Source organism: Vollenhovia emeryi, unplaced genomic scaffold (genome assembly GCF_000949405.1).
Source record: "Vollenhovia emeryi isolate VEMERY1.0 unplaced genomic scaffold, V.emery_V1.0 DF939125.1, whole genome shotgun sequence".
Lineage (NCBI taxonomy): Eukaryota > Metazoa > Arthropoda > Insecta > Hymenoptera > Formicidae > Vollenhovia > Vollenhovia emeryi.
This window is the reverse complement of record NW_011967241.1, coordinates 2,736,245-2,797,820: the sequence shown is the minus strand read 5'-3', so window position 1 is coordinate 2,797,820 and position 61,576 is coordinate 2,736,245. Positions and strand designations below refer to the sequence as shown.

Genomic DNA, 61,576 nt, shown 5'->3' with positions numbered 1-61,576 from the left:
CAGTATCTCGGCGAACGATCAATATTTTTCCGGGAGATAGACGAGTCGTTCCACTACGTAAAAGATAAAGAAAGACGGAAAGAGAGCGAGAGAGAGAGGGAGAGGGAGAGAGGAGCGGCGAACGAGCGGAAATGAGAACGAACGGCGAACACGAACATATAGATCAGGAAAAGGACAGCGGAGGACTCCCTCAGAAGCGGACAAGTGGGAGGGGGGGAGGAGGTAAAGGAGGCTGTCGCGGTAGAAAAATGGGACCGGTCCGAGGGCCGTAGAAAGCCGAGCATGGCGGCGGCGTGGGTGGAGCGGGGAGCGGTGACAAGTACGATCGCGGCCGGTTCACGTAGAATTGACGGAGGAAGAGGAGAAAAAAAGGGGCCGGCAAAGAAAGAGGTATTGATGAGGCAGGAGAACAAAAAAAAAGGATCAGTGGGAGTCGACGGAAAACCGATCGGCGTGGTGCGCGCGATGCGGCACTTATAATTTCTAATCGCGCGGGCTTTTTTGTTCCGCATCCGGAACTGTTTTCCGACCACCGTCCGCAATAATTTACGTTCGCATTGGCGAGTGCGCGCGAGTGCACGTTGAAAAAGTGAGAAAATGGACACGGGAATCGCGTCGCGTGGTGCCATGCTACGTCGCGGCGCGGCCGTTCGCGGAAAGGAAAGGCAGCGCCGACACGTCGCGACGATGATGGGAGGAGATCCATAAATCGTCACAGAAGACTGCTTGCTGATTCGATATTCTTTCCGATTTTCCTCCCCTCGATTTCACACCGGTGATGCGACGTTCCGAGTTAATGCCTCCATTTCTTATGGCAAAGCTGTTTTCGAAAAGAAAAAAAAAAGAGCAAAGTTATTTACTATTTAAAATTAAAAATGATCTTATTGCCTTTGGAGTGAAATCAGTTTAGTGGAGAATTCATTAATAGATTGTGTAATCGTTGCGAAATAAGATTTGTGATTGAATTTGGGTGTTGAAAACCTGCTACCTCCTATTAGAAATCTATTTCGTAATAGAAGACTTTCCCCTATTAATAAAATAATAGAATTTGTTAACATTTAATTGCATTTATCAGCAGAACGTAAAAGAAATAACAAGAATTTCGTAAAATAAGATCATTTGACAGCTGATATTCGTGGAGTGGAATTATAACGAAATGGAATGGGCGAAAGAAGCACGATTTGCCTCGTCGACGTTTTTTCAAGGTTGCTGCTTGGTACCTCGTAGAGTATCATAGCATCATCACGCGCAAAGATAACGAGATGGTGAGAGTTACCTCTAAGAATGATATGAAGGCTGCAAAAATAAGAAACTCGTATATATCAGCGGATTCTTCCATTTTAGTTGCAATTCTACAATTGCGGCGTACGATCATGGGCAAATTTTAATAGCAACACGCATATTGCGTGCAATGTCTTGTAATAATATTTTTATATCAAACGGGATAATAAACAAAAGCGAGACGACAAACATCGTGCAAATGCGACGAATCATTAATCACCTGGTACTATTATATCAATTAGTCTTCGAGCGTATAGCAAATAGACCAAACTCTTCCGGTCGATAGAGCTGATATTCGCATTTCGGGCGAAGAGAACGCCCGGAATCTCGGTGTGGTCTGAATACTTAAGGATCCGAAAACGGATTAATTTCATTATGGACGCATTTTCGTCGGTGCTACAAAACTGGTACCCATTACTGCACGCTCGCTACAGTCGGTATGGCGGGCTTGTGCATTTGAAAAATTGTGTCAGCAGATATTGTTATGGGGATAGTGCATCGGCAAGCCGATTACCCGAATATCCCTTACACGAAACGTCGATTATTCCATTACGGCTTATCCGGGATATCGACCGCGCCAAAAAGGATACGATGCGATATACGTCCAGCGAACGTATAATGCGCGTATAATAAGGTGTACAGCTGAAATTCCGTTCAGGCGCGTCATGTAAACATCAAGCCGATCATTAATATGCATTCCCCGCATAAAGATTTAACACGATTTTCAGTATATTTTGGACGCTGCGCTAAGCTTTCGATTTATTCCTTTGCGTCAATTAATTAGTTCGTGTTCATTATCAATTCCCTACAACATACAAATATGTTATTACGTGTAAAATGTGTTGTATGATTTATCGTATTTGTTATCCCTTTACGCCGAAAGAACGGTCAAGTATTTAAAAATTTAGCTAGATATAGGTCTAAAATAATTCTGTTAGACCATCAAAATATAATAATTACGTAGAGCACTCAAACTAGTATACTTTTGCAGTATTGTCATTGCTTCAGCGTTCCATATAATTATTCTGGTGATCCAGCAAAGTTCATTTCAGATCTGTTAAATGTTTTAATAGTTGAGCAAAACTGTTCTTTCTGCGTAACATAATATATTGCATAATACGTATATTACAACAAAGTTAGAATTTGTATCCAATAAATTTTCAGATTCGGTTTTTTCGGAAAGTAAACCTTGTGGTAAAGAAAATCCATCATTTCGACAAGTTTATGATTTAATCCCGTGGTTGCACGTTGGTGAAGCAAAAAAATTCACTTCCAACAAAACTATTTTAACAAATATTAACGTACGTACTTCGCGTCCATCATTTTTCTCGCTCTTATTTTTATGTGGGCTTAGGCGGCGTCAAAAGAAGCTGACGATTGCACCATAATTATACAATACTTATTATACAATCTTGAATTTTACAATCAACACTGGACGTAATAATTACAAATCAATTAAACACAGTTAAAATATTATACTGTTTGCTCCGAAATTATGGCACAAATTGCCAACGGTTGAATTCTATTTTTAATAGGTTTTTGAGTCTAGCGTAGCAGGAAACTTCTTTAAATAGTATAACGTGCTTTAAATTCAGTTACTGAAATTTAAATATGATTTTAATAAATGTCAGTAAAAATGAAAGAAACGACGCGGAAGAAGCAGGCACATATCGACTATTTGTGAATTTGTTAGAGACCGGGGTTATCAGTGTCGTCTCGATCGTGACGTATTTACTTTCCGTTTCCGTACCACATTTTTGGCCAAACATTTAGTATAATCCGTTACACATTTACTAGATAGATTTGGCTATTAATAAATGTGTATTAAGAAATGCAAAGCTGTTTACATAAGATATAATATTATTGTGCTTGCCCGGCTTCGCCCGGGCTTCCCTTCTTCTGATAAATTGTCCTAAAAGTGAGAGGAAATGTATGATATTAATAGCTTTCGTTGTTTTTACGTCTACGACGCGGAAGAAGCATGCATATCGACTATTTGTGGATTTGTCGTAGGCCGGGTTATCAGTGTCGCTTTTATCGTGCCGTATTTACTTCCCTTTTTCGTGCATCTTTAGCATTTAGTATAATCCGCTACACATTTATAGATATTTCAGGCTATTAATAAATGTGTATTAAGAAATGGAAAGCTGTGTATGCAAGATATTGCTTTGATAAAATATGCACTGATTAGTTATTTCTTTAAGAAATTTCCAAGTATAATCTCACATAATTTAAATTTGAAGTAAGCTAGAAATGTTTTATGTAGCTAGACTTAAAGCAACTTGAAAAAAAATTGCGTCATGATAGGTTTGAAATAAATGTACAACGGAAAATTAGGAGATTCTTTAGTAAGAAACAAGTAACGTGTATATATATATTTCCATCATAGAAGTGCAGCAACATACAGGTTCTTGTCCTCATTTCGATGTACAGATATGCGGATTATAAATTCATGGCAGTAGAAAAGGATACAAAGATGACATCGTGACAAAACGAACGTACGCCCTTGTTGTTAAAGGCCTTGAAATATTTACAGTACTGCAGTAAGTGTCGCGAGTAGTGTTGTGCATTATACAAATAAATGCAACCAAATATTGGTCAAATAAGAATTTCTTTGATCAAATTTCCTTTTTACGATATAAATAGGGATAGTTTAATCGATTGATTAAATACTTTTTAAAGTTGCTCTGTATAAGATATGTGATAAAATCGTACGATCTAAATAGCAACAGCACATTAGTTACATTTATACATTTGATACATTTTCTCATTTGGGTAATAATCACGATTGTCTTGCACAACACTGACTGCCGGTATATAGATATAGATTACGAATTCTTAAGAATCGCGTGTATATCGGAAAGTTCCACTCTCTTATCCAAAAGTCGCATGAAAAAATAATTCGCTTGAATCCTGTTCCTATCATAATTATCTCTGTTTCAGCCTTAAAATGATACGATAGGTATATTCCCATCCATTCATATTGATTTATCTATTTATCCTAAGTACGGACTCTCGAACATTGCAAGGCACCACATACTTTCCGACGTAATTATCAAATTAACATTTAGAAAGGATTTAAAGAAAATGTATCGCTTTAAATTATAATCGAAGGCAAATTAAGTCTATTGCAAGTCTTTAATCTTCAATAGTTCCGAATTGAAATTGTATTACTAATTACATGAAAATAGCTTTCAATAAATATATCACACAGTTCGTTTACTTAATATTTAATAGTTTATATTAAAATATAAGTCACACGTTTAAAAAAAAGGAAAAATATAGAAATAGATAGAATAACAAATGGGAAACATATGGGTGAAAATGACGAAGTACGGAGATGATTCGTTGAAAAATTATATTTTTTTTCCATTCTGGCACGAATCGTAAACACAACATAATTTATAAATTAACGTACACAATCATCATCAATCATTTACACAAATTTCATCAGCATTTCATCGTTACAAAAGATATGCCTTTGTTTGGGAGGAATTGGAGATCAAAATCTCTTCGGAGACAAGCTTTGTTGTGCCATGTAAATTGGAGAAAAGGGAGATGAGTGTGAGATTCAAAATATATTTTAGTCCTCAATTGGAAAATGCGATAAATATTTAATATACAAGATATCTTGATGAACTTTTTTTCGTGTAAGTTGAACTCTCTCTCCCTTCTTCCGATTCGGTAAAGGATAAATGAATCAAATGGAGATAAGTAAAATGGAAAATTAATAGAACGGGAATAAAGAAAAGAATGGAGATAGTGAGGAAAGAACAGATGAGAAAGGAGAATAGAAAGCTTGACTCATGAACGGGATAACAAAATAAATAATAGAAGCATTAAACATGATTAATCACTTAACAACGTAACTAGAGATAATAATAATATTAATAATAATTAATAATATTAATAGAAATAATAATAATCATACGAATGGCTATACTTGTTATTAATTACAAGAACAGGTCTGGCACGGCGTTCGCTTAACTGCCCGAAGACGCGTCGAACGTGTTTGTTCCTTTCTCACGTCTTTTCTTACTTTAAGTTACTACAGACTTAATACGCAAGAGATTCTGTCAGTTTAAGGCTGAATTGGTGCGAGGGGTAACGTCAAATAAAAGGTCTTGATGTTCTCGTTTCGATAATCATGCTAAAAAAAATAACAAAAGGAGCAAAAAAAGAACATTGCGACGCATCAAAGACTCGATGGCACTTGAAAATTAATCGTACATCCGCATATTGAGATGTACACTTTTTCGTCCATAATCTTGAAATATATTAAAGCAATTTACTTTCGTAATTAACTAGTTTGTAACCCGCCGTGAAAGAAAACAATTAACAAAAATACTTTGTTTAATTTTAGAATGATAATTGGTCGCATGTGTACTTTGCTAGTATCGATTAAACGAGCGTCCTCCGATTCGACGGTTCTCCTTCGCGCGTCGCACCATACGATAAACACCGCAAGCAATCGTTCGATCAAAATGGGGAGGGGGGGGGGGGCAAGTAAAATGGCAAGCAGAGAGCGACAATACTTTCTCCTTAATAGCTACTTACTCGTCCTCTGAAAACGCTTAATCGGTAGATAGGTAATTAGAAAAAACCTCGATATACAAAAATACAGAGATATACGTACCTATGCGCGTGCAATGTATCAGCGCGTGTCGATACTTTTACTTGTTCTTTTTTTCCGTCGAGGAATAGGAGACACATCGGGGAAGTACATAAATATACATAGGGTAAGGATTACGGACAAAACGATCGAGGCTGAGTAAGCTCGAGTATTATGTCGGCGCGTACTGCTCAACGAGTCACCATATAACTATCGTAAAACTATATGGAATTGACGTTTCCGAAACGAGAGACGAACTTGTTCGCGGGACCGGGCAAATGGCGAGATGAAATTTCGTTTAATGCATTTTAATGTACCTTGTAGGAGATGCATTGATTGAAATCTTTATTTCCGACGTTTTAATACTATGTTTGCTTTCTCTGCGAATTACATTTATTAGGACATTACTGGATTCAATTCACCATTTGCTCGGCCTGGCGACCTTATCCGTACAGAGATCATGGATTGAGTACTTTTAGATTGTCTTCGTCGATTCACAGCGCAAAGATACCTGTCGGATTCGCCCTTTTTCGCTTAAGCACCACAACCAGTTTCGATTAATCGCGCCGCAACGACCGCTGTATACTTAGCTTCTACCGAAAAAAAACGTTAAAAAATTGGAAGAGTCCGTATCGATTGCGTCAATTTGAATGTTCGTTCCTCGATAACGTAACGAACTGACGCCGACGTTATCGTCTCCCGCGGCGTTTGATGTTACTTAATTAGCATTAATTTCGAGGTGAGACCAACTTTCAAACGCGCTCTTTCTTCGCGCTCGCGTATTCGAAGCCTTTCGCGACGTCACACACGTCAAGTGCGTTATATAAAAAAATATTTCATCTCCTTGCCGGTTGGCGGCGGCGCGAATAATTATAATCGCAATAGTTACAATAATAAAACGCAATAATAGTGTCAATAATATTACTCACTAATTAACGTTATTTCTATACGCTTTATTATGCTTTAACATCGTTTTTCCCCTCTCGCTCTTTCTGCAGGTACGAATATTTTCTTTTTTTCTTTTCACGTTGTTCTTATTCTTGCGATCGGGTGACTTGTCGACCCCGCACTAACGAAATGTCCATCGCAAAACAATGATCACGATTACATTATAACTATCAATACATCACTGCTTTTGCTTCTTTCGACTTCTGTAGGAAGTCGTCTTAACAAGTTTTCGAGCAACAACAACTTGAGCAGGTTTCGGGCGAATCGACGAGGTTACCAATGGCGACTCGCTATTTAGATATGGACACATGAGAAAAATATTGGCGGTAAATAAACTCTCAATCAGAAATTATCTCGCTGATTGATTTGATTCTGCTTCGTCTTTTACTTTGGGGGGGATTATTGGCGAGATTATTCTCTCGTCACCAATAGTTTTTCTCCGGCCCGCAAATCGCGCTCGACCGACAGATATGTTTTAAACAGTACAACTCTAAAACTGTTTAAGTGAGGTCTAATGAATCCTTTTTATATACTTTGCCGTATCTTAATGCGATTTCAAGTCATATTAAATTCTGGGCAACAATTTGCGTTTCGATTTACCTTTTTAGCTAAAGAATTTATATAAACGATAAAAAAGATACGATACATTGAAATTACGAATTTCACTAGACCTCGATATACAATTTACTGGGGTTGATGCGTGTGTCGATCGCGTGTCCGAAATATTTATCTAAAATTTGGCACGTATGTTCGCGTCGCTGACGGGCCACGTTCCAGATTCCTCCATAGTTAATGTTAAAGATTAGGAAAGTCTTTCGCGAAGAACTGACGCGCGATACGATTAATTATGTATATACAGTGTTACTGGACACGTGATCGTTTTACGAGCACGATAGAAAACGATTCGATTCTAACGCCGAGCTTAAGCACCGCTTTCATATTACCTTTGTGCACCGCGCTGCACTTGTGCGACCGAGCAGGAATGCTTTATTTTCAGCTTGTGTGTATCTCAATTTTGTGTATCGAGAACGAGAAAGCGAAAGATGTACGAAGAGAGCAGCTAGTTAGTTGCTATATCTTTTCAAAGACAATCAAGAAATCTCCGAGAATGCAGCAATCGATACAGTTGTCAGCCAAATAAGAATTTGAAAAGTAAGATTAAGCTCAAAGAAAGTTTTCAAATTTTGATAACAGTATCTAGAATACATGGATATATAAAAGTATAATATAATGTAAATAATACATTGCAAATGACAGGAGGAATAAGTGTATTGACAAATTGATAATTTATCTGAGATAGATTTCCTTGGTACGCATGCAAATAAATATTGTGTGCCGTATATAAAATATTAGGAAGAATGAAACTCGAATCGCGGAAACAGAATCAGATGCAGGGGTCGAAGAAGTACGATAATACTGTTCGGCATTGTTCGCGATTGCGTGTGACGCATGAAGGATGATGATTTTTAAGCAATCCGCAAAGAATCGTTAAGCAAAAATCATAAATTTTTTGATAAATAATACAATGTAATAATACTCACGGGAGAGAAGTTTACTTTTATTATTCAGCTCTCCATGATGCTTCCGACATGCGAACTTAACTGTTTGGCTAAGTAGTAGCACGTAGGAGGGATTTTATCACGTTTGCAAATATAATAAAAGATGGCAAGACGTTGCAATAATTTTGAAGCAAAGAAAGTCACTTTTTAGACAACGTTACGTGCACACTATTAAAACATTTTTCAATGTATAAAATATGAAATGAAAAAAGAAATAATGGTTAGATATCCATAAATTTAACAAATTCTTCAAATATGTCGATATGATATATCATAAACTTTTCTGCAGGAACTTTAATGTGCAACGAAAGAATGAATTTAACACGTCTAACTGCAATCTCTTCCAAAATAGTTGTTTCTCCCAAAAGTTTAAGCTCGATCACAGACTCTCATTAGCGTTCGTCGGGATTCTTGCGAAATCGAATTACAACAAGAAAAGAAATATTCCCTCTCGCCGATTTTCCTGTTCCATCAAGAGATCGCGATCTCTTAAAGCATCGATTTCTTTCTAACGCTCGGCTAATGTCATGGAGGTTGTCGACCGGCGATTTCGCTTTCTCATCATGTTCCCGCGAAATCCTGATCGACCCGCGAGGATCCCTAAGGATCCGCGATTCATCCTATCGCAACGTTCTCGCTGAGACCTGGAGCTAGAGTAGAGCCAGGGTCATCCGACCGATCGTTGTCATTCAGCTTTGATAATCGCTGACGGCGCCGCTGCCACGTTTTGGTCGAAAGTAGGGCATTCCTCACCAGCGAGTAGACCGGGTTCGGTCTTGGGGATAGCGCCGTCCGCGTACCGATTGTGGGTTTTCAAATGCCTGGTGATCATATCCCTGCGACAGGCTGCGTAGGCACACTGCGGGCATTTATACGGTTTCTCGCCGGTATGGGTTCGCTGGTGGGTGCTGAGGTGATCAGATCTGCTAAACACCTGATGACAAGTCCGGCATGTGTACGGTTTGACGCCGGTGTGCAGTCTCATGTGCCTAGTCAACATGTCCGATCTCGCGAAACTCCTCTGACAAACGTCGCAGAGGTACGCTTTCGCCGAGGCGTCGTGGAGACCTTGCCGACGATGTCTGGACGCCATGTGCTTCGCCAAACGATCGTGCAGACTGAACATCTGCCCGCATTCTGGACAGACGTAAGCCACGTCCGCGCCCGGCGCCATTTCCTCAACGACAGGTAGAACCTCCAAATTATACCGTACCGCAACGGTTTCTTTCGTCGTGGGTGACGCAACATCGCCCCTGACTACGGGCACACTGACGGAACCCCGCGTCACAATGCCGGACGGTAGCAGCTGAAGAGACGGCGACCTGGTGGAGACCGCCGAAGCAGCCGCGGTAGACTGCAGCATCAAGTTCTTCATGGAGAGATCCAACGGCGATTCTTGAGGACTCGTGCCATCGCTCTCGAGGGAGCTACTTCGCGGGAAATGATTGACGACAGAGGAAAAGGAAGTGGTCGCGGCTGGTACCCGCGTTTCGTCCCACTTGGGCACAACATCTGAATCGGAGTGACTGCGTCCGCGGAAGGTGTCGCCTGGCGACGACGACGACAGGTACTTGGTATGCATGTACTGCTCGAATATGCTATACGTGCCACATATACTGCTGTACGTGAAGCTGGTTCGCGACAGCGGGGTCTGCAGGGAGGTCGCCGACATCATCGCTGCCGACGCAGCCAGCGTCTGCGAGCACTGGCTACACATACAGTCAGAGTACTTGGTCGCCGACAATCGGTGGTTGTTCTGATAGGGCGAGTAACGATGTCGATGATGGTGATGGTGATGATACGAGTAGCGATATGGTCGGTGGGGATGATGGCGATACTGCTGACTGATCTCATTGAGCTCCTCTTCGGTTGACGTCACTGCTTCCGCGTCTTTTAACCTCAATGGTAATTGGTCAATCACCGCGGTGGTATCTACGGCGGATCGCGAGGATGACGATCTGGGCGAGCCGAAGACGTCTTCCTCCTCGGACACGGGACCGCTGCCTTCGAACTTCAACACCTCGCCCTCGGATGGTGAACTGCGATGGGCCTGCAATGTGTCCACCACTTGCTCCAGTCGTCTTCGTTTCTTGCGGGGGTTCCGATGGTTGCGGTTGGCCGTCGCCGCGAGGGTGTTGTTGTTCGTACAGGAGGGTGGTGGCGGCTTGGCCGGGCCCGGGGGCGCGGCTGCAGCGTCCTCCACGGCGCTCTCGGCCATCGTCATCGAGGATGCGCGGCACCCGCCGCCTGGGCCCCTTATGCCACCTACGACACCCTCGGCTACCACCGTACTACCACCCACCTCGTCCTGGAACAATCGAACGATGATGATGTGGTTATTCCAAGATACTCAAGTTATCTGCACGAGTTTAAGTGATTTTTCTTAATTTTGCACGCGCATTTAGACAGCAACTTGAATAGTACTGAAGCAAGTGCGCGATAAATTGACGTTTAGATTGAATTATCGCACACCTGCATTGCTTCATTAACATCTTGATAAATTGTTTAGTCGCTCAGTCAAATTACGTCTTATTATTATTGTATACATGTCTACGCCAAGGTTTATATACGTTACTTGCTTTGATAGAGATCTTTTATTCAATTTATGTTGGAAATTATTAAAAGTGTGTGATTTGATAGCTTGAGTTTCGCAAGATATATAATTTCAATCGGATGCAAATTAATTTTCACGAGAAGTAACTTTGAATTATATGTTATTATACTTAGAGATTTGAGCACCGTCGAATTAGATGGTATTTTATTGGGGCAACGTTGTCGCTAACAACGCTAGATTGCTAATGACAGTAATTGACATATCGCGGCGACATTTATACGGGCGAGATTTAGATTCGCAGGTGCTAATAAACTATGACTATGATGATAATACTTCGAGAGACATAAAATTCCACCAATTCATGTCTAATACGATCACGTATTGCAAATAATATTACAGATTATAACAAATAATTCAAGCTGTATGCGCATTCTTACTATTTGCAAGCGCAAAGCTTAGTAAACTTAACAAGAAATATGACAAAGATACAAAACTTATTACGTGTCTACTAAAATGAAACAGCGCAAGAATAGATTTTATTACACATTTTGCGAGAAATTTTTCGCGGTATAATATAATAATTAAAACAATATATGAATATTGCAAAATAAGATATCAGCCCTCTCGCTGTCATGAAATACGATTTACGTTAACGGCAAATAGGTTAATGCGAAAATATCATTGTTATGTTAAACGCGAGAGCAATGAAGTATCAGTGTGAGCGGCCGTTTGCATATAATCTTGCTAGGTTACCAAAAGAACAGGTATCGACGTGCAAAACCGACAGGTGTGGATTGCGCGAGACTCGTCTCACAATCAGAACGAATGGCAATCGAGGTAACGGAGGTCTTCTGGAGAATGGGAGAGAGACGACGAAAAAGCGCCAAGTCGTCGTAACGAGACGCGATTAGAATATTCGTCACGTTTTTGCGCCGCGATATCGACCGATCATTTGTCATTAGCACCGTGGCCGCCATTAAAAAAGCCGAGAGACGATCGCCTCTCGGCGAGATCGCGCTCGCTCCCGTGCCGATTATCACGATGCAGCCCCGTTTCGGCTACTCCGCGACTAACGGAACTTTTTTTAACGTTCTCGCTAAAAGAACCTTGCCCACTTGTAAACAAGCGGCATCATTACTTATTGATGACAAACACGTCCGTTACTAAAGAAATTAATTCGAAACGGAAGAGACCTGTCTTGGGTTAATTAATTCGAACGTCTATTAAAACGCTATTGCGAGTGTGGAGAAAATGCGTATTTCTGACAATTCGCGAAGTGACGGGTAAATAATGATACACCGTGTTCGCTGTGGTTGAATACAGAATTCTTTTTATGGGGACCTAATTCCCACGAAGAGTCATGTAGGGGTTTTTTTAAATAATTATTTTAATCAATACGAATGATATGCGTATGTATATGTGTGTGTGGACCACACTGTTCGTCTTGTTCGACGTGACAACGTCACTTCGTTATAAGACCGCGCGATGTAACTCGAGAGATGTATCCGCTGAATATTTGAAATTTAAATCGCGCGAGGACGAGCGCGTGAATCAACGGACAGACAATCGACTGGTGTTTAACACTGCGATTTTTTTTACGGCGTGGGCGAATTTCTGTAGTTCGCGTGCAACACCTTAAACTTAACTCTGGAGATCTCATTATCGGTTCTTCTTATTTGCGGATCTTTTACGGACAAAAAGCCAATGAAATCCCAAAGATCCCATGGTGTAAATAACCGCTTGTGATGCGACGTTATCCAATTTCGGTATCGACAAATAATTGTACATTACAACTGAACTTTGGGATCTCGCATCGTCTTCGTTAACCAATGGCGTTGAAAGTCCCAGAACATATCGGATTAAGATACTCCATTAATTTTCTGTAGGTGTTTCTTGAGTGAAACTAAAAAGTGTAGCAAAGGAATTTAAAATGAGACTCTTGGAATCTTTTTATTTTGTAGACCGAGTGGCATTATCGAATATGAAAGATCGAACTGTCGAGGAATCTTTTCGAAACTAGCACGATGGCACCCGATGCGACGGTATCTTGGCGCCACGTGTGTACGCGCATAATTTGAATTGCAAGTCTGCCTTCGGTCTCGATCACAACATGTCACGGTCGTAGATTAGAGATTCTGCCCGGCTTCCCGGAAAAACGCGGTGTGTCGCGTCGCGGACACGGATGCGGAGGATTGTTGAACGGTTTTCCAGCGGCTCCAGCGTGCTGCATACCAACGCGTACGTGCGTAGCGCGCCGTTTCGAGACCGATCTTCGCGGCCGGGCTCCGCTTACCTCCGATGAATACCGAGAAATCCGTTCGCGGAGAAACACGCCAATTCCTGGCCACTGTCCCAACGCGGCGGCGAGAGCGGCGGGCTCCGATAGCCGTTTAAATGACGTCGCTTAAGTGACTTAATGCGACTGATCCGCGACTTATTTCAGTCCACGTGCGTCCTTCAACTTTGCACCACCACCGCGGCACCGCGGCATTCTAGAATAAGGATTGTCGCTGTCGCGCACCTTTGCTGCACAAAAAACTGCTTTATGCCGTTCTCTTAAAGAGACAGGATGAATATTAACGTGTCGGTTAGCGATTGTTTTTATTAGCTAGATGACACTTTTGCGGGACATGTAGTGGTGTCTCGCAGAAGAGAAGACGCGGGAGGTTGCTCTCGAATAAAGTGTTTGGTTAGACGTCTTCTTAACAAAAATTATACTTATGCCGCCTATTCACGGTGCGACACTCGCGTGGCTTGATTACAAAACCGCATCAATCAAAAGAGAACAAATAATAGAATCTGAATATCCATTTTATAGACTGGCACTTCGATTAGAGAGGTTTCGTAGCGAATCTTGTTTGACGGTGCACGGGCGCTTCGGTCCTTTCTTGTTTACTACAGTGGCTATTCTTTTATTCTTCCCGGCGCCGCCGCTTGTCCTACCCTTCCCCGCCTTCATTCGCGGAGAGAAAGGGTCTCGATGATCGGTCGTAAAACGTAAAGGGGACTCGTAAACGAAGTGAAAAGATATCAGAACGTAAATGTCGAGAACAGGTCCCCTAAAGAGGACGGTGTGGGCGTACTTACTCGCTACCTTCCCATCGCTTTAATTTTTTTCCTCTTTCCCTTCGGTCAGACCCGAGGAGCACCCTTCTAGAGAGTTTGCCGCGATGTTTCATTACTGTCTTCATAACTTTTGCTTTTTTTCCCATGTTTAAGTGAAATTATTATCCTAGATTAACAAAATGCACAATCGAAAACGGTTTTATTACACGTGATATTTTTTGTGTCATTTAAAGTTTTGTCTTAATGATTGAAAAATTCTCAAGTTTAACGATGCAAAGATTTTAAGAAATAATACAAGAAAGTGTTGTTTTTCGAAAGCGCACGACAAAATATTGACGAGACTCGGTTTTCCTTGGTGAGAAGAAAAACACAAACTGCTTTTGGTACGATATAAGCGAAATATTGGTATCGAGAGAGCGAAGTAGTAAAGATGTTGCTATCTACGATTTGATACATATGTGATGATTGGAGGATATGAGTTTGCAAGAAAACGGAGCGGACGATCATCGGTGAAGAATTCCAGCAGGAATGCCCTCGAGCAGGCACCTGTAACCGTGGCTCGACGGGAGAAACAGAACAGGTTGAGACGTGGGCGTGGGTGGAGCGCTTGATCTTTCTCTCCTGCACGATCTGCCCATATACTGGCCGCGGCGCCAGTGATGGGTACGATTAGCGCGCGAGCTTTCACGTACGCTAGTTCTCGAAGACTCACACAGGCGTATAGAAAAAGGCTCACTTCGTTAGAATTCTCTTTGCTGTTTTACAGTCTAATAGGTGTAATAGAGGGGAAGTGGACATTTAAAAGTGAATTTTTATTTTAGAATTTTATAAAAGTTTTGTGCTATAATCATATCACTATCTCAAACATGTGTAGTTACGAGCTGCATTCGATAATCGCAAATTGATGCAACGTTTTCCAATACGTTATCAATTCGATGCGTCCATTAATTATCATTCTCATTTATCTAAAAGACTAAATAAGATGTAATTAAGTAGGTATATACGAGTTAAAAAAGATACAGCACAAGGAGTTGTGAAAAAGAAAGTCGGACAAGTCATCTCGGTAAAAAAAATATATATACAAAAAACGAATGTAGTTACGTGTGTTACAAACGTGAATGTGACTCGCGCCTTTCGCTATTGGCTGTCCATCCGGCGTTCCTGCTTCGGAAAGGAAGAGCGGCCTTAAGGCAGACAGGCTCGCCGCGGTGGCGGTAGGACTCTGGCGAACTGCTACCAAAAAACCAGACGGGCTACCGAAGGGAAGCCAGTGGTTGGTATCTATATAGGCTACGAGGTAGTGAAGCTGCGACCATCCGAGCGTATCTTCCCGCGAGGGCGAGGCCCGCAAAAAGAATTAGAGGAATCGAGACGGCCGGCGATCGAAGGTCGACGATCTGTCTCAACGAACGTTCGTTAACCATTAGGCCTATCTGAAGCACCGGCCGGTGGCTCGTCTAGGAGACTGACAACGTGTATCAAGCCCACGAGCGGCAGAGGACTCGTTCGCCACGCATACACTTTTCCGCGGAACGAGTTGCAGAAGCACGCCACTTTCCTTATTCTGTTTTTTCCCCGCTCCCCCCTTCCCCCCTCCCCCCTTCCCCCCCTCTCTCTCTCTCTGTCTTCCTTTCTCTCTACCGTTTAAATCTTTTTCCCCGTCTTTCTCCTCCGCACGGAGCATTTCCCCTGACGCGGTCTCTGTGCGATGCAAAGGAGTCGCTAGCTCGAGTGAGCGTCCGTCGCGCGACAGATTTTATCGTCAGCGGAAAATTACGGGTTATCGAGAGGGTGATTAATGGCCCCCCGCTGGATATTGGACAGTAATTAAATGCGTGGCAATTTGTGCACCGCGCGGATATAGCGTGTGCGCATTCGTGGCACGACTGACAGGCCAACTAGACTGATTTAAAGTTTTACGAGACGAACGAGGCGCGCGCGCGATCGTTTATCTTTCTCTGCGTCTTCCTCGATCCTTGTCGACTCATCTTTTTCCCTGACGAAGATGCTAACATGCCGCCACGGCGTGTATCTTTTTTTTGTGTCGCGTATATACGACGCGACGCATATAAAGTGTAGCAAGATTGCGCTCGACGGCGGCTTTAATTCTACTTTTTGACGGAAACGAGGTAGGCTCGGCATACATATTCTGATTCTCGTACGAAAAAAAGGTAATCAATTCGGCGACGTAAAAGGATATAGGTAATTCGTTGAAGAAGGCTTTTAAAACGTTCGATGACGTAGCTTTCATTATGTTTACCATTTCATACATGTAATTGATATGCAGATAAGTAGAATTTATTTGTATGTCGCTAATGAAAGATCTAAGAAGAAAATCGCGTCGAGTGGTTTTTTCGAGAGATTCGGAGCGTGCATTTAAAAGCAACCTTCGCGACTTCGGTTTATAGACAGCATCGCGATGGGTACCGGACGGTCGCCAAGAGTTTCCTCCATTAGATAACTTCCACGAAAAGATGTCGGCGGTTTTTGCGTCCGCGACGCCGAGGCGGGACTTGGCGCTCATAGGCAGGTATAGAGCATCGTCGTCCTCGACTCTTACGATCTAGTTAGCGCGATCCGTCGATCCGATTGGCGTGTAATCGATCGCTCTCGTCTCTATAAGGGGACGGACTAGAATTCGCTGAATCACAACCGCCTTCGAGACAATTTGCCGATATGATAACGCCCCGTTTCCTCTGGCTCCGCTTGTTTACGCTGAAACGGCGATATCCAGCATCATGCATTATTGAATAAGACATTACGTTTTCTTCATTTTAATGGATTGCATATAGATATAGCGTGCATATGAAAAAAAAAGAGAGAAACATGCATATCTATCCGCGTATTCTCGCGCACATAATAACTCTTTACTAGGATTTCTAGTTCAATTGTTTCTTCTCACGCCACGTGTAAATGCATTACGATTCGGAGATGCCGCATTTTTGTAAAGATTGCCTCGTACTCATTGATTAGCATCTGTAGATTTTGGAAAATTACCCCGAAGACTAGTATAGACTTGGAGATAATTAAAATTTCTAAAAATTATATTTTTGACAAATTAATAAAATTCGTACGGCTCAAATGTGATAAACACAAATTTGAAGGAATATTAAATTTTTGATGTTTAACACAATTTGTCGATACAACTATTTTTATCGTCGTCCCAAATAATGATATTTTTGTGAAGCCTGAGAGAAAAATTCACAAAAGAAAAGCGCGACGTGTCTTTCGTCACTCATAGTTCCGGAATGCCCGTCAAACTCTCCATTACACTCCGCGATCTTTCAGTCAACCGAAACGTATCGCGATGTCACGCTGTCCCGTCGACATTAAGGCGAGTTCATTTCGACGGGCGCATAATCCGATTATCCCGGCTTCTCATTCGGCCGCGTTTTCCCGGCGCCGCCTCGCATTTTATTCCACGGCATGCGTCTCCACCTGCGGCCGCCGCGGGACCCGCGCGTCCCATCACGTGCGTAAACGCTCGATACTCTCTCATTTCATTTCCCGAGGTGCAGATTCTAGATATATCTAAATGCCGCTGCGAAAGCCGGCCCATTCCCGCGAAACGATATTATTTCTCTTCGTTCCCATTGCCGAGTCGAGGCCCACTTGCGGAAGGGAGACGGCGACAACGATCGAAGAGAGGAGAGCCAAACGAGGCAGTCTGAAAATACGCTCCTGAAATTATCGTTATCCGCCAAGGGATCTCCGCGGCCGCGAAGATCGTCGAGTCGTTAGTCAGTCGGTCCCGCGGTCCCGAGACCCTCTCCGAGCGCCGAGAGAAAGAGAGAGAGAGGCGCGCTGGTAATTAAACTCTCGCGCGACTTTGCTTGCCGTCGTTCGTCGGTCGACGTCGTTGGCTTTTTACGGTTTGCACCTTGCACACCACGCCGCGCAACGCGAGGGAGAGAAAGAGAGACGCGACGCGTGTGTCGGCGCCTTACGGACCAGCGTAAAACTGGCCGGTAATCATTAACGACCTAGCGCTCTCTCGACGAAAACCAAAGGGAGCCGCGGCGCACCTGAAAAAGCTTACGCGTATATACAGGATATTCCAAAAGACTCGACTCCATTATGAATTTATCGGACTTTTCCGAGGAGGATATCGAAGAAATTATTGCACAATTGTGATTTATTTTTAAGACATTTTGATTAAGTAAAATTCCGAACAAGCAAAATTGAATAATCTTCTTGCTCTAAAACAGAGCGATTTTCGTTTTGGAAAATGGAGTTTCAAACATATTTAACGCAATGCATATTTAACTTGTTTATCGTGAAGCGCGGTAATTTGATGAACGAGATGAAGATTCGATCGAGCCGAGAAGCTTAGAAGGCGCAAATTATTACAAGTTTATCAAATGAAATTTCGCATGAATGGATGTACTTGGATTGTCGCGACGACTTGAATATATAACGAAGTGAAAACGGGCCGGGGGCCCGTAGGCAAATGTTGCCGATAATAAAGAATATGCATTCGCGATGACGGCAATACGACGGTGGCGGTGACGTCCGAATCGGCAAATAAATAGTCAATTCGTTTAACATTTGCTCCTGTTCGCCATCCGTGTTGTCCGCAATCGATTCCCTTGCGTCACGGCGCTAAAGTATTCTGCGAACTCATACCATTGACAACGCAATATGAACAGCATCGTTTATAACAGTGCGCGCGATTTATCGCGTGTCATTACGGTACGCACCGCGGGGCCGTAAATATCGAAAGTGCAACTCGCTACCGAATTACGTAAAATGATCCGCGAATAGATCGCGGGAGCAACGGTACGAGCGGTGGAAAATAATATAAATTTTGCATCAGCTAAAGTCGAGGAACATTGATTCTTTATGAGCGCGCGCGTAAAAACACGCGTAACCCGCTCGGGCAGCGTGCTCTTAAACGCCGCGCTCGAATATCCTTATAACAATCACGAGAAAGTATCACTGTCTGATTGCACAGACATAAATTCTAACTATCGCACGACGAGGAGATTGAGAACGAACCGCATAACGAAAATGTAAGTCGCGAAACAGGCCTTTTCAATTTTTCTCTCGTTAAAAGAAATTTTATATAATTACACAGGCTTTTGGAAACAAATGTATAATGTTAATTTTCGTAGAAAATGCTTCATGCTGCTGTAATAACATTCCATAACATAAAACAATACTTTCGTAGATAAGTATATTTATCAATAATGTATAATTGAAAACATACGAAGTCGCGAGCAAACTTCAAGATACGTCCATTATTAGCAATTGCAATATATCATATCTATCTAGACGTGCAAGAAAATAAGTAGCCTATAAAACTTTACAATAAGATAATGGAGAGATAAAGAAAAGCAAAAGTTTCATCTCTCGATAGTAGGAATGCTCTTCTCGGAGTGTATTTCGATTCAAAACGCTTCGGATGCAAGGCACGGTTGTGTATGCGTGATATCCCGATGCCGCATCGAAAGAGTCATGGCACCGCAGTGCAGCAGAACTGCAGCAGGCTCCAAAATGTAGCGCAGTATGCGGTCATATGCGGTCACGGGGGTTCTTAGTTAAGCCGGGAAAAATGCAATAATATAACGAATAGAAAATTGGCGAGGAATCTGACAAGAGAAGTAGAAATTGTGATACAGCTATAATACTTTCCGCGAGCGGGACGTAATTATTATATCGAACTGACAAAGTTTAACCGCGCGTGTGTATGAGCGAACTGGCGTTTATCGTAGTAATTACACTTTAACTTTAACGATAATATCTGATAAAAGCGATAAGAAGGAAAAGTTTACGAGCCAACGGTCGATTCTACATTTTTGACGCGCCGGGAGTTGCAACGTCGTTCACGAGATGGTTTCGTATAGTAAATTGCGATCATTAGCACGGGGACTATTGATAAAATAGGTGGCGTGTGATCGGACGCGAAAATAATCGACCAATGCGAAAAAACGATTTAATTAAAATCGCATGAGATATTAGCATTTCGGTTGATTTGCGCGAGGACAATCTTGCGAGAGACTCCTGGCATGCATATCGCGTACAATCAAAAGAGACAAAACGTTAAAAAATAATGGATTTTATTTCACACATCTCTGAAATATAATATAGTAATTCAATTTCGGAATATGAATTAGTCATTGATTAAAATTTGGTTTCATAAAGTAATGAATTGATGATCTTTTATGTGTGATCTAAAATTATTATGTCTTGTAAAAGTGCTTTATGACTTAAAAATAAAATTTTTCCGTGTCATAAGTTAACAGATCCCCTAAAATTGATAATATGAGCCAGCGCTGTACTGCGCCGCGTATACAAGAGTAAACGCATGCAGTCGTAACGGCTGTTACAATCTATCCCAACCACGGCATTCGTATGGCGGACGTTATCGTGTAATTGCGGGTTAATTCGAGGCTGGCAGACGACAGCGTACAAGGCGTGGGCGATTCCTTAGGCCTGTCTCGTTTTGTCGTTTCGCGTAGCTGCACGCAATCGCGTTCGCTAAACGACAGAGACGTCTCCTAGTAGTCTCTCGGGCTCTTCGTCCAACGCTCGTTGAACATATTTTACGCTTCGTCGCGCGAAACCGACGATTGTCCGTGCAATAATTTACATGGAAATCAGGCACGCGAAATCTCAGAGACTCATTTACAGAGCTTGAATTCAAAGAAAAGGAAGATAGATAAGATTCATTCATCAGACGTGTGGAAAGTGTGAAAATTATTTCACGGGGACAATATTGAATCTAAAAAAATATTTTCTTGACAGTACAGGATTCACACTTGTCAAAATTGTTTTTCTCTTGTATGAACTTTCATTAGAAAACTATGCATGTTAATTTTTAGTCGCTTAGATTATCTACGTTGTACACTTTGCAGACAGCACATATGTCTTAATGACGTCTTTTAGACTTGTGTACTATCTTGGTTCATATAATACTGCTGTAAATATCATATTTTGATAAAATAACTTTATTAAAGAGAGCTTTAATTATGCAATTGGTTGAAACGGACTTTTTGAAACGGAGACAAATATAGGAAAAAAAGACTAATCCGCATTCACTCCGTTGCATCACCGTGTTCCGCGGTGCAAAATTCGAAATAGCCTGATAAGTTCTATAGAGCGAGATCCCTAAGACCGACAATGTCAATCTCAACAAAGTCGGGACGTCGAACTCAATTATTTATTCGTGGAGCGTGGGTGCTCGTTCGTTTATACGGTGAAAAAAGGAATGGTTTCAATGAGATTAGATGCGGAGGAAAAGAGGAAATCTGAGGAACGAGTGGCACTTGGACGAGAGTTCCACCGAGCGATGCACTCAGATGCGCAAGCAGATTCTAAGTTCTCGGTGTCAACGGCATAAGGTCTCCTTCGGGCTGTGGTCGTTTACACGCGCGTGTACACACGCTCGCACGCGCGTGAATGTGAGTTTGCAGAGAGAGATCAGCCTCGGATAGGTCGGGTCTCTTTGGCTGGCAGGTATAGGCCGTATGCCTTAATAGAAACACCCACGCCCTCATTATGCGGATATCGTAAACATTCGCGGCGGACTCGCGATCTCCCGTATGCAAATATCATCGACCTCCCTCGTTCCCTTCCACTTGCCGTCCTGTCCGTACTGCAGTTTGCACGCGATCACGTAAAACGGCAGTCTGCGCCGGACCTAAAGGTGCTTGCTCCTTTCCGATTGCGCGCGATTTCCGTATCTCGATCCTTGATGTTGTTATTACTCCGTGATAGCTGCAATTTTTTTCTATTCGGAGTTATTTATCATACTATTATTTATGTATAAATTCTCGGAATAACACTGGCCCGAAGAAATGCCGTAGATTAAGGAAAATTAAAGAAAAGCTGTAACAAGCGTTCTAATTTGCTTGAAACTTATTATTAAATAATTAGTATACCTACAATATAATAATTTCTTTCAAACGTATAACTTTGAGGTTTAACGACACTCTATTATATTCGTTCAAAACCATCAGGTTTAATTTTCACTTTCTGCACTTGTACGTGTTAATAGATTAATTGAGAAATCTTATGGATAAATGCTACAATAGTCAAGAAGAAGCATATGTAACGGAATTGCAAGATATAAAAAAAATGCGAAAGAAAGAAGTGGCCAATGTACGAGGGACTTGAGGTGACTCATTTTCGCGGAGAATTAAATTACGGACTACCGGATATGTGGTCACAAATGGGTTTCCGCTATAATTCTTATTATACGCGCAAACTTTCCGCGCGTACAAGACCGAAATCGAGAAACGCTAAGGCGTGCTTTATGAAAATATGTATACATTTAATACATCTAACACTTCATACTCATCGATACTCAATTATTTCAAAATATATTTAAATATTTATGGCACGGTTTTTCATTTTCTGGTTAATTGTTAACCAGAGGAGTCGACTCTCTGTCTCTTCTCAGATAATAGCGTAGAAAAAGATACGACTAACCTCTGGTTAACAATCAACCGGAAAATAAAAAACCGGGCCTAAGACAGAGGTAAATTAAAAGTTAAAAGTTACCGATAAAATGCAACTAAATTCAGTTAAAAGTTAATCGCCTATAATGTAACTAAGTTAAGTTAAAATGATTTAACTTTTTAATTTTTGAACTTAACTTTGATCTTTTTAATTAGACACTATCCAACCCTGGATTTAACAATCTCTCGAAATACGTTTATTTTACAAAGTCGTGTTGCGCTGTGAGGCGAGAAATCGCGGCAGCACCGACAATTTGGTCGCATGTGGCATGCAATCGTCACGGTACACGAGCGCGTAGTCAGAGATGATGAAGAGAGGGACATGCGTACTTTGTCTTAACCGTCAGAGAGTATTTCCACCCGCACCATGGGCGCGATCGCGGGCGATTCGCGCGAGTGCAGGACGGAGAAAGGGATATAGGGGAGAGATAGGAGCGGAAAAGGAAAGGATGGACGAGGAGAAGGAGAGTAGTAATAAGCCGACGCATGATGATGAGTGGCCGGCGTAAATTAGCCGACACGTAAATTAACCACCCCCGACGAGACGCCGACGGGTAACGGCTTGGACGAGAGGGGGCAGGCGCGATATCGCACCGGCCCGAGACACTGCAGGTTCGAGGTATCCGGTAAAAAAAAGGGCCCGCTCGGCGGCAACCGACCCTGAGGCCTTTAATGAACGTCGCGTGCCGAGCGCGAGAGTGCTCTTACCTTGCTCTTGCTTCCTCCAATATTATCCGCGGTCCTCATATTAATGGTCTATCGTTAGTACAATAATATGAATTATTTGTGTAGCGCCTACAAATAAATACTAACTGTTCGTCGAGCATCGGACGGCACATAAGGAATTTACTTCGGTCTTAAACGGACTGTCGTGATATAAACTTTCTTTACCGTTTTATGTTAAAGGGGATCCAACAAGATTTACTGACGATTCCGTGCATTTCTTTCGAACGCACTTGAAACTTTAATTACAGTCATTAAAACTATGTGTATATGTGTGTATTGTGTGTGAGAATTGGTTATTAAAACATAAATATTTAAGTATATTGCAGTTAGATAGATAATGATCATGAAAATTGATTATTAGAGAGCTAGATATTAAATCAGATTTAACATCATTTTCTTATTCATCTTTTTTTTTTACAAAAAAAGACCTAAATGACAGTTATCGATTATCTTTCGTTGTTACTTTCTCAATAATTTTTCTATCGCGATACAAGAAACGGAACTTTTAATACGAGCACATGCAGAAGACTCAAGACGGTGATGATTTAAACGAATTTATATATTAAAATTCTCAGTCGCTACGTTACTGAAATTAACATATCATGCAAGGCAAGGAAAGTTCAAGTCACTGCAGGTATACAAATTCCAATAGCAACGATTCAATGAACCTTGCGTGATTTTTAATCATGTTGTTGAAGAAGAGACTGTTACAACTTACTCTTCTATCATCTCCAATCTTGTCGAATCCAAGAATTGTACGTATAACATTTCACGCGAGCGTTCTTCTGACATCCAGAGTCGTCAGTATCTCCCCAACAAACTTAACCGCTAGGCCTATCGCGTTCTAGTTTAAAGATCCTTCTCTCCGCGCTCGCGAGAGTATTCTCTCGGCGTTGCGAAGGCAGAGTCAAGTGCACGCGCCGTGCAAGATCCGAGTCACCAATTAAAACTGCCTGAACGGGCGGCGAGTGCAATTAATTAACGTGTCGGCAGCCGATGCAGCGGCTCTAATGATATCGAGGGACCTCGCGCGACCGACGGAAACAGAGAAACGGGTGCGCTCGCAAGCCCAAGATAGAAATTAGAAGCCGTTCACGAGCCGCTCGGCATGCGAACCGCCCGCCGCCGCCTCTTTTTTTCGCTACCGTCTCTGCGGCCATGCAAACACTATCCGCGCTTGGCGATCATTATAATTAGGAGCGGCCGTCTCGCGAGGCAGGTGCCAATCTAACGACTACAATCGCCATTCGGCAAGGGCGGGAGGGGGGGGGGGAGGGGGCGAGCGGTGGCACGAAAATTGGAAAAAATCGGCCGGACACGCCGATCGGTGGGAGCATTGCATGCCGATCGCGCGTGTTTATGGGTTTTCCTTCCTGCGAGAAGGCGCGCCTGCCGACTGGCTACTCGGTCATTACGTACATAAACGCGAGGTTTGCTTATTATACGAATTCGCGACGGCGCGGTTTTTTCTTTCGTCGAAACATCACGCACACGCCGCGTACGCACTTCCCGTGTTTGATCGCCGCATTCCTCGCAAGCGAGCGGTCGCGTTGAAACGTCTTCCGACTCGAGGACGTAATTTTTTTTGCATGGAAATCACAATTCCCTTCTGTCGCGCTGACATGAATAACAATAGCGCAAGTTGGATAACAAAATCTAGTGGGGATTCATTCGTAAAAAATGATAAGCGCTAAAAGCATCAATATTTTACTTATGAAGGCTGAGAAAAGGCTTTTATATTAAAAATAAAAATTGTTAGAAATTGGATAAGCAAGGAAAGAAATGCGTAACAAGTAACATTATTGAATTCCAATCGCCTTAAGTACGTGCGGAAATGATAAATTATCGGATTTTGCGCGTGACTCGCGAATCGATCGGCGGAACGGACGTCGAAATGCTTTACGGAAACCTGATATCACCATATCGAAACGAATGGCCCATGCTTTATCCAAGCGCCTTATCGAGCATTTACTAATGTTTCCTACGACAAAGGCATAAAATCGCGAATGGCCACGTATATTATGCAAGAACGAGATCCGTGCGGCGCGCGAACAAGACTGATAACGCGGCGGGCGAGGAAAAATGAGAGCGGGTTGTTTTCACAGGTTCCACATTCGCGTGCGCGTCGTAGCGAGACGGTGAAATTACAGATGGTGAGCAGAAAACGTGTCTGCATGAACAACATACGCGCCTGGTCACTACCAGAAAATTGCTCCAGTGACGAACGTTTTCTCAAAGCTTCTTTTTATCAAGTAATTTTTGTCATCCAGTACCTCGATAATTGAAACTTGAAATTTCATTCTGGATTGATACACGCAATTGAAACTAAGGGGAAAATGAAAATGTTCATAATTATAAGTACTTATTTTTTAAAGCGAAGCGTTAAACTTTCGTTAAAGTTTTAATTTCACACTGAGAAAATTTTTCATCGGATGAACCTATTAAATAGTGTTTCCGATGGTTAGGGATTCCGTGAATCCTCATTATTCGTCAGATTCACGGTGATATTTCCGCGATGGGCTTAAGGAACCCGCCGTCGGGTTAGTAAGGTGCGCGGTGAGAAATTTCGCGCGGTTTTGCCGAGACAGTATTAAAATGCGACGCGGTGTCAGGCGTGAGAGAAACGCCGGTGGATTGTAAAGGCGAAATATACTGCAGTTTACAGGATTATCCGGAGTGCGATCTTGCGCAGCGCGCGGCGGCTCCACCTCGCTATCTCCGCGGCAGTTTCTATATGCCGCAACGGGCGCGACGCGTCCTACATAAATCACCCGCTGTAGACGCCGGGAGAGAGCCTTTTGAAATTATATAGCTCGGCCACGACGAGAATCCGCCCGCGGATTTTCAGAGTTCCTCGCAGCGATATCGCGCACGGTATCTAGATGGCAGATCGGGCCGAGTCATCGAGCGCGAGGGCGAGGTGCGCTCCTCTCCTCTCGTTGATGTATCGATACGACCGGCCGCCGATCTCTTCTCCGCGCATTGCCTCTCTGTCATTCAACGAATCGACCGTCCGAGCACTCGTTGCCACTCGCTGCTTCGCGAACGCGCTCGAAAAAGGGAACCAATTGCGAGATCTGACGGCTCTATCCGTAAGAAAAAAGGGTTGGGTGTTGCGCAGATACGATCGGCATCGGCGGAAGTGGGATAGATTTTTCACGTGTGGCTCGCTATTACGAGAAAATATCTCTATGGCAAATATTTGAAACTACTCTTTGAAGAATGGCGATATGCCAATGTTTAGATTAAATTGTTGAATTGATAAATTTGAGATATTCCGATTAGCTCTGAATTTTATTAAAATCACTCAGTTTGATTAGAATCATTTAATTATAGGTCCGTGATATTTAATGCTCAACATAACGATGTTTAAGTCGATAAAACTGCAGGGGCAAGTGTTTGAGTTCTCGTCCGCGAGTGTGACATGGGTATCGCGTCGAAAGATCGAGAGATCAACTCTCAGGCAATGGCAACGGTGGCTGCGAGCACTCGCGGAGCGATCTAGAGTGATCACGTGAGCGCGAACAGGACGATCGCGATAGAGAACGCATCTCCGCTGTAAATCAATCTGAAATGATCTCGGTTCGACACCCGATCCACCCAGCGTGGGCGCTAGTCAGCCGTCGTTATCGGCCGCTAGCATCCTCGATTCATCCTACCTATTTCGATGTGGATCGGCACGATCTCTCTCGTCGGAGGAAAGAGGCGCCCATCTCTTACGTGCCGCTCGTAAAATTACGAAATTAAATCTCACGGCGCGGAGCGAGAAATTAACGGTCCCGTTTCGCGGACGCGACAAAAACGATCCCGTCGAATGAAGTGTCGATTAACCGTATCGCAGTGGTTCTCATGCGGATTCCTTCTCGATTATGGCGTCGGTATGTTCCTTCTAAGAAAAGGTGTTTGGTTTAACTATTATTGGAAATAATTTTACTCCGTGCAAATTTTCGTTCCTTCGGGGATTTTATTTCTTAAGCTGTAACGCATTTCTGTCTGTAACCAACAATTTTAGCCAAGTGTTCTGATCTAGTCATTTAAACGTTGACGTTGCACGTCTTTCACGTAAGAAACGAATACGTACATCGTAACGTTATACTTTTAGAAAAATACGTTCCTTATCCATCGTCCGCTGCATTTAAGAGACCCAATATATTCACGCGAGTTACGACGAAGAAATTTTTAATTGCTAATCAAGAAATGAGTGAATTTCTTACGGCACGCGCGATAAAAGTAATCTGGAAGTATTGCGAAGAGAGTGGTTTTTAAAACCAACTAGCAGACTGGCAGATGCGAGAGATCGGCGGTGCTGGAAAATAGCTCGACAGATAGAACGGAAAGGTAAATGATCCACGAGGGAGGAAAGGGGGAAGGGGGGAAGACGCGTTACGATGGATGGACGGACGGTATTATATGGTGACTATGGCCGTGGTGAAGGCGAGTTTTTATCGCGGCCACCATCTGGCCGACCGATCGTCATTACCGCCCTAAGTGATCCTCGCATGACCGACCGGACTTTGCACCACGTCACCGCAGCTCGTTACGAACAGCCTCGATTTTTCGCGGGTATCACTATTACGTTTCCGCAGCCGTTCTTAGAGCGAATGGGAGTCAGCGAGTAAAGCTTTTTTCGAGAGCCAACGTTATCAAGAGCCCGGTAAATCTGTGAATAAAATTTTCATTGCACCTGCCAGCGTATAAACGATATACATATAGTGACATGACGCAGATGAAATATTAATTTTCGACATTTTGACCACGAGTTTTCTTAAACTGATGCTTCCATCCGCCCCGAAACATTGTGATAAATGTTGTAACATGCGCCCGGAACGGATGTGTCGGGTGGGATTGCTTGAAACCTCGTTAATAAGGAAATAAATAAAGCGCATGCTGGAAACAAAAGTAGACAAACAATATAATGGATGAGTTTCGCATTCGGTGCAATAGTGCACGATTAGGTGCGGTATACTTTTTAGATTTCGAAAGAATTGATGGGGCAGAAATTATAAGCTTATTTTGTTTCTAATGTTAAAAATTTGCATTTCTTATATCTTTCAAAAGTTAATATTCTAACATATCTTGGTTAAGTACATGAGAAATTTTACAAAAAAAATCTTGCTTAAGCTTACATAATTAAATATATATTAATATAAATAAGTAAATAACTAAATAGAGAGATGCATATAAAAGTGTTTTATAATAATAATTTTAATCCCTAAGAGATTAAATCCCTCGGGGACTCAAACATACATCTTTAGCTTTATTTTTCCCCACTACTCGCATTTATGCACTCTTTTGCATATTTCTGACTAGTAGAACGTGTAATAGAAACTGATTTATGCTACCGTGTCATCCGTTTTCCCGCTGAGCCTACGGACAGCCGGTCGCATTCCTCGTTTTCGCGAACTTTTCGTTTTATGGCTTCATCGGTGGCAACGGATTAACCGATCCCTCCACTCGGGCGTGAGTTTCTCCGCACAACACGGTTTGATTGCCGCTATAAAGATGTTTCGCAGCGATTTCCTTTCGCGCTTCGCCGAGATCGATGTAGACGAGCGGAATGGGGGAAAAATGGAGATAAAGAGAAAAAAAAATTATAAAACAGTCGCGATTGCACGTCAGGAATCGCTTAGCCTGCCAGACGCCGCATGGAATTCCGAGCTGTGTCTACGACTTAACAATGTGGAAGGAAAAACACTGCTGATTCGGCGAATGAGCGCTTCAAAGCGTGCTGCTGCGACACCGTCATTCTGTTCCGTTGGATCCCGCAGGGATAATTGATCTGTACAGTTATTTGGGCTTAGTAATCCACACGGACCCGAGCTCTATATGTTGCGAATGCTCGTATACATTTACACGCAATGTGCATTCATTTTTATGAGCGATAGTGCGATAAATATTTGAAGAAAAGTGGAATTAAGATACAACTCAATTTAACAATAACAAAAAGCGTAAGAGTAAGAACGAGATTACTAGATATACGTATTTGACATGGATGGACCGTTTCGAGTTTTCATTTATATCTTTTCATTAAAAAATAACGATTCGCCGACGTATAATAGTTGTTTCCTGCACGTTTCGTGCGAGATCTCATGAAAAAGAGATCAGTATGTTGCGAGTTAATAGGAAATTGGAAAGTCTCTCTCTTAAAAAGAGGACCATCGATCGAAACGTCGACTTCCTTAATTGATGCACATTAGTGTGCGATTCAGCGTCGGCAGTTTTGTCCAAAATTAAACCTCGCAATCTTTTATCCTATATTTGGTATACCGTTGACTTTCCTTAAATCCACGACAGGTAATTATCACAAATGAATTTTTTATCAAAGCCGGAATACATAAGACGTAAGTCGAAAAAAAAACGAAAAGAAGACACGCCTGCGGGTGCAATTAAGAAAATGCGCCTTTCGATCGCGATTTTACAGCCCGCCGATTTAATTAACGCTTATTAACTTGTTTTAATCGCTTCCCCTTCCCGTTCGTACGACTTTCCTGTTACCTCGGAATCGGGAAAAAAAATCAAGCAATCGTTACTAACAATGACACATTTTTTAATTACACACCCAACTCACATCGTTGGCGAAAATCACCGAATTGACTGCATACATCGAGCCGTTCCGAACGGCCGGCCGTGCGCCGCTCGTTGATTTATCAAAAATAATTACGAGGACTTTGACGAATGCACCGATGGTGCGACGAACATGCCTTTTTTCAGCACTTCTTGCTGCCGCACGCGATACGCTTTTGCTAAAATGAGCTGATCGATTAACGGCCCGAATTCACCGACTTTCATCTTGCCCGCGACTTGTTAATACCGACGATTTATTACGAGGTAAAACGTACCACTTTCATCTCCGGTGCAATCGCCGGGAATTCCAACGGAACCTGCAGCGTATCGCGCGCGAGAACTTGTTACAAGGTCTAATGCCACGCGGCCCCGGCATGGGGAATCACTGACTTTCTCGAAATTATGGCATTAACGAACAGCGTTCATCGCATTCATTCATTACGTTAAAGACTTTTCACAGTACTTTTATTAAACCATACTTATTTTATGATCCTACTTATGACACTGCTTTTTATTTCTACGTAGATTCCAATTGTGCACTAATCGATAAAAGAACTGCATCTTGTAGCTTCGTTCCACTTTTGCGCGAGTTTGGCTTTCTAAAGTTTGGTCTCTCGTAAATTCTGGTTTAAGCGATCCCGCGGACGTAAGCATTAAAATGCCGCTACGTACGTGCATTGCAAATAGTGGTAGAACTGGGTTTCGTTAGGAAAAGAATATTAGGCAATTTTTTCAGTCTAAACGTCTCGTTTCTCATAAGAGTTTAGGGGGATACGTTTGGTTCAACTTATTTCATTTGCACAGATTACTACTTAATTCATTAGAACTTGCTAGTTATTCATCAGTAGAATCAGTCGAGGCTATGCAAAGAAGAAAATGAATGCAGCACATGCTGTAAGGAATGAAACTCGAACAATTTCGTTAACTTGTGCGAGGCGTATTCGTATTTCTGTCACGAGCCGAGCTGAATATTATCGTCATACATGCACGATGCGGGCAATGACTTTGTTGTCGTTTTACGCATTGAATAATCAACGTTACGCGAACAACAGCTGATTATCTCCGATTCGATGAATCGAGATAATTATCGCTTTGATATGCTTTATCATTTGTAACAAAACTACAATAGCGCGTCGGTGCGACGGTATCTGCACAGTGGCGGGTCTATTGTAACATTTCTGTGCGTTAAAATCAAATCATTAGTGCTGTCTGACCGCTGGAGTAAAAAAATATTGCTCCAACGGTACTCTCGTATGCTAAAGCGTAATTATTATTACTCTCACGATAAGATGCATTATGGAAAAATTATCACGGTACGAGCTCGTTCACTTCATAACAGCGATATCGCGCTCTCTGGCTTCGCTCTCTAGTTTACTTTATTCTGCATCCCATTCGCCGGGACGGGAAGCTCTCGAAGAATCGACTTTCCAGGAAAGAAGATCTCGCGCACGCAAGAACTCGTTGCGAGAGGAACTTGACGAAGTCGCATTAACGCCGTTAAAGCTGCTGGGATTTTGCGCGGTTTTGCGAACAGCACCCGCTATCTCCGGTCTGCAATCGAGGTTGATAATTATCGGTTTGATATGGTCTGCCGCACAAACACGGGATCGAATAACTTGTGCGGTAGTCACGGCTATTACGTCGGTACGCTTGATTTTACGCGGTGATACTTTCATCCGCGTAAAAGATGATGACTAATACGTACCGTTTGATTACTGACTCAATTAACGAGACCGATTTGTTTTGTGCCGATCGAGTTAAAGATAATCTGACCGATTTTCACCGTTTTCATAAGAATGTTTTGTTTCATGTAACGTGATAATTTATCGCCCCAATATCGTGCTATCTATTCGTGCGTCTATAGAGAAGTGACGTTTCAATTTCGTCGTTTTTTTGTCATTTTTGAGGAGTTTTACAGTTCCTAAATTCAAAGTCGGAGAAGGAATCCTAACTTTTAAATATGTTAAAAAATTATTCATCCGTTATTGAAATTCTGGAAGGTTTAGATAATAGAAAATTTGTTCTGGCGGAGTTAGCCGAAGATTTTCTTATACAGACGTTCGCTCCGGCCAGAAATGTGCGATCTAAAAATATACAGTACAATCCCGAGTAAGGGCGTTTTAAGGGCTAGGAAACCAGATCACAATGATCGTCAGTAGGAGGTCTTTCTTATGTCGCAACGGACTCTCTAATAGAAGACTCTTCGGAGAAGGGTCTCGAAAGAAAAGAAGCCCTAATAGCGACGTGTCTGCACAAGGACGAAGGTAAAGCACGCAGGAGGGTGGAAGGAAAAGAGAGGCAGAGAGACCGGACAGGTGCCACACGCTGAGGCGCCCACCGTAGGCCGGTTAATGCGATCTCGCCGGCGCGGCGGTTTCGTCGTCTTTCCGCGCCATGAGCCTTTGCGATAATTGTCGCATAAAGTCGACACATTATTGCGTTACGGCCTTCCGCGGAGGCCCCGCGAGATATTATGGCCATTCCGCTTGCCCACGTAATGGCGGCCCCACGCGACGCCGCGCCGTCGACGATCGTCCTCCGGAAGGACTCCTTCTTCGGACCCATCGCTTCAGAATTAATGGAAATAAGCGCCGAGAGAGGAAGAAGAGCCGCGAGAGCGACAACCCGGCAGATTTCTCTCCTAACTTTTCCAAGACGATGAATCGCCGCAGAATAATTATCACGTGGTTCTTTTCTTTCGGCATATAATTATACTCTCGATATTGGAGCTTCTTTTATAGGAATCTCTCTGGAATCCCTAGATAATTTCCCATTTCTGTCGGCGTTTACTTTCCGACAATGCAAAAAGATGTGAGATGACGGTGGAGAGAAACGTTAGTAATATGTGCGACGCAAATGCCTGGAGAGTTTTCGCGGCATTCTCGAGATCTCTTACGAGACTGTTCCCGAGCGAACGAAATTGCAAATGAGCTACTCACTTCGTCGGGATTTCGCCAAGACAAACAAAAGGCATTAATCCTCGGTTCCTTCATGTTTCAGAAGTCACCGCCTCCGCGTCGCGCCGACGCGTGAGTCTTAAGTCAATTTTACACCGTAACATCTCAACGGGGCACTATAGCACGCTAGAAATAGCTAATGAAAAATGTTGATATTAATTTCACAGTAACTCATATCAACATAACAATTTCCATGAATAAATATCATTTCTAATTACATATATAAGAGGACAATAATCGAAATACTGAAGAAACATAAAGGCATCAGATTATTAAAGGAATATTTATTGTAAGTTATTTCTTTATGATTTATTGTCATGAGCTGAGGTTTATTCTATTCGGCGCGAGACACAGTGTGCGGCGAGCTTCAGCTCTGAAATCGCGTACGCGCTTTTGTGCGTTGGCGGACATCGTTTTCTAAATCACTTGCTGTCACTGTCGACACCGGCTTTCTCTCTTTTTCCTGCGGCTGTCTTTGTCCATCCCGCTTCGTATCCTCGTCGCACACACGCATGGAGAACAGCGACAATGTCCCAAATGACGTTCTATTTTCGCGAGGAGGCGTCCATCTCCCAGCCGGTCGTAAAACTTTAGTTTAGTCGCAGGTGCATTAAGCCTAGAATAGGCTCCTTGTAACTTTGACTTCGTTGCGCTACAATAAATGTCTCGCCCTAACTATGAACCGTTTCGAGCGTACGAAGAAACGGTTCTCTTCCGCCGAATTTCCCGATGAAATATCCCGTAGCAAGAATTTTACGTGAGCTATAAATGCCGTCGAGTGCCGAAATCTAAATGGTGCAATTGCTAGCAGTAATTATTGATAGCAATTTGACATTAACTAATTAAATATAGGTATGCTCAACATAGCGTAATAATCCACGTTGGTTTACGTAGCTCGTAAATGAAGAAATTTAAAAAAATTTTAATGCTTTTATTCGCAATATCAAGTCGGGAGAAAAAAAGGGGAGAAAAAATATAAGTTAATCTCGTGATATGACTCTGACATATTAAGCTTAATAAAAATCGTTCTTATTTTCTAAAATCTGAAATTTATCTTGCACACCAACAAGTATGCAAGAGATAATACAAGAATATACAACTGATACAAGATTTATTTTTTAAACAATGCGTTAAGGCACTATGTACTCGTCGTTTTATTTCATATTTTGCAATTAACGCGACCATTGCATCTGTTTGTCAACGATGGCGAAAGTACTTGATAAATATCTGTGTTTCGCTGCGTTATTTACCGCGTATCTATGATATTTTCCGTTTTGTACTTCGCACTTCAACACCACGAGCAAAGATAAGAAAACTCATCGCGCAGCAGAAACTTATCCAACACGTAGAGAATCAACACCCTGTCTTTTTCTATAATTAAACTGAACTTAGAATTACAGTTTCTATACGCGGAAGAAATACGATATGGTCAATATAGGAATAAAGTATAAAATACTTGAAAAGTCAATCTATACAAAACAAAAAATTATTACTAATCGTAATGGATCGCGTGCATCGAAATCCACGGAGTCCGTTGGGCAAAGATAACGAACAGCTTTCGAATCGCGCTGCGGAAATCATAATTAATAAAGGAAAATCTCGTAAACGCTATTAAAAACGCATTAAGACAAAATTATATAGTACGCGTGTAAAATCATAAACCATAAAAAATCAACTTCGTTTTTAACAAAATAGCAATTTAAACTAATCAATTTGGAACGATTTGATAACATAATGGCTTGTAGAGAATGATACATATTAGTTTCTCTACATACTTTCTGTAACACAATTTTGAAAGCACGGCATAGCAATCGACTTCCGCATTGGTTAGCCGCTTCCCTTCGAAGATTAGAGTTTAATACCACGCAAGAAGGAGCGATCTTATCAAGGAAGTGCGCGGTCTGCAGAAGACGTCCGGAAGCGCAGAAGACGGTTTCTCGTCCGTTTTTCTCGTGACTAAAAATGATAAATCTCTATGGAGATACGGACGTAGGAAACGGCCAAAAAAGGTTCCTACTTATTATTAATGGTTATTACTAAATAGTTACGTGAGTTTTACTAGTAGTGGATACACACACACACACTCTCTCTCTCTCAACACCGTTAAGCAATAACAGATACTGAATGTGTGAGAAACTAATATTAATTCATTCTCGTGGAATTAATTACTTTTATTCACTGTGTAACACACTATATCATGTTGGAAGTAAAACGAAATAGATTATTAGGTACTTGTTTAATTCGATAGGAGCGTTGTTTTCAGAAGAAAAAAAGCCTATTTGATCAAGTACAAAATTAATCGTGCATGAGGATTTAAAATTCCTGAAAATTAATTACCGGCAAACTAAATGGAGAATTTTTAAGCACCGTTTTTGCTATTCCGAGGATTCAAGATCGATAAGACGTTGAGTAAACGACCCATTTCGATGAAATTTGTTTCCATCTGTCGAACATTTCCGAAGTGGAACATTCTTTTTTTTTATAGCAACTAGTAACTAAAATAGTAATACTAGAATCGATTAATCTCAGCAAAGAGCAGAGGTTCGAATAAACCAGAGAGATAAATCATCTGATCAGGATAATATTTCTAACATACTTTCCTAATAATATGAAACGACAAACTCTAACTACGTGTAATTGATGTAATAAAATTAATGTACTCATTCATTCATAATGTAAATGTAAAAAAAGTTACTTAATCTGAGTAAGATCTCGATTGATCGATTTATATAACATTATTGCAGCTGTCAAACAAAATAGACGACAGAAAATATTTTATCAAGCTGATGATCTCCATTAGTATACACGAATCTTTATATATGCGAATCCACTCGGAGAATCGCCATTACATAAATCACGATCGATAAAGTCATCCTTTTAAGGTAGATATTGAAAAAGGGAGGCATACGGTTTGGCAGGACAGATGGGCCAATTAAAATTAATCACACAGCTCGATGTGTCTGGATTCGCGCGACCAGTATCGAACCCCTAGCTACTTTTTCGAGGAAGACACCTGGCGCCTCATACTTGCACTCAATTCCTCTACACGGGCTAACCGGATATAAACTAAAATAATAATAGCATATGGCAACAAGGTCGTAAAAAAAGGACGATGGCACGCTCGATGGTGTAAAATGGAGGCTTGAAAAAAATATAAAATTGTTTGCCAAATCTCTCTCTCTCTCTCTCTCTCTCTCCTTTTCAAAGAAAGAAAAAGAAAGTACATTTCACAAATGACAGGCCTGAGATTTCGCGCGCTCAGGTACGGCGACACGACAAGTGATAAAGGTGTTTCTACGAATATCGCCCTTTTTAGCATAGTGACAACTTTCACAACAGACTTAACGATTCATTCTCGAATTAATTGTTCCTCTTGTTATCTTTAACCATTTCTTTTGTTAACTTTGTGTAACGTCTTAATAAAAGGGAGGGGTTCACTATGATGAGCATCTTGATCAGACTGATATCCTTCGATTTAGTCGATCTCCGATATTCTGAGTGAACTTGGAATTTTCAGTTAGATTCAATCTAGTCTCCCGCCTCTCTTTATCCTCAAGTTTTCAAAATAACCGGATCATCGTCTTCCCAAATATTTTCTGTCCCGTTAAACGGTGACTTTGGTTCTCGCTCGCTCGCGAAACACATAGGAACACTTTTATCACTCGTCATGTCGCCGTGCCTGAGCGCGCGAAATCTCAGACCTGTCATTTGTGGAATATAATGGCTTATTTAAAAACTATCATAGCCTCGACATTTTTTTATTAGAATTTTCCTCTTTAAATTTTCTAAGGAATCTGCGATTAAAAGGATATTCGGTGGTTTTAGTACACCCTGTATACCAACATACCCACACAATCCAAATAACAAGTTTTAAGAGCCATATTTTTAGCCATTACACATACTATATCTGATCTTCCGCTATTTGATCGATAGGTGACTAATTCGGCGGTTTGTTTGAACATCTGGACGTTTGACTAGTATTTGTAGACCAGGATTTTCGGGACGCTAGTACACTCGAAAGCCTAAATATTTTTTGGGTGTTTGCATACTAGAGTCAATATTGAATGTTTCCGTAGTGATCGGGTTTTAAAATACGCGCTCCGTGTCAACGCATCTAACAAATTACTTACATTTTTTCGAGTTTAATTGTTCGAATTTTGAGAAATTTTGTCGAACCTTGATATATTTTTCGTACACGCATATTCAGTTTTTAGAATTGATGAACAGACAATAGTTAGTTAGACAATAGGTTAGTGGTCGAAAGAATGAAGATACGAAAGGGGAAAAAAACCGGGAGAGAAACAAGGAAGAAGTAGCAACACGGAGAATTTATTACCGCGCGGTCCGAAAGAGCGACGAGAAGTAGGCAGGAACGTTTAGAGGCAGCCGCGCCAACAAATAAGAAGTTCGAGGCGAGAGGAGGGACGAAATGCTTACAAATGAGAGGTAGGAGAGAAGAAGAACCTGAAAAGAGCCCACCATGTAACAGGTGTAATGGGTGAACCTTGAACGTGACGAAATTGCGCGCATCTGAGCCACGCCGTGACTCGACTGTTTAACATTGACATTTAATGGCATCGTTTTTTTCCGTTCAATCGATGCAAATAATTAATTTCGGAAAGTTCAACAACGGATATCCTGAACGACATTTTCACATATTGAGAAATTGAGTACAGGAATTGAAAAAATTATAGAATTTGTAAGAAAATATTATGCTTTCCTTATCGGTTTCTAAAAGTCCTTTACGCGCCGTGTATGCTGATATTTATTGAATTAAGAATATATAGACTTACTGTTCGACCGTTCGACAAATCTATTTTAAATTTATTCAATTATTTACACTTCAATATTTTTCGGTATTTCGAAACTTGAAGCAAAAAAGAACATCAATTTCCTCACTAACTAAGATTTGAATAATCATTTTAATACATATACTTATATAAAACTAGAGAAGAGATCGTATTACTTTGATTAATCAATCGTCTATCTCTAGTCTCCCGCTTCTTCGTAAGACGCCGTCGATATGTATCCGTGCGGGAGAAAACGCATCGTGAGAGATATCGATATCTGACCACGCGCCTCGAGAACCGAAGATGAGGCGCATGAAGTTCCTTTGCCTCTTCCCGCGCTCTTGTATTCACCGCTCGTATACATACAGAAGCGACTCTTATCGGAGATCGGATCGCCATCCTCTTCCTCTTACAGCAGCCTTGCGTTTGACGTCCCGAGGCTCTCGGTCAGTGGTTCCCAAAGGAACGTTTCGTGCAGAGTATATGGCGAGAAGTTTCGCGAAATAATAATAAATTGCAAAGTACATTTATATATCTACAATTTAAAAGAGAAATTAATTATATTCTCAAGAATATTTATCGTAAGATAACTATTTTCCGATCTGTCCGTTGAAAACTTATATCGTTCCTACTCTGCCACAACTACTATGATTAACTATTAATCGGCATGATTAAATATGACTCTTCAATTGTTGTACGAATAAATTAAGAGTCGATTCATTAACCAATCATTTAAAAAATGGACATAATATCCACGATGTGTTTCGAAAAACGGTCATCGCGTTTCTTCAACTTGATTATTTTCAAACCGAGTTTCTCTTGGCTACTTTCGTGCCTAGAGGGGGGAGGGGGGGGGGGTGAGAGAGGAAGTAAAGGGTGGATGACCGCGAGAGTCGGACGAGAGAAGCTTGATTCAACTTGTTAACTCCGGTAGCTGAGTAGCACTTCGGCAACTTTGCGATCGCGCGCGGCAGGTACATACACCTACTTAACGACCCAAGCCCAACCCAGCTACCTGTTCGACCATAGAGAATGATCGTTTTCCTAGCGCCGGCGATCGTTCATCGGCAGCAGCGGTTGCGGAAACGTAGCAAACCGCAAGATGAAGGGAGAAGGACGAAGAAGAGGGATGACGATAGGCGAGGGAAAACGAGAACGACGAGAATCAGCCCGGAGATTAACGCTTCGAGCGCGAGAGTCGAGTGTTATCGTGCTAAATGACTGAAATCAGTGCGTTGCAGTGTGGTCGAGACATCGTTAAGCCTTTATTTGCGTCATATTACCTTTAAGCAATAATTCAAAGAAATACGAGAAACATTTGTTGTGTCAAACTTTTACTTCTCGCACATTCTTTCCAAATAAGTAAAGGAGAGAGTAATATTGCCACGTAATACCTACACACTTTTCATTTTGTGAAAAGTGAATAGAAGCCAGCAGTGTTTAGGACGAGGGGGAAACCGCCGAGGGCATTGTGGTGTACAGATTTGTGGCATTACTAGACATTTGGGCATTAGGTCTTGTTGGGGCATTAGAAAGATAAAATAAGATTAATAAGATAAAACAAGATAAATGCGATAAAATAAGATAATAAGATTTATTTAATTTATTATATGTGCATATATATTCTAAATTATTGCACATTTCTAAGCTTTGGAAAATCTTTGATACATATATCTTGGTTGAATGTCTTTACATTCTGTACGTTGCGCGGACATAAGCGCCTATAACAATGCCAAAGTGTAATTTATTATATATTTATATAAGTAATTTATCGTCGTAATATAACACTTTAGCAGGCGATCTTTGCGTCCATATTTTACAGCCAGAGAAACCAGTTATGTACATTTATAAAGATATTATGTAAGAATTACTAGCAGGTATTATGTTATATAAAAAATTTTATGAATTATGAAACGCTTTAAATATGACGCGATGTTAGTACGCGTGTATGAAAGAAGATTTGTTATCGATGGATAAGACAGCTTTTATAATGTGATATCAATATTGTGTACGACTTACTACTTAATCTTGATGTACCGAAACTTTGATATTCCATTTCCAATTTGAATTCAGTATTTTACACATTTTAATATCTTTATGTGTTGACTTAAATTTCAATCGGTACATGCATACGGTACACATAATTTATTTTATATACGAAATACTATAAGAAAAATGATAATGAATCTTGTTTCTATACTGGGCATAAAAACAGCGTTACGCATTATGTTACACGGGCTACTCTTTTTTTTCTTGCGCGAATGGAATATGTCGATGCAAATCACAGTCCGGATGTTCGGGATCACTTTGAAAAGTCCGACCAGCTTCACGTTTATCGCTCGCGCATTCAGCGTGCAGATATGTGACGGTAGCTCGTACATACACGAGAGAGCGACGCAGCCTCTGAAACGCGAGATGCGCGGCCTTGAACTCGTCCCAGGGTCGATCGATAGGCGCCACGCGCATCTCCTGACCTATATAACCATCGGGAATTCCGGGAGAGGGAACGCGAGCGGCGGCGAGTGCGAATCACCTCGCGAACTTTCTCCATGTAAATAACAAACAAAGTGTAAAAATGTCTGGGATCTTTGCACTCCGATAGGCGTTATCTTCGAATTTCGTTCTAAACAGTGTGCGGAGAGAAATTTTAACACTGCAAGCTGCACGATAAACCGCAACGTGTACGAAAATTCGCCCACAAACATATTGCGCAATGACTTAAAATTGAAGAAAGGGTTATCGCATCACGCCGTGTTAGCGAAAGGCTAAAAGAATGTTATCGGGAGCAGCAAGGGGTAAATCGATTACTACTTATTAGTGTTCAAATTGCCGGCTATTTTCGTAAGCACCCGCGCAACGAGTCTCCTATTGGAAATTTCAAAAACATGATTCACGGGTAAATAAAACGCGCGCTCGCGGCTTCGGGCTGGCGATCGATTAAAATGCAAATTCACCATCGTCCAATTAACAGTAAACATGCAGCTTGTCTCGCGTGGATGTCGATTTTTGTTAGCCGGCGTGTGCGCGAGTCGCGACAAAGCGCGATCTCGTGCCGATAGGCAATTAACGATCCTCGCTGGCGAGGAAAAGGCGAAAAATTCATCGCCGGAAATCGCGAATCGCTACATCACGTCCGTTACGTACCTTCACCGTCGGATCGCCGGTACGATTTGCTTACATTAAAGTGGCGAATCGCGGCAGGAGGCAATCGCGACACTTAACGATACGAAGACGCGCGTGGGTGTCAGTTACTCCATTAAAATCGCAACATTAGTGGGAGTGTTAGACGTCGTGATGCCGGCATGTAGTACAAAACGTTGACAGATATGACCGGCCGCAGCCAGGCACGTTGCAAGTGTATCACGCCCAACGGTAGATAGACTCCGGTTGCATATGTCTATCGCAACCAGTCTCGTTAACGTTGCTTAATTTTCATTGTATTTTCCTTTCTTCTCCAGTTTATGTCATAAACAACTAACCGTCTGCATTCCTCTCAATTAACGTCATATTTTGTTGAGCTGAGGCGAGCTAGAGTGTTAGGGAGGTCCAGGTTCAAACCCTGGCTGAGGTAATATTTTTCGCAATAAAGTGTTTAAAACACATCGCCAGTTATGGTCGATTAGAAGCTTAATCATTGTTAGTCGTGTACTGGCGTCAAATAATTCTTCAAGTTATTACATTTAGTTTGAGAACGTCTAAAAGAAATTTCTAATTGGCGAAATCGTATAAGGTATATTAAAGCAAAATTATAAATAGGAGTTCCGTGTCGTGCGCCATAAATGACGCGAAAAAATAGCGAATAATTTTCGAGATAACGACTTTAAGATTATAACGGAGAATATCTGTGTTCGGCACCTCTCGGCCTCGAAGCGCAGATTGTCGCGTATCACTTTGCTAAATAATCAGCAAGTCCTGCGGGAGATTCGAGGGGTCCATTAGCAGAAATATTGTCCCAGTCGCAATAATAGTCGCCAATAATACATTCCGGCCAGATATTGCTTGTCGCGGTAAGCGGCGCGATTTATTAATGCGGGCGTTTTCATACTTCGTGGTAACATTTGCACCAGTTTCACGAATCACGAATACACCGCGCCATCGTTCTCACCGATTCGCGGCATCTATGAAACACCAGTGAGTGATCGAGGGGGAAACCGTTAACCAAACTCTTGTCCACCAATGCCCACTAATTCCCACTGGGCATTACTTTATCTTGTTATCTTATTTTATCTTTATTATGCCCCAGCAAGGCCTAATGCCCAAAAAATGCCTAGTAATGCCCAGTAATGCCGCAAATCTATACACCACAATGCCCTCAGCGGTTTCCCCCTCGCCAGTGACGTAGCTCTCGCTGCAACATTTGTCCGTTACAATTCGGAGCCCTTTGTATCTTACGCTTCCTGGCTTTCAGCTATCACGGGAAACCGAGGGGGAAACCGCTGAGACCACAATCTTGTACACCAATGCCCACTAATGCTCAGTGGGCATTGCTTTATCTTATTATCTTATTTTATATTATTTTTCTTGTGTTATCTTATTTTACCTTTATAATGCCCAAACTAATGCCCAAAAAATGCCTAGTAATGTCCAGTAATGCCGTGAGTCTGTATGTACACCACAATGCCCTCAGCGGTTTCCCCCTCGCGGGAAACTATCGAGCGGAATTTTGTGCCCCAATTTCGTGACCCGCGAACCGAAATATCCCGCAACGACGAAGCGGAATCGAAACTTTTCCGAGTGCGGGATTCGAAAATAATTTGGGATCACTGAAGATTCGCGTCCCGGCGCCACGTTGGCGCGGCACCGGCCTAAATCGTCGATTCATCTTTCGCGTGAAACCGTTCGGACATGCCCGTAACGTAACCGCGACAAATCGCGATATATTTTCCGACGCGAGTCAGAACGGTCCGTACACCCGAGTCGCCTGGCCGGAGTGGACCGGTCCATAGGCGCGACGCAGCTTCTGCTGGTGCACGAGCGGAGAGCGATATTGATTTCCAGCGGGAGTGGCGGAGGAGGAGCGCCGAGACGACATACCGCACACAGCGCGCCCGTGTGCATTGTGCCGTGGAACGAACCCAACCGACCTGTGCAACTCCGTGCCGTGTCGGGGGAGGAGGAGGGGGAGGGAGGGATTCACGGTCAAGGCCGGTGAAACCAACCCTCCGTGTTATCCTCGTACGACCCTCGCTCTCACCCACCCGGCACGCGCGCCCGGTTAAGCTTTACGGTGTTGTGATTAACGACTTCAACCTCCGCGCTTGTGTATCTATATCTCGCGGCTAGGACGATCAACGTCATCCCGTGCCCGGGATGTGGCGCAAAGTTTGTTAATAGGTTTATTTAGAGCATTAACATTCTGAGTCTGAGTATACAAGGCGCGTGGAAAAATTGTCCAGTCCCGCAAGATCGATGGGGCGAAGTGAATTTCGCGAGACAACTGCCGATCTCACGATTGCAAGTATCATACTTGGCATAATTGGAACATCGGTTTTGCACAATTCCTTCGCTCCATTGTACCAGATTGATAGCACTCTTGCGCGCACGTCTGTTACATTCGTAAATCGTTACAGCAGTTGACATTCTGGGCTTTTAAGCGTTAACGGTGCCTTCGCGTAAATCAAGTGTGCTCGCACGGCTGGAAGAATTTCGCGTAGGACGCTGAAATTTGCCTCTGTGCCGAGCACAGGCCTGGCTACCCTACTCGCCCGCTGAGGTGAACATTTTAGAATCGTTGGCACGGAGTCGCCTTGGGACACGGGGGGAGAGCCAGCGAGAGGGACCGCCGCCGCGCCGGGACGGACGACGGTTTTACGCAAGCGTTTACTTTCCACAGATCTCTCGGCGTGCGGCGGGAATCGACGGAGGACAGACAACGGTATAAAATATCGTCGAAAGCTATCGAGCGTTCGTTCGTTACGCGAAGGCTACACCTGCGCACGGTGCCACGCGATGAAGAAACTCCGCCGTGCTTCGAGCCCACCTACGCGGCGGCACTCCACCGCTTCGCTCGCTCGCACGACACGCTCGGAACCGCATTATCAGTTCGCTCGAAGAATTAATTAGAGGAGAATTCACACGCCTCCGTGCGTCCGCTCGTCGTCGGCGCATACAATTACGCGCTCGTAAGTCTCGCTGACATTTTCATAGCGCCCTAAAACGGCGCTCCGGCCCGTACGCCGTTTCTAACACTCATTTCAAATGGAAGAAAAATCCCAACTATTGTGCGTGAGATTTACGACAATCGAGTATATCTGATTTATCTGAGGGGGGGTGTAAGAATTATTACGCGAACGCGGGAAATTGAATGCAATTTTCCCGAAGTCTATGTTCTAATAATACTCTCGAGCTTTTTAGTCGACATTAACCGGCCAATGTTTTAGTACAGAAAGTTTATTCTATATTCTAATGTACCAGAATTGGACCGATTGAATTTCCATAGAATCCTTCGGAAAGTTGGAATCTTCGCCGTTCATCGATCCACGGAGATGAAATATCGTTTCGTTGAACAGTTTCTAGTGAGGATATTGTACACGCAGATACGATTCATCGAATCATTAGACTGACAATACAAAATATAGGCTTTCGCGACGTCTACGTTCGCGACGTTTTCGACCGCCTATTGAACGTGCGTCTCTAAAAATCGACATCGTCAATTACGGACCGCCTCGAAGGCGCGATTTGCATGTCGTGCCTCCTCGCGAGTACGATTTGCAGCGCGTTCTTTGCGTTGTGCAGGTGACAATTCGCGACGCGTATCGTAGCGCGAGATTTGCCCTCGCAGACTCCGCAATTAGCATAATCACCGACCATTACGCCGACATCGTCGGATTTTCGTGGGCGTACATTCGAAATCACGTGCGAACGAACGTTCGTCGGGCAATAAAATGACGAAACAACGAAATGCAAGCGTGCACCGCGAGAGAATACGTTTTTAACCCTTTGCCGCGGTTCCGATGTGTACTTTCGAAACGATGAATAATTATCACTAATAAAATGCTTTCCGATCATTTCTATAACGAGCGGTTCGATTTGCACCGCGCGGCGCAATATAAACAATGAGGAAACAACAGAATGAAATAATGGATTTTACACTGAAAATTACTGCAAGTTTAATATGAATGGATTCATAACGCCTTGAACATTTTTAGAATCTACTCCTAAATTTCTTTCGCCTCATTGCACGTATAACACACGTTCTCCTTTAATATCTCTTTCACTACAAACAAGATCGTTTCAACACTCCAGTCCAGTTTGCTACTTCTTATGATTGGATGTACGACTTGTATTAGAGAAACCAATTAGCGACAAGCGAGGGGTAAACCGCTGAGGGCATTACTAGGCATTTTTTGGGCATTAGTGGGTGTTGTCTGGCCCTGCTGAAGAATTGTAAGAAATGTAAAAAGATAAAACGAGATAAAACAAGATAACGTAATGCCCATCGAGCATTAGTTATAGGCATTGCTGTACATGATTTTGACCAGCGGTTTACTCATCGGCGATAAATATTTAGGAAGTTGTAAAAAGTTCTATCAACTATTCTTTATACCTACATCTCTCGTACCGATCTATGCTCGTTTAGTCGCTACAATCGTTAACGATCGCCACGGTCTCTTATCATCCTTGCCCCTGTTCGATCAACGTCGATTGACAAGATCGCAAACTTCTAATCGAAATACGCGATTACGCCCGCGTCGGAGACTGTCTTTCGTTGTTGATACACGTTAGTCCGCAGAAATTTCTTATTAAACTTGGAAGATTAAATAGTTTAAAAGAAAAACATTAAGTAAATACGCCTATTAATTTCTAAAGGCATCTTAAATGCGTCTTAAAGTTTGTGAAACCTTAAATTGAAATTTATTTAAAAGACCACATTGATCGGAGACTATGATTTTATCGTGTCTTGGCTCAAGTTTTGCTCGAAACTTTACTTCGAAATTTAATTCGAACAAAATTTCGTAATTTCCCGATATTAAGTAGTTTCGTAGTTACGCTCAGTTTTCAATCTTTAGAAAGAAGAAGTCGATTACGAATACATTAAGAAATACGCACTTGTAGCCCTCGAAGCCTCATGAAATGTTCTGTACAGGTAAATGGCGAAGTGGATGGCGGCGGCCGTTTGATTAAGCGCGGTAGCTAGTACGGAGAGTGATCGTTGGCGCAATTACGCCAAATGGATTTCCTAATTGCGGCGCCGTGCCACGAAGAGATTACTCACGTTCGATCGTCCCGCGTCCGTCGAATCAGTAAAAATCGCGATATCGAGTCGTCGTACTCTCCCGTGTGCCGACGTGAGAAATGTATCTGCCGCGGAATCGATCTGACGAGATTAATTCCGCGATACATTTATCTGTGAAACAGAAAGACACGCTGACGCGCGAGACTTATGAAACACAGAATTGATCGATATAGGAATGAATGAGCTCCGCGGGCATTTTTAAGTGTTCCGATAATAAAACATTTTCTGACACAGAAATTGACGAACCAAAAAGTTGTTCTCTTTTCAAAAATATGCGCAAAACCAAATTCAGTTATCACCGCGAAAACGCGACTGTCGTTAGACGAATACACGCTTCGTGAATTTAAAAAGCGTCAGATCTACTTTCGAGGAGCTTTACCTAATGTTTCTTACGTGACGGATTGCCCTATCATTGATAATCGTTTCAGAGAATAAAGAACGAGAAGCACGCGCACTGTTTCGCGCTGCGGTCGCTGTAGGAGAGCAACAAAACGCTCGTGCGCCGCTAGTTGTCTCTCCTATAACGGAGGAGTCGCGTGTAATCTTATCGCCGAGATAGCGACTACCTTAATCCTCGCTTATTCTATTTCTGCACGGCCGCCGTCTTTACGTGGGAGCGCGAAAGACGCCGAGACAGGAAGAAAGAAAGAACGACGGGGGAGGGGGGGGGGGCTATGAAGAGTCGGAGCAGGAGGTGGAGGAAGATTGCAGGGGCTGCGTCAGGGAGCCGAGCGTACCGAAAGGCCTTCGATCTGCATAGCAAATTGGCGATCGATATACGGTCACCGACGCACGCTGGATCGCGCGAGCCTCGAATTAAAGCTTATAACTTTCATGTCCGGCGCAATGTATCATTATGCGCGCGGACCCAGGGCCTCGGCGATGCAGCTGCCGCTGCAGCGCGTCCAGCGACCGGCGGCAGGCGCGAATATGTGCGTAAAGCACGATAAATCGTGGCCGGCGATAGATATTGACGGATGACAGTCACCGAATAGTCACGATCGCGAAAGGCCACGTCTATAGCTTGGACGATTCACACGGTCCTCTTTGCGTGGTGTTACAATTAGTAAGTTGGAATTTTCACCGATATAGGAATATTGCGCGAGTGGATTAAAATCCAAGCGCGCGTGAGAGCAAAGTGTCAGTTACGTCTAGTTTCGTACCTATTTAGGGCTTTATTAAATCCGTCGTCAAGTGTACATGAAATAATTACAAGTTCGATAAGTTCCCTTCGTAAGGAGAAGCACGGGTAAGCGTGAAATTCGATTCTTTGAAATAATAAACAAAATGGAATTAATTTATCCTTACATAACACTCTTTACATAAAATTATCATGTATCAAAGAAGCGTACGATACGGGACGCCTAGAAGGGGATCCGCTCGTGGGAGTGAAGAACGTTTTCGTCCGCTCGGTACGTTGTTTGCAAATGAGACAGGACAGCCGTGACATCTGACACTTTGTGTGCTCCGTGTCCGGCCACTCTCTTTACCACGCGCGTCAAGAAGGACGCTGACTTCTGGGATTGCTCCGTCATATTAAGAACCTATTGAAACAATGAAAGTAGGTTTCACACGATTATCTCACCCCCTCCGGTCAACATTCATTAACCCCAAACATTCATTAGACCCAAAAATACCAAAGGACTTGGAACTGTTATTGACGCTTTGTCTCGAGTAATGTAATGCGATTAAATGTAATGCGAACTAATTATATCTCCAATATCAGAAATTAGTATACTCTCAACCAATCTAACAACGGGAATGATGACGTTATGGCATTAAGGCAAATATTATACTGTAGGTACGTGTAAGATATGCATATAATTATGAAAAATGACATACGTTAAAAGCAGCATATAAAATGACAATTTACATTCATCGATCTAAAAAGAAGATCATAGACGGGGTACGCGAGGAGATGCAATTCTTCCAAGATTTCTACTCTTATTTGAACGATATTTTTCGGCGTTTCTTCATTTGTCTCATCCGACAGTTTACTTTGCACATGTAGATACGCACTTTCGGCGTGGCTGATTTCCGCGTAGCGATATGCGGTAAAGCGGCGCGTGCGCGACGGTAACGACAGTAGAGATTTAACGCGTACGTGTCACGCTTAGCACGCGTCAAAGTCACGAGGCGTGAAGGGACGAAGCGCGTAAACGAGATTGGTCGCAGCAGATCGTTCTACGTGGCTGGGTTAACGCGCGTGTCCGCTCCACTTCCGACATTAAGCCACCCTCGCGCGTAAGACGGTAACCCGTATTCAGTGTAACGTCGCTGGGAGATATTTTCGAAACCCGCGCGTCTCTGCATCGCGCAAATCCCGTACGATCACTCGATCGAGATTGCGGAATCTCCGATAGCGGTGTACACGTATCCTGATTGCAGAGCAGTGTATTTTAACACAGTGAGGGAAAGAAGGAAAATGATCATTCCATGCTACCGTTGCATATCACGTTAGATTAAATCGGTAAACTGTAATTAGGAAATTAAGAAGTATTTTTAATATTATTCGAAATTTTATTCAACCACAGCTGGCCACGTTTGTTAATTAACCGGTCCAGACGCCCGCCTAGAGAGTTAAGGGAAGTCCAGGTTTAAACCCTGAGGTAATATTGTTCGCAATAAATTTTCTGCATTGACCGGTTCATTAACAAATGTGGCCAGCTGTGGTCGAATGAAATTGAGAATTTTATTATAGTGGTAATTAATATTGTCTGTTATTTTTAATTTCAATATTAAACTCCCCCACTAGTGACTGTTGCAGCTGATTTTAACCGACACGCGAGATCACAATTGATCGACGAGTGCATAAAAACGAAGCCTAGGAGAATCCATCAAAGTGTAACACACGCATTTGCGCCGTGGCTTAAGGGCGCTTATTTTAATTCCGCATTGCTCGCCCTTTAATTTCTCTTTATGTACAACTTGGAGCGCACTGCATCAAGTATCTCTACGGCCACGACCGAGGAATGATAAATAAATATTTTCCACTCGCGTTTTCGAACTTCTGCATCGATCTGCGTTAAAAATTTCAACCGCGAGGCGGAAAAGGTCGAGCGTGAAAAAGAGTAGTCGAGAACACGCCTCGCACGTATTTACTTTAACCACGCGTGTCCGCTCCACTTCCGACGCTTAGCGCCGCGACGCTTCGACGAGCGCGGCGTAACGATGTTAAAACCGCCCTCGCACGTGACAACGAAGGAAAACTGGCTTCTGTGAGATCGATTATAAACGCATTCTAGTGTCAACGAGGGTGGAAGAAGCGGCTTTGATATTAAATGGCAGTTCGTTGCACGATTATTATCTCTCTCGATTCCTCCGACGAGATTTCCCCCGGCTGCCCCTTTCGGTCTCGTTTCAATGCGCTGAGCGACGATTAAGTTTCTTGCGGCACATCGCTACCCCAATTTGCGCGGACCATCCGATAAAAATGTATAGCTCTTCGAGTTTTTGTTTAATCGTCTTTGTTTTTTTTGTCCGTCTCCCTCTTTCAACGTGCAATGGGGAGCAGCGATTAAAGTTGTGACATTAATAGAGCAAGCAACAAAGTTGCAGCGAATAAAACTACGACGAAATATTATTCCGTTAACCGAGTTTCGATATAGCGCGCACGCCTGTGATACTACGGTAACCCTCGATTAACGTGACATTTTTATAACATTATAGGCAGGCGTATTCCCGTAAGGGAAAAATTACACGATCATCCCTTAGCATTGTAAAACATATTGTATAACGTCTTACACCTCCGCTCTTTCCAATACTTGAATTAATTTTCCTCTTTCTCTTGGTGGCAAAAAGGGGGTTTATAAAAATTAATATTCTCTCTCACGAATCTCCCGCATCCGATTTTCATGTGACGCACGACGGTCACCATTAAAATTGTTGAGAAAATATTCACAAGGTGAACCATTTCCGTACGCGATTAGCAAGAACGAAAGCGAAGGGACGCACAATCGTACAACATTGAGTCAATATTCAACGCCGTGGGATAATCTTGGTCGCTATCAACGAAACATTGCCTTTATCAACGGTATTCGCGATTTCCCGACCCGACCGGAGCGAGACTCGACGATAAGTATCGATAATTACGACGGTCGACGGACATCGCGGCGCGCTTTCATCAATAAAGGGTGGCAAGATCGGATCGGTCGCTTACCGAGTAACAGTTAGGGGCTGCCGCGCATCCGATCCTCCGGAGATTCAACCTCCTCCACCTTGGGACACTTTAATCGCGCCGGAGCACCCCTCCTTATCTATCTCCTTATAGTCACAAATCACAATACAGCCAGGCACTGAACTTTAGCTTATACAGAGACCATCCTTCCTTTTGCTTTATCACAGTAACAATCGAACGTCCCGGGCCGTCGTGCGGGCGCACAGTTCGCGGCGTTAATACCCTCGGACAATACTCGAGTCGGCGTACAACGGAAACAACAATGAACAACAACGGCTGCGGGGTCGCTCGACGAGCGAGCGTTGATCACATTGCATCCAGCACATGCACACAAATATTTCGCCGATCCCTCGACGGCGGCACTTCACAGCCCTCCGTCCTCTCGCTCACGTGTAAACGCTCCTGTCGAGATCGGGAATGGCACTACTCGATGACGATGTGTGATACTCTCTCCCACGCGTTTAATGATCGTAGGCAATCTCTCTCTCTCTCTCTCGTTTTCTCCCTCTCTCTTCCTCCCGATATTCCGGTATCATTAACAGTTAGAGCGGATATTCGCGCGGAGCACTAATACGCGCGGCCGGGGCTAACGAGATCAATCAGGCACATCGAGATCACAGAATTCTCTGGTCCGTCGAGATGTCATCGTCCAAGTATCACGTGACAGCTATTATTGACGAGCTCGACAAGCGGATCCGAGTTGTCCCGCGACGAGTCTTGGCACGACGGACGATCGCGCGCGCTTTTTACGCGAGCAAAGGGCGCAGCCCTCTCGAGAACAACCCTCGTGGGACACCACCCCCCTTGCACTCCGACGATTCTCCTCGTACGTGGTCCGGCTGTCTCTCTCTCTCTCTCTCGCTGTCGCGCGAGAGCGAAAGAATGATGGGAGAGGGAAAGAGTTGGACACCTCGGAGAAGGAGACAGACGTGGCGCACGTTCGCACAGCCGACGACACGGCGATCCTCTCAGCAGCGCGGTCTCGCGCCGACTGCGAGGCTGCGGCGGCTCGGAAGTTTCACCTTCGGCCGCGTTCGCCACCCTCCCTCCGTCCCTCTCTCCACGTGCGCGGCATCCCCCACTGACTTTCGTGTCCCACGGACCTTAGGTCCCCTCCGCCGTCGATGTTTAACCCGTGCCAGCTGGCCCCACCATCGACGCGAGTACCCTCTCCGGCTCCGGAGACCGGTCCCCTCTCTCGGCCCTCGCGTCAGTCTAACCGAGAGCAATAGGCGCGAGGTACGTGCACGCACACCAACGCGCGTGGGTGCACGTACGAACGTCGAACCACGCCTATCTCCCTACCTCGTGCACGCGACCGACCAGTTCACGCTGTTTTTACTGGCGAAGTAGCCAAGGGTGACCGAGAGCGAGAACGACATACAGGGACGAGAGAGGGAATAGGGTTGCACGCGACGTGTAGGTGAAGGGGGAGGGGGAAAGAAAGAGAGAGAGAGAGAGAGAGAGAAAATCTTACTGGCGTTTCGCCGGGACTGCCCACGCGCCCAAGGGTGCGTGCACACGTACGCACAGGCATTTTGATAAGAAAACCGACGTTGCACGCGCTGCACGGCTCTTAAACTATCGCTGGATGACTCTACGGTTTCCAATAGATAATACATTGGAAAAGTTATCTTTTTATCAAGTGATTTTGCTCAAGCACCGTCGCCCATCACTTTTCTCTCAAGCAAAATGCAATATACGTCCGATCGACACGCGTCTGTGTCAGGTGCCGATACTTTTGTCGATACGCTCCTCACCGCATTTTTACTAACTTGTCATTTATCAGGAAATATTTTGCTCGATCAGCAATAAGTATATCGGTGTCTTACTGGCTGCATTTTTTCAAGAAGAAGCGCGAGCAAGTTGCCCGACAAATTTGGAATATCCGCTCCGTTCCGTGAAGGCAGAAACTCAAATATAGCCTTTTGGAAAGTTTCTGATAAAAATACCTGACGCGTCGTCCTCTCTTTGTACGACTTTTGTAAACAAATGCCCCTTGAGATATTGACACGTGGTTGAGGCTCCAGCCACACTTTAGACACGTGTCTACCATGTCGAGAGTACTCGCTAAGTGGCTGCTCGACCGTTTGAATTTTTTCTAGACGTTCGTATTTGCCTTTTTCCTCTTTTCATTTTTTCTTTTTTTCTACCGAAGAAGCCGCCGCGGCGGCGACCTAATGCCAGATGGAGAACCGTAAAGAGCGCGGAATAGTCCAAGTTGATTTATTTTAGGAACTCGCGTGCCACGAATACAAATTTAACGTCACCCGTTTCCTCTTCTCGCGTGTAATATGCAGAATTATTGCCACGTAAAATAAAATACGTAACAACGAGCTCGTAGCTCGCTCTGTGGCTTATCACTTTCTATTGGCGAGCAGTCAAGTGACTTGTCGTTACAGATTCTCCCACGAAATCACGATTACGCAATTTACAATCGTCGTCGGATGATTTATCGCGCAAATTTGACCATCATTTGTCGACACTAATAAGACACTAATAATCCAGAAAGGCCAAGTCAGTTGTCTCGTGCAAATCGTGGCAACGTATCGTGTTCGGAATCACAAATCGCGATCAAATCTATAATATTCCTATAATCGAGAGACGTAATTTGATAAGTGCCCATACTAAGACGAAACTATACTCTCATTCTTCTTTTGTATTATAATTATAACAAATTGATAGATTAGAAGCTCCGGCCGGGCCATCGCTTATTGGAATAATTGCGCGATCCGCGTCATTAGCCTTAATGAGCCCGGCTCGGGTCTAACGCCTCTTAGAAACCGTTGCACTTTCGAAACGATCCACAACGGCGCGGCATTTTCTCCACTGTGCGTGTGCCCACGCACCTCGTCGCCGGCCGGTCCGTAAAATCTAATGTAATTACAGGTTGGAGCATGCGACACAACGCGCGTATAACGTCATGTATCTCGTTGCGCTCTGATCTCTTTGTCAGGCACGAGATCACTGATGCAATTTGCGTTCTTCTGATTGCCACTTCCTCGAGCCGATGCCTACATGTTTCTCGATTGGAAAAACGCAATAAGATAGAAGCGTCGGTGCATGACTGCTCATTAGAAAATAACCGTGGTATCTATGTTTATTTCTAACAGAATTCTGAAAGATGGATTTAACCGAGAGCTCTAGAAATATATGTCTATCGATTATAAAGTTTAAGCAAATAGTTTCGCAATTTGCTCATATATTCCATTACAATTTTTATTTTCATTATTGTACTTTATTATATTTATGCTCTCTTACATTAGTCGCATTAATAAAATAGCTAATAATTGCAACTTATTTTATAATCGATAATAATGAAAGAATTAAAAGTATATTATTGCACATATTTTTATGACAATTCAATGATGGACGCAGATCAAGGTAGACTTTCCCGCGTATTTTTGAATGCACTTTCCGAGAAGGCAGAAAACGGTCATTGACTCGTATTAACGCAGAGACTGCACTTCCCTTTTTTTAACACGCGACTTTCACGTCGAGTCATACAAACCACGCGTACGTACGTACGCGCATTGTGACGCACGCCTTTCGAGCTTTGCACCTGGGTATATACCCACCTTTCCCGCAAGAAAGAGATCCTTACCTAAAGGCACGCACGAGATGATCCAGATGTTTGATCTCCGCCATGCGCTCCCTTTTTAGGGAGCTCGTGCGCGTTGCGTTAGGATTTCGTAACGGCATCTGCGTTTACAGAATCTTCGTACTCGTAATGTCGCGTTATGTCAGATTTTGCCAATTCCGCCTGACAAGAGAACGCCGACGGATCTGATCTGATCGCTACATCATAATACGTAAGGATCGAGTTTTCCAATCTTGGTAAGCTAACTAACAGTTAAATTATGTCTCTATCTTTGTCTAATCTGAAGGAAAAACAAAGACATACGTGTGATTTAACTATTACTTAACTTACCAAGAGGTTGAAACAACCAGCCCTTATGGAAATAAGATTTTCTAAATTCTAGATATAATTTTATCTCTGTATGTCCCTAATAAGCTTCTTAATTAGATGAATTTTGAATCGTACTTTTATGTATGACAATATGTAGGAATAATTTTTAAGAAAAGGTCTTTCTCGAGCATTTATTTCGCACGATTCCGGCTGTGCACAAACGCGCGTGGCTCGCGACGAAAGGAGTGTCCACGAAGGATTCCCGGGTAGGAGAGAAAGGACCACGGCCCGAGCCCCGAACAAATCCCGAAATAAATGTCATCGTGTATCATCGTGGTAACGTAATCCCGGATCGCGAAGACAAATGGCTACGGAATACGATACGATGCACCGCGGTCGGTCGTCCGAGATGAGAAGCCTTCTCGTTTCTCGTATTTACATACCGCGGCGAAGATCCGTAGGGAAGGTGTTCGTCCTTTTCCGAGAGGCGAAAGAAGATACGATAACTTTGGAAGACGAACAGAGTGAGACGTACACGTCGTTAAGGTCGCCAGTAATGTACGATCGACGAAGGACGGACGGTGACTTCTCTTCCAGAAATTATACAGGATCGGATTCTCGTGCATCCCGCGGTCAAATAAGATTCTCGCGTTACCATTTAAATTGCTCCTACAGTGGTGTCAATTAAGTAACAGCACATTAATTAGTGGAACTGTGGACTTAGTTTTTATCATGGAAAGCACAATTTTGTCGTTTTATTAAGTACACGAGGAGAAACAAAGAGAATTTCATCACATTAGTTTGATTACTGTATCAAAAAATTGTCGATGTAGTTTTCGTTGGAAAGAATTTTTTTTTTGCGTGAATCAAGTGAAGATACTTTGCGCGTACTTAAAGGGTTGAAATTTCGTGGCCGACATTTTAGTTTTGTGCAAGCATCCATACCGGCCCTGAGGAAGGAAAAACAAATCAAACGGTCGGTCATGCGTCAAGATTTTAAGCAAACACGTGCAGGTACGTGCGCGCGAGCGCGCGTTCATGCGCGAGCACGCAACTGAGCATGCACGGCTATGGGTATTAAAAAAGCGCGCGCGTTTGCTCTGTCTCGAAGACCTCTTCGCGGGCACGTACGACTAGAAGAGAGGAGTCTTGCTCCGAGAACTCTCCTCCCGTTTTAGCCAGCCGTGTCACCGCCTCTGCTCACCTTCGGAAGGTCTCTCTTCAAGGCTGAAAGTCTAACGACCGTCCCGTCGATTCGTCATCCGTGATCGAGCTGATAAGGGGATTAACATGCCGATTCATCTAAATTCCTGCTTTCGATTGCCTTCGTCGGGAGAAAATAGGTCCGAATTTAACGTACGATTATATAACAAGCCAATAAAAATTAAAAATGGAGTATCAAAAGAAGTGGTTTTTATAGCAAAAAGTTGGAAAGTTTTCCTTTAAGTAAATCACTTCAAAATTAGCTTTTTAGAATTTAATTTTAGGTAGGAAAATTTAACAGTTATCTGGGATGTGTTACACTTGTGATTAAATGTTTATATTAATGTATTCAGTTGGAAATTCGAATCATTAGATATTCTGTAATCATTAATTCAATTAATTTGCAACAGCCACTTTACGGGTGTGAAATTGTTACCTTTTTATTGGAAATGCAAGACGTCCGTCTGAATGTAATTTACTCTTTAAAATGTCGGTGGAATAAATTTGTTAAGTAATACAATAGGAACGACGAGCACGAGAATCATAAATATACGGATTAGTAGACGGTCGATAGAAGTAACGTAAAGAGGACAGAGGAAACTTAATGCCTGCATCATGAAAGTGGCACACGGAATGCACAAGTAATTTACACGATCCACCTACGACACAACAACGCGTAGAGCAACAGGTTCCCAAACGTGGCGAAGCGGAACACCGAGAATTCGAGCGTAAATTATGACGTTGGCTTTCCTAATGCACCCTAATACGGTCGTGACTGGTCGCGTTTATAGGAAAGGGGATAGGTCGGCAGGGAAAGACTGCGAAGGAAAACGAATAATTTGTCGGGCGCGGCGACCATTTTTCCACGCAATCTCCCATCACGAGCGCGCGCGAGGAGAGAGAGAGAGAGAGAGAAAAAAGGCGAAGGCTCGGAGAAACGTGTGTGGAGAACGAGGAGCGGAGTGGAAAGCGTAGGCGGGGCGCATACCAGAGGCACCTGCTCATTTACTTTGCGCCGGTCGGCTGTAGCCGGTGTAGAGAGGGAATCCTCATTAGGATTTTCCCCTACCATGCTATCGCCACTGCCGCCGCTTGAGCGTGTGTTTCTACCGCGACATTGAGGAGATGGAGAGGAAGAGAGAGGGAGAGACAGAGAGAAGGAGAAAAAAGAGAACACGATTTATTCTTGGGGAGATATATTCCTGATAGAATCTAGATGCGAATACGTATTTACAGGATTGTTACATCAGTTGTATAAGATAAATAATGGCTTCATAAAAAATCACCATCTATATGAGTGAGAAATCATATAGATGGTTTTTTTATGAAGAACACTCCCGTCGTTGCGAAGATTAATCGCGTGAGTGGAATTTTAAAGAGTAAACGGTATGGTGATAACGGAAAGGCAGAGATGAGCAAAGATATTGGTTGTATTCTGAATATCTTTGTTGGTAATTTAATTACAAAATAATCAATCTATTAGATTAGAGTAACGTTGGATATTACAGTAAATGAGATATAAGAAGATTTTGCAAGATTCTTTGGTGTCTTCCTTTCTCCTCTTCAAAAAACTTGAAATAATTTTTCTAATAAATAAAAAGATCATTTTAATAATGGTTTTAGGATTGTTGTACAATCAGAATAAATAATTGAAGGAAGAAAAGAATGTTAGAGACCATCTGTTTCATATCAACTTATTTACACAGTTGAAAAATTACCAACCGGTGACTTTTCTCCAGATCATAAAATCCTGCTCTCTCTCTTTCTCTATATTATATCGTGTTTTTTAACGCATAAAGAGATTTACAAGACGTCGAAAAGAGGGTGCCCGAGTACGAGGAGCGAGATTACAGAGGGCTCCAGAAGAACGGGAGGGATTGATGAGGGAGAGAAAAATAGTGAAACCGCAGCACCCTCCGTAGCGCTATGGGCGTGCGACGCAGGGCGGAAGAGGGGGCCCCATAGGGCCCCGTGTAAGATCTCGCATAAAGATCGTCGTCCGCACACAATAATGGCCCTCGGGCTGGCTGCCTGTCCTGTCGCCCGTATTCCCCGTGACCTCGTCGGCGACCGTTATGATGAGGCGCTCGCTGTTGCAGCTTGCCTTGTACTCCGCGTGTAAACCACGCGTGTACGTGCCTTTTAGGGCCCCCTCCGCCCCCTCACCGTACGCGTATTCACGAGACAATGGCACAGGAACAACGAAGCCGCAGGGGTGCGATGTAGCCCTCTGTGTGATGCAGCTATCTCAATTTGTATCTTTCGCGAGAGGTGCGCAACGTCGAGTTGCCCGTCGTGTTGCGTTACGTCTACTTCTAGGGATCGAAGGATCTGCCAAGATAATTACGATCTTGTGGGGGGCCTCACCGCGATATCAATGCTCTGAGAGAATCTGGCCAGAGTAATGGAAAAGAAAGAGAAAGTGTCTCTTCCTTCCCTCTTTCGCAAACGGTTAAAGTTTAAGCACTTCAAATTTTGTTTAACCGCCCAACAGCCTAAAGATATAATTATAAAAAGACGTTCAGTAAATCTAATGTGTAACAATACTAAAGTATTAAGTAGCCACAGATACTTGTATCGCAAGCAATTTAGACCGTGCAATTTTCTTTAACGAAAGATATCTTTTACCAATGTCAAAGTAGTCTGCGTGATCAGGAAGATCTCGAAATATGCTTTAGAAAAATTTCTTTCTAAGAAACTTGCATGCCACGTGTGTGTGCGTCGCGTGAATGTCTATAATTCTTTTCAAGGAACAGCACAAGTATTTCGCGATGTGACGATACACGTTGACAGAATTGACGCGTAATTGTACGCTATATACTGTTGCTTCGCGGGCCATAATGAAGCCTTATTATTAACGATCGCCCGCGGCAGATCGCGCCGATGGTTTCACACGCTGCGAGAGAGTCCTCCTTTCAACATGCGCCCGGGCGCGCGAAACCTTTATCGCTCTTCTGAAAGAATATCGAGCTCTCCTTTCGAGGCGACGTGAAAAGAGAAGTCGGGCCCCAAAGAAACCTGAATTGGTTCATCGCCGCTATACTAACCGCGGTAGCGTCCAGTAGCGACGCGTCATGCGAGCACGCTGATATTATGACGCGGAACGAGCGTTTAGCACAAAATATATCGTGAGCAATGTGCAAAATTTAAAAAGAATTATTTCTTATTCCGTGCCTTTGCATCTTTTCATAATTCTTTTTTACGGATATGTAATATCAATATAATACATTAAAAACACAATTTCGTTTCATACAATTGAAAAGATTTTCGAACAAATGTTACAGGATAAATATAGGTGTATCGTGACTTTTAGACGTACAGATAATTATATGTTAAAGAATATTGTCATACACAGCAAATTTATTGCTCACAATTTCTCGTATATTTCTTCAATTAATATGCAAAATACAATGAAATATCATAACCAATACGTTTTACGTAAAATAATATATACTTCTGATTGATGGAGAATGATATCGAATGAAAATATCTACATTCTGAGATTTAAAAGAGAAATTCTTACGGCATATCATTGCTTCGCGCGGTCGTTTTCATGCGAGACTTGCCTTGGCCGCTATGTAATTAGACGGACGGATTTAGTGTTCCGAGAACTAATGAGAGGCCATCGCTATTATTCCTGGACTACTGCGTGAGAGGCTGAACGATATGTAACAAAAATATTATGATACTTAAATCGCATTATTAATCGCGTTACTAGTCTGTGGCTTCGTTTTTTACTTAGCGTAGATATTATATTGTCGTGAGTTTTACAGATAGAATTTACAGATGGAATTTAAAGATAGAATTTTACAGATAGTTTTACAGATAGAATAGGGAGAAATAATAATAGGAATAATTAAATTTTAAAGAGATACATAATTAATTTTCATTAATTTAATATTTATTTTAACCATATATTTCTAAACAAGAACAAAAAACAATATAAAGCATGTAATTCATAAGACCAATGGAAAAAGTATATTTTTATTTATTTAAACAAGTATCGGCAGCAAGTAAAAATAATATAAGAAATATTTATACATATAGAATGTTGGTAAAAGAAAAGCGCAAATATAAATGTTTGAATCTTGATATACATTTATGTATTATATTTTTAAACTCTCCGGATAACTGCGATAAATGTGAATAAATGAAAACGTCTAATACAACGAAAGATAAGAAGAGGGAGTTTCTTGAATCGGTCAAATTGGGGAATTATAAATTTATGACCATGGGCGATGACACGCCTCTCGAGGAAAACGCCCTGACCTGGTGTTAGGAAGGTTTATGCTCCTTCAGTCGGTTTTCATCGTCCTTCTTTCCTCTCTTTTTCTATTGCGAGTGGACATCCCGCGATCTTTACGGTTCTTTGAACGGGACGGTGATGTCCGCTACAATTTCAAGGCATACCATTGTCCTTAAATGGTGCAAACAGGAACAACGGGTGGTCCAGCTTCGTTGACCCATTGCTTCCCTACCCCCTCTTCGTTGTCCCGAAAGAAAAGTCAAAGCTGTCGAAAAGCTTCCAAATCTTTATGGCCACCGGATTTACAAGAGGCAGTGAAAGCAATCCCTTGTAGGCTTCTGAAGGGCGTGTAAACGTTCTAAAAGCTAATATTCTTTCCCTGATTTATGTGCGGGGGCGGTTACGCGCGCTAAATGTCCATTTGTCCGCGAACCTCTGACAAATTGGCACTTATTATTGGATTTTCTTTGAAGAAAAGGGAAAATGGAGACACAGTTGGGTGAACGTACGGAATAAAGCGACAGGGTGTATGTCAACTTGCGGTTTCTACGCCAGATTTGACAAATCGTTGTGCTAGGCTTTCTTTCATTGTTTTTTTTATTCACTTGTCATTACCTGATTGATATTGAATTGAATATGTTGTAAATTGACATATATAATTATAATTTTTTTACGAGAAGATTATAAGAAATGTAACTTTGATGTATAATTATTAAAATAGTAGATATTTAAAATTACATTACATTAAAATAAATTTTTACTTTGTTCGGCACACAGCATGTGATTTCAACAAAATCAACGAATCGATAAACGAGAACTTGTAAGAACTGTTCATCACTTCCTTGCATTTTATAGTCGTGTCTATACATCCTCTAATTATATTTATAGCTATGAAAGTAAATTTATCTATACACACATATATTTTATATGCCTCGGCAAAAATGTATGCCCTTTTCCTTGGCGATGCGTGGTATTAAAGACCAAAGCCTCAAGAGGTATTGGACTAGTTACGTGCTGAAAGCAGAAACATCGCACTACCCAATCTTTATTACTGTTCCCTGTTCTATTATTTCGCGCTGATTAGCCGTCTTAAGTTCGGGGGGCCTCTCGGGCCCCGTCGAAAGGCAGCGGACGTTATAACTTCCTGATGTGTGGCGCGATGAAAAAAAAAGCGTGAAAGAAAGCGAGACGGCGCGCGGCGGCTGAATCAGTACTAGCGCTACTTTGATCGAACTCAGGTCACAAAGAGCTCGCCTCGTCACCGGTTGAATAGCCCCGGCTAGAAGGAGGTTGGATTAGGTGAGGCTAAGTTACGAGGGTGGAGGGGCCCCTAGCAGCAAGACGGCGTCTTGAATGGGGCACGTGCTACCGTCGTCGTGATCTTTGGGCCCTACGTCTGGCGATCTGTCTCTCTCTCCTTCCCTTCCGTTTGTCCGTTTGCTTGCCCGTCCATCTGATCGTCTAGAGACGGATCTAGGTCTAGACTAGGGAACTCCTCGATGTTTCTTTTGGTTCGCTTCGCCAGCTGCTCCGCCAAAGTTGCGATTCCCGTGGCACGTGTCTCTCTCGCGCGTGTACGGATCTTTTTATGTGCAAACCGGGCCATCCTCCCGGCAACGGTGACCATGACGGATACGTAGCGTAGCGATTTCGCTTTTTGATTACACCATCTGATTCGGTATCTTGCGCATCTCGAGATGCGCAAGAAATTGGTAATTGCGGTACAATTAACATTATTCGGTGGAAATTTCAATGTAAAATATAGAAAACAAATTAATTTGAATACGACACAAGAGAATAAGCACAATGAATATATGTTATAATTAATGAAACAATTTTTACTTGTACTATAATACATTTTTTAAGTAAAATAATTAATTATAGATTATTTAAGAGCCAAGACAATTAAAAGTTATTTATGGTAGATATTTCATGCTTCATGTTATTTATTTCATCTTGCATTAATTGGCTTTATTTGCAATAATTTATTCTCTTAGCAAATACCTAAAATTCTCATTCAGATGTAAAGGCAGAGATCGCACGCATAAGCGCTACATTGTTTTAATGCATTGTTTTGAAGGCTCTAATTACTGATATAAACTTTCGAGCAACTACACAGATCTTTCACATAGGGCGCAGCTTGTATGCACCGCAAGACGTACCGTCTCTCATCGAACGATGGCGGAATCGCTCGGCAAGTCTGTGGTGCGGGAGAAAAAGAGTCGTGCGAGGGGGTGCTCGCGTGCCGAGACGCAAATGCGTGCGCGCTACGCATCTGTCTCCTC

The 61,576-nt window shown here is 42.8% G+C and overlaps 1 protein-coding gene across 1 annotated transcript; it reads right to left on the bottom strand.

The window, feature by feature from the left end:
• Positions 1-3,641: 3,641 nt before the first annotated feature.
• On the bottom strand, positions 3,642-29,997 carry LOC105569305 (oocyte zinc finger protein XlCOF8.4). Its single transcript, XM_012025660.1, has 2 exons — positions 29,910-29,997; positions 3,642-10,749 (listed from the first exon to the last, which is right to left on the bottom strand). Exons 1-2 carry the CDS (start codon positions 29,995-29,997, stop codon positions 9,086-9,088), a joined length of 1,752 nt encoding a protein of 583 aa, XP_011881050.1. The 3' UTR covers positions 3,642-9,085.
• Positions 29,998-61,576: the final 31,579 nt, after the last annotated feature.

Excerpts from the sequence above, each read along its gene's own strand:
- LOC105569305 (XM_012025660.1), bottom strand. The coding sequence starts at position 29,997 with ATGAAAGTCGGTGAATTCGGGCCGTTAATCGATCAGCTCATTTTAGCA. Across the intron at positions 10,750-29,909 it reads GCAAGAAGTGCTGAAAAAAG|TATCTTGGAATAACCACATC; the intron begins GCATGTTCGTCG and ends AGATAACTTGAG.